This window comes from Carcharodon carcharias, chromosome 15, assembly GCF_017639515.1.
Source record: "Carcharodon carcharias isolate sCarCar2 chromosome 15, sCarCar2.pri, whole genome shotgun sequence".
Lineage (NCBI taxonomy): Eukaryota > Metazoa > Chordata > Chondrichthyes > Lamniformes > Lamnidae > Carcharodon > Carcharodon carcharias.
Window position 1 is genome coordinate 129,851,240 of NC_054481.1, and position 72,089 is coordinate 129,923,328.

The 72,089-nt window shown below is 42.7% G+C and overlaps 1 protein-coding gene across 3 annotated transcripts; it reads left to right on the top strand.

The window, feature by feature from the left end:
• The first annotated feature begins 19,628 nt into the window (after positions 1–19,628).
• LOC121287745 lies at positions 19,629–51,900 on the top strand. Of its 3 annotated transcripts, none has more exons than XM_041205636.1 (10): positions 19,629–19,872; positions 23,875–23,971; positions 28,070–28,247; positions 30,400–30,545; positions 34,661–34,840; positions 35,886–36,005; positions 39,876–39,962; positions 41,663–41,810; positions 46,115–46,162; positions 49,001–51,900. In XM_041205636.1, exons 2-9 carry the CDS (start codon positions 23,882–23,884, stop codon positions 46,141–46,143), a joined length of 978 nt encoding a protein of 325 aa, XP_041061570.1. In that variant the 5' UTR covers positions 19,629–19,872; positions 23,875–23,881; the 3' UTR covers positions 46,144–46,162; positions 49,001–51,900. The 3 variants fall into 3 exon arrangements, with proteins under 3 accessions (XP_041061570.1, XP_041061572.1, XP_041061571.1); XM_041205638.1 differs by having other exon boundaries at positions 50,881–51,900; XM_041205637.1 differs by lacking the exon at positions 19,629–19,872 and adding an exon at positions 19,887–20,025.
• The last annotated feature ends 20,189 nt before the right edge of the window (positions 51,901–72,089 follow it).

Below are 72,089 nucleotides of genomic sequence, written 5' to 3' on the forward strand. Positions count from 1 at the left end.
ATTTTAAGTTAAATTCCAATAATATTATGAGAATTATTATGTCTTCCTGACACCTGGAGTCTCATCCGCTCCACATGTTGCCCTTGAGGTGGCTGTGGTGGGGAAGAGACGGTTGTTTACCTCCTTCCAGAATGTGCCTTTGCAAAGAAGGTCTGGAGAAAGATGCAGTGGTTTTTGTCAAGGTTCATCCTGAGCAGCTCCATGATGCAGGACTCTGTGCTCTATGGACTGTTCCCAGGCATGCACACCAAAACAAACATCAACTGCAGCTGGAGGACCATTAACTCAGTGAAAGACACTCTTTGGTCTGCTTGAAACTTGCTGGTCTGCCAGTACAAAGAGTTGTCCTCAACCAAGTGTTGCAGACTGGCACATTCCAAGGTCCAGGGCTACGTGCTGAGGGACATACTACAGCTTGGGGCAGCTGCTAGGTCACTTTTATTGTGGTATAGAAAATAAGAGGTTGCAATGCTAGTGAATTTAGTCATCACTGAAGGTTGGTGTGAATGCTGAAGGCAAGCAAATTATTCTGTAGGGCAGGAGCTAAATTGCTCTTGCTGAGAGCCAGTATGGTTTGACAGAACAAATGGCCTCCTTCTATGCTATAATCATTTTATGATTTGGAGACATGCCATCTGTATATTTTTCATTTTTGATACCTGTTAATGAGATTGTCTAGTATTTTGGAACCTATTGCAAATCTAGATCTAGATCTAGATCTAATTTTATTTCTGCACAAAGGAACATATCACCATTCTGACCTTATTGTCTTATTCAAGGCTGAAGTTAAGCGTTTAAGGGGGCAGTGATTTGGCAATCGAGAGCCAGCTATTTACTATTTGACTTTCCTTTATAAAGCCACCTCAGCCTTCTCTTTTCAAAGCTAAATAGTTTAACTTTCTCCCATTTTTCCTCATACTTGAGTCTTCTGTTCCTAGATAAGCTTCATTACTGTTCTAGTAAATGTTTCTAGAGCTTGAGTTCTCTCATGCCTCTGTAGTCAGAACCTGTCATTGGACTCAAGAAGTAATCTGACCGGAGACATTTTTAAACTAAAATGGGTGATTGCTATTTTTAATGATTGGCACTTGGCAGGCGTGCTTGTTATTTTCTGTAAATCCATTTAAGGAACTAAAGAAAACCTCTATGATTTACAGAAGAGAGACTTGCAAGTAGGGTTTCCCTCCTCACTAAAGTGCTTCAGTGACATCAGCCACAGGCAATATCTTGAAGTGGTTCTTTTGGAATCAACAGGGGGTAAGGTGCAACTTCTGCTCTTCCTGGAAGAGGATCTAAAGCCTCCCAAGCCCAGGAAAATGTGCTACAGCATGGAAATGTAGGCACACCAAGGTCAGAGGACTTTGAAGCAGCACTTAGGCTGATCTGAAGTTGAAATGGAAGTGCTCTGGAACACACGGTAAACTCCACACGTTTGACATTATTGGAGTGGAAGATGAAGTTGAAGTATTTTAATCATTCACAGGATGTGGGCATCACTGACAACGCCAACATCTGTTGCCCAATCCTCATTGCCCTTGAGAAGTTGGTGGTGAGCCGTCTCCTTGAACCGCTGCAGCTCTTCTGATGTAGGTACACCCACAGTGCTGTTAGGGAGGGAGTTCCAGGATTTTGACCCAGTACTGCAACCACAGCTAAGCAAGCCAAATCCCAGAGGGAAACTTGTCTTACTGATCATAACCTTTTTGTGTATTTTGAAAATGAGGGTAAGAACTACTGATCCCAGAAACATAGAATTCCAGTAACAATTTTAGATTTTAAAATTGAAAGATTTATTAACAATAAGTAAAAAAAAATTAAGCACATAAGATTAAAGTTACACAGTTAAAACAATTTTACAAAACCCCTCCCTCCAAAAAAATACACTTGATCAAAGCTCATGCGTAAACTACATGGCAACAGCTCCCTTATATACTTTTAACCATAAAAATCCAGTAATATTACCTCAAGGCAAAACTGCTGTCACTTTCGTAAAGTATACCACATGACTTCTCACTCTCTTCCACTCTGTTTTGGGAATCCAAGAAAGTTTAGAAACAACCTACTTTCTGACACAAAGACTTTTCTGGTCCCACTGGATGGCTGTTTCAGATTTCACCTCTTTCCTTAGCACAGAGCTGGTCTCAGAACATCTCTCCCGCATAGCCACTACAACTCAACTAAACATCTTTCCTTAAACAAAAACAGAATTACCTGGAAAAACTCAGCAGGTCTGGCAGCAGTTCTGTGGAAGGGTCATGAGGTCTCAAAATGTCAACTTTGTTCTTCTCCGCAGATGCTGCCAGACCTGCTGAGTTTTTCCAGGTAATTCTGTTTCTGTTTTGGATTTCCAGCATCCGCAGTTTTTTGTTTTCATCTTTCCTTAAATATCTTTTTTCCCTTTCATCTTAGATTCTATTGTCCTAAGCATCTCTTTGAACTCAACTTTTCCAAAATATAAAAATCTTTCACGTTTTTCTATTGCTTCCACTTTCAGGCCAAATAAAATTTAATAATCTTCCCTTGTTTACTTATGAAACTTTTGTAAGTTGTAAAAGTCCCTTGTCACTTCTAATTGTCCCTTTGAAATTTAACAGCTGAAAAGTCACCTAGCACTTAATGCAAGTTTTAAAACCCAACATATTTACTTGTATAGCCACTTCAGCAGAGCCTCCCATCACAAATGCATGCATCTAGCACCTTCACCCTTTTATTTCCCAACTCTCACAGACAAACTGTCTCTATGAACATTCTCCCCCCCACCATTTAATTAATCATGGACACACACACACACACACACACACACACACACATGCAGTCTTCTTTACAGAATACCATCAAATTTCCAAAATATTAAAATAATAACATCCATCTTCACACCAGCGACAGTGAAGGATTAATGATATATTTCCAAGTCAGGATGGTGTGTGACTTGAAAGGGAACCTGCAGGTGGTGGTGTTCCCATGTATCTGCTGCCTTTGTCTTTCCAAGTTTTAGAGGTCACGGGTTTGGGAGGTGCTGTCGAAGGAGCCTTGGGTGAGTTGCTGCAGTGCATTTTGTGTGGTGCTCACTGCAGCCACTGAGGACCAATGATGGAGGGAGTAAGTAAGTGTTTATAGTTGTTGGTGGAGTGCTGATCAAAAGAACTACATTGACCTGGATGGTGTTGAGCTTCATGAGTGTTGCTGGAGGTGCACTCATCCAGCTAAGAAGAAATTCCGTCAAACTCCTGAAATGTGCTTTATAGGTAGTGGATAGGCTTTGAGGAGTCAGGAGGTTAGTTAGTCACCATCAAATTCCCACCTCCTGACCAGCTCTTGTAGCCACAGTATTTATGTACGTCTGGTCCAGTTAAGTTTCTGGTCAATGGTAATCCCTGGGACATTGATGGTAGGGGATTCAGCGATGGTAATACCATTGAATATCAAAGAGATAGTTAGATTCTCATTTGTTGAAGATGGTCATTGCCTACCAGTCATCAGCCAAAGCCTAAATGATGTCCAGGTCTTGCTGCATATGGACAGGGACTGTTTTGTTATTTAAGCAGTTGCGAATGGTACTGAACCCTGTGCAATCATTAGCGAACATCCCCTTTCTGACCTTATAATGGAGGGAACATCATTGATGAAGCAGCTGAAGATGATTGGACCTAGGACACTAACCTGAGGAACTCCTGCAGCGATGTCCTGCAGTTGACATAATTGGCCATCAACAACCAGAATCATCTTCATTTGTGCTAGGTATGACACCAACCAGTGGAGAGTTTTCCTCTAATTCCCATTGATTTTAATTTTGCTAAAACTCCTTAACGCCAGACTTAGTCAAATACTGCCTTGATGCCAAGGGTAGTCACTCTCACCTCCCCTTGTGGGTTCAGACCTTTTGTCCATGTTTGGACCAAAGCTGTAATGAGATCTGGAGTCAAGTGGCAGACAAATATAAAATTCTGCATTAAGCAAGGAGCATTGTGCAATATATATTCCATGAATGATGTTAAAATAAATAAGATACAAGGCGAAAGAGAATGGCCTTCCTGATCTTGTGGTCCTGTAACAAGGATATGACTGGGAGTTATTGGGGAGATGGTGGCAGTAGCTGAACTCTAAAAGTTATTTCCTTGAATTTGCTGTTTGAACCAATAAAGAACTTTTAGACAATACTCATGTGTAGTGTATCATTACTATGGAGCATTTAAAAATACCAGTGACTGTTACTGGAGTTTTTTGGGCTGACTTTCACTGCAAAGCAAGGCACTTCAAAGTCATTAAAGGACATTCAACAATGAATGGAAAACATGAAGAAATAATGAATATGTTCCATGGTGGTTTACAGCGTTTATTTACTGAGTCATGGGCACGGATTTTGCCATCCCACCAGCGGTGGGTTTCGTGGCGGGTGGAAGAATCCAGCAGCAGGCAAAAAGTCCTAATGGGCCAAAGGGCATCCACGCATTAACTATGAGCAACTGATTAGTCATTAATATGTCACATCAGAGATTGGAGCACAGAGCTAGGTTGGGTCACTCATTTCACTTAAACTTTAGCATTCCACACAGAGCTCAAGATATTACATTTCTGCAAGGCCGTCTTGGTCACCTCAATGTGTGCGTTAGTGTCTCAGGGACAAGGCAGCATAAACCACCATGAAAGTAGGACAGGAAAAACCTTACAGTCTCCAAACGTGTCATCTCCTGATCTTCGCTTTCTTGCCCCTTAAATCATTAATGTCTTCAATGTTTCCTTTCAGAGAGAAGGCAAAAGCAGATATTGATCCAGGGCTCAATGCTGCCTTTGTCAGGGTGCTAATGTAATGGAAGAGATGAAGGAAGAAGAGTTGAATTTGAACACAGCTCCAGCAGAGGGACATGGTCAAGCGGAGCCACAGCAAGGTTAGGAGGAGAGACCCAGACAATGGGGGCAACTCACCAGACTTAGGGTTTTTCATCCAAGAGTCTTGTATTTACAAATAAGTGACAGGCAATGTCGTGCACATCTGCGCTTGCCCTGAGATCTGGTACATCACATATGGCACATTCTTCATGAAGATCTGATGCCACATGGAGTTGGAGTGTATTCCTTGCCAGTGGCTTTGAAGGTGACCGCTACGCTCGATATTTTAGCCTTTGGTACTTTCCAAGGATCACCAGGCAACCTGTGTGGCATCTCTCAGTCTGGAACACATCGATTCATAAAGGAGGTCACAGATGCTCTTTACAGAAAGGCCCATCATTGTGTCAGGTTTGCTCTGGACGAAGATAGCCAGGCTGCGAGATTCATTGGCTTCACTGCCATTTCAGGCTTCCCAAGAGTGCAGGGCACAATAGATTGCACCCATGTGGCTATTCAGGCTCTATGGCACCAGGCCCTAATGTTTATAAACCGCAAGGACTATCATTCCATCAATGTACAACTGGTGCGTGATCACTGGAAGCACATACTGCACGTTTGTGGACAGTACCATTGGAGTTGCCATGACTCCCACATCCTGAGTCACCCTCAGATGCCTGAGATTTTCGAGGGGCCAGCAGGGATGCTGCTTGGGGACAAGGGGGACCCACTGAAACACTGGCTGATGACACCAGTGCGTTGCCCTCAGAGTCATTCCAAGGAGAGGTACAACACTGCTCACAGCTCCACACGTTCCCTTACAGAGCAGGCCATAGGACTTCTGAAGATGCGTTTCAGATGCTTGAACCGCTCAGGTGGCTCCCTCTAATACACTCCTGACAGAAAGAGGTGACCCCCCGCCAGAGGATGACCTGGAGGGGGATGAGAGCTCATCAGAGGATGAAGATCCGGAGGCCCAAGAGCCTCAGGAGGCTGCTGAGGGTCAGTATGAACACCATCCCGCCAAGGAGGAAGGAAGCTGTGGGAGATGTGCCCGTGATACGTGAATCATTGACAGGTTCCAGACAGGGTAAAATCAAGTGAGGGGATATGGCCACAGCTTTCCTAGCACCCGATGCCATTTTCTTTCACCTCAGAGGATATCCACCCACTTGCAGTGAGAACAAGTCCTTCATTCACACTTACCTCATGAATCGCCAGGTCATGACCTTTGTTTTGGCCCGTGAGGCCCTTGAGTGAGCTCACTTTTGGAACAAGGGCGATGCAAGGGAAGACTTGAAGCCTTCGCCACCATCTAATGTTGCAAACACTGAGATGTGGACATGCCTGGGGATCTCCTGCTCCCATGCATGTCATTTCTTCTGCCACTACCACTGAGGAGATACAAATGCCGCTAGATTATCAATGCGGATGAGCTGCCCTCACTCAATGGTGTTCTTTGAGGAAGAAGGGTTAGAAACGCTAACATCACACACTTCAAATAAAGATTTAAATACATCTCCCTGACATCGCACAAGTGTGCAAATACTTGTTCAGCTGAGGCTGACATCACAGGAATGTGAATCTCACAGTGGCACACTATCACTGAGTGGGAAGAAGGCAAAACCTTGAAATAAGAGGATTCCAAAGTGCAAAATCACAATGCCTTCAGTTGACAGGAATATTCACATAACCATCAAATGTATTAACAAAAGTGCAATTTATTTACATGTCTACCACACCCATGACCCAAAAGTGACATCAATTTTTCTTAACTTTCCTAACTCTAGCGCTATCCCTGGGCGTAGCCCCGACATCCGCAGCAGAGGTAGAGGCAGTCTGCTGACTGCTATGTCCTGATGTCTGTGATTTACCTTGGCAGACGTCCTCTGGTGGCCTGTGGTCCGGCGGGTCCTAGCCTGTTAAGGGTCATCTGTTCAGGGGCAGGAGCACCCTCGGCAGCCTGAGAAGCTGGAGTGAATGGGGTCACAGACAGAGGGGGCTGTGAGCGGCTGCACACCCTTGGAGTGTCCTGATGCTCATCCTCCCTGTGTGCCCACGGGTCCCACCCTGACTCCTGCAGGAGATGGCACACCTGGAGGTGGGTCAAGGTGCCTCCTCCCCATGTTGCCTGCATCCTGATGGTGCCCACCAGGATGTGTGGCCATGGAATGCAGGGCCGAACACAAATCTAGCAAGACCTGTTGGACCAAGGTCTCCATGGTGGTTGCCAGCCTTCCCATGGTGACCTCAAGGCGCTCACATGTCCGAGCCATGACATCAGACAGAACGCAGACGGACTCCTCCATTGTTCGCTCTAGTCTGCTGAGTGACTGCCGAATCCCTGCCTGATGTTCCGTCTGTCATTGCATCTTCAGGATAGATTTGGCGGCCTCTTTCAGAAGCTCATCATCTGACTCGGATTGAACGGGTAGCTGGTCTCCAGCAGCCCTCCAAATGCGGAGACCTGGGCTGTCCCTGCCTCCGACTGCTGCAGGGACGCGTCAGTGAGGTGTTCTCCAGAAAGTGAGACTGAGCCTAATCTACATCTGTGCCCCACCGACACGTGTGTGTCTCTGAGCTAGTGGAGGGTGTGTGAGAGTGCCGTGACAGTTCTTCCAGAGCTTCCTCCTCGGATGTAGTCTGTGGGCTCGCTCTGGTGCTGGACTGACCTGGGGGTCTTGGTCTGCTGGTGCCTAGTACACAGAATATAGAGTTTCAGCTAATGAGCATGAGCTAGATAAGGCTGCATGTGACTCACTGTGATTGTCAGGATTGATGAGGTGATGGAGCTGTGATCTGCACAGGGTTGGTGGGAGAGGCCGATCCCCCCTTCCCCACAGGAGGGATCCCTGGTCCCCCCGCCTGCCAGCTCGGCTGCAGCCTCCTCACATTCAGTGAGGGCGGTGATGTCGGCCGCCCCTCCCCCGGTCTGCGCTCTCTCATGCACGTTGTGTGCTAGCTTGTCCTGTATGAAGAAGAAAGAAAGGCATGTGGTGAGATGGGATGGAGTAGAGGTTGGATGAGATGCATTCTCCCTGTGTGTGGTGAACCCTCCCCAGAAGGGTCAGAGGACGGAGTGTGAGCAACTTGACAGATGGGATGGTGGTGATGTGAAAGTCTTGGTGAGAGAATGATGTTGATATGTTCATCCTGCTAATGGTTGCGTGAGATCCCTGTAGAATGCAGCCATTTGAGTGCATGATACCATGATGAGAGTTTGATATTGGAGGGTGTTGAAGGATGACTTACCTTGGCGGAGCGGATGAGATCATTCATCCTCATCCTGCACTGGGTGGTACTTTGGGTGCAGACGCCAGCCATGCTGACCTGCTCCGTGATGGGTCTCCCAGACCAGAGGGGGGAGGCTGCTCATTTCATGAAGTCATCCCTGGGATAGAGCATGTGCCTTTGCTCCTGCACGCCTCTGATCAAGGCCTGGAGGGCCTGGTGCGTGAAGCGGGGTGCTGCCTTCCTGTTCAGGCTCTCAGCCTACCTCTTCTGACTGCCAGACACTTCTGGTTGGCTGGAGAGAGTGAGGTTGTGTGTTGGGCTGGCTTTTCAAAATGGCGCTTGGACATTCGAACCCGCCAACTGGCGGCGGCTGCACAAATCAACTCCCAACCCACCTGGAGATTCGGACCGTTCAATGCCTTTGCATAGGTAATGAGGCTCCAAGCTCAGAATTGGACATGAGTTCCCGCCATTCCGGACAGCAGAGCAGGCACTGCCGAAAGCGCCCACCACTGCACTTAGTCTCATTTGTGCACCATTAAGAATAATACTTATTAAGGAAGATCACATGATCTTTAGTAACCAATAGGAGAGTAGCCCAGGCTACCTCAGCAGTCAGTGTAGAGATAGAGTTGGAGTTAAAAGCACACGTGTAGTTGCTGCTGAGTAAATTCTAAATAAACTTAAAGGTTCCACCCAAGAAGTGTCTGCAGGTCAACTTTATCATTAATAACACAACTCAGCCACCCTACAACAAACTGGCAATGAAGATAAAACAGAATTGAACAGATGAAATCAGGTTAAAAAGAAATCGGCACTATACCTCACCCAGTGATTGTAAGTAGTAAGCTCCGTTAGAATTGAAGGAGTTATCCTCTCTCAAAATGTCACAATTTGGGACAATTGATCCTTTTGAACCTGCCACAGATGATTGTTCCCAATACATAGAATGCCTCATGTTCTTTTTTCAAGCAAGCAAGATTACAGGGGAAGAGAAGAGGTGAGCAATCCTCTTGAGTACTTGTGGGAGCAAAATCTGTAGATTGATTTGAAGTTTGACAGCACCCAGTGCCCCAAATTTGAACAATTTCGATGAATTGGTGGACCTCGTGAAGGATCATTTTCAACCAAAGCCCTCAGTCACGGTGTAGACGTTCAGGTTTAATTCACAAAATAGGGCCCCAGGTGAGACAGTTGCATGCTATGGGGCAAATTTGAAGCAGCTAATGGAACATTGTGAGTTTGGTACGACTCTGGACGACATGCTCAGAGATTGTTTAGTATGTGCTGTGAAAGAGGACACTATTCAGAAAAGATTATTGTCCGAAGTGAATCTAGATTTCAAGAAGGTGCTAGAGATAGCGCTGGCCATGGAAAGCGCAATAAGAGATCCAAAAGCATTGCAGGGTGTGCATAATTGTGCTGTTCTCCACATTGGCGTGAAATCTCAGCCGAAAGAGGCACAGAAAAGCGAGACTCCGCTGAGAAGCGGGAAATAACCCCCGCTAGCCGAAGAATGAAGAAACATAACTTAGCAGTGAAATAGAAGAATAATTTTAATAGAGGTGGAAACAATCAGTCTTTTAGTGATTGGCAGTTTAAAAAAATCAAATGCTACTATTGTCAGAGAAATGGACATACGATGAGGCAGGGCAAGGAAAGGTTCAAACAGGCTTGTAAACAAGAGAAGAAGCCCAATTAAATCTACAACGTCGAAGAGCCTGAAACAACAAATTCAGACATTTACTCATTGTTTAAACTGAAAGTTGGAAAGACAGAACCAATGTTTGTCACAGTGAAAGTAAATGGCAAACCTATTAGAATGGAAGTGGACACAGGAGCTTCCACTACAGTAACTGGGGAACATACCTTCAGATATTTGAATAATGATGAACATCAATTAAGTTTAGAAGAAACAGATGTCAAACTAAAAACATATATAGGGTGAAGACATTCATGTAAAAGGCATAAGCAGAGTAACTGTCCATTATGGAAGCCAGTTGGCAAAGCTACCAATGTTAGCATTGAGAGACAGAGGACCAAGCCTTCGAGGGTGAAATTGACTAAAGGAAATCACCCTTGATTGGCCACTGAGATTCTCAAAGGAAGCTGGAAGCGTTGCTGTTTTGAAAAAGGAGTGTGTAAGGACTCAACAACCTGAAGAAATACAGGCTGTCTTAAGCCAAACCCTGGAAGAACAGCAGAAGGAACTTGAAGAGTCCCTGCTTGATGACAGAGTTTGAGATGAGGTGAGCAACCTTCAAAGAGAAAAAGGGAAACCTGTTGAAAGACCTTCACACAGTTCAAGATTCCTTCAGGTCAAAGTTTGTACCTCCGGAAAAGTACGAAGAGAAACAGAAAGAATTCAGCACCTCTCTGAACAAACTGAAGAATGAGTTGGCAGAGAAGACACAACAATGTTCCATTTTCCAGGAGGCAGCAAACAAATACAAAAACAAAATGAAGAGCTGAAGAATCAGCTAAATGAAGTTAAAGAGTCTTTGGAGGCAAAAGTCACAGAATTTTCCAAGAAGCAGACAGATAATGGAATTTTGGGAGACGCAGACACTGAGCTCAGACAAGTTGAACTTGCATCTGAGAGAAGTCTGGCTAACAGTGAAGTCAAAAAGAAGGCCAAGATTAAAGTTTGCGCTAGAAAAAAGAAAAGACGTGTTCCAAGTGAGGAAGGTAATCAATTTGGGTCACCAGGTAGATTCACAGGGCCTCCACCCAGTTGAGGAGGAAATGAGAGCCATAAAGAGGCACCTGCGCCAAATAACGCCTCAGAGCTCAACTCATTCCCAGGAATGATAACTATTATGGGTGGTTCTTACCAAATTTGTCTACAGTGCTACCCCCCTGCATTCTCTACTCAAAAAGAACCAACGTTGGTCTTGGGAGGCGCCCCAGAAAGAAGCTTTCATAAAGGTGAAACAATTGTTGCATTTATCCAATCTATTGGTGCATTATGACCAGATGAAAGAATTGGTGCTGACATGTGATGCATCTCCCTACGGAAAGGGAGCAGTGCTCTCTCATCAGATGGACAACAGCACAGAATGGCCAATAGGTTACGTATCAAGAACACTCACCATAGCGGAAGTGGATATTCACAGATAGAAAAAGAAGGCCAGTCCATCATCGTTGGTGTCAAGAAATTTCACCAGTACGTTCACGGCCGCCATTTTACAATCATTCTAGACCACAAACCATTGCTAGGATTGTTTAATGAGGACAAGGCTATACTGCCCATAGCCTTGGCAAGAATACAACGATGGGCTTTAATTCTGGCAGCATACGAATACACTTTTGTACAAAGGCCTTGAAATCAAATTGCAAACAACAATGCCCTTAGTTGTTTGCCTTTACAAGAAAATGATGAGCACATTCCATTCCTACAGGAACTTGTTTTACTGTTAAATTTCTTAGATTCTTTGCTGGTATGTGCTGGAGAGATCAAAGATTGGACAAGTCGGGACCCAGTCCTACCTCCAGTTCGAGAATAAGTGCTACATGGTTGGTCACAAGAGCCGGTAACTGCCAAAATAAAACTGTACTTCAACAGAAGACATGAAATAACCAGCCAAGATGGCATCTTATTGTGGGGAGCACGAGTGATAGTTCCTCCAAAGGGAAGGAAGCCACTTTTAGTTGAACTACACAGTGCCCATCCAGGAATTTCCTGAATGAAGACCATAGCACACAGCTATCTATGCTGGCCTGGGATGGATGACGAAATAGAGAGTTTAGTAAAGCTCTGTGTGCAATGTCAGCAACAGCTCCGTTACACCCATGGGAGTCGCCAGGTAGACCCTGGGTGCGGTTACACATTGACTAAGTTGGACCTTTCCTGGGAACAATGTTTCTGCTCGTTGTCGACACTCATTCAAAATGGTTGGACATACATGAAGTGAAGTCACCAACGTTGGCCACTACAACTGAGAAACTGACTACTTGAAGTAGCCGTTTCCAATAACAGCATGGCATTTGGCATTTACAGAATCACAGAATCACAGTGCAGAAGAAGTCCTTTGGCCCATCGAGTCTGCACCGACACGTGAGAAACACCTGACCTACCTACCTAATCCCATTTACCAGCATTTGGCCCATAGCCTTGAATGTTATGATGTGCCAAGTGCTCATCAAGGTACTTTTTAAAGGATGTGAGGCAACCCACCTCCACCACCCTCCCAGGCAGCGCATTCCAGACTGTCACCACCCTCTGGGTAAAAAAGGTTTTCCTCACATCCCCCCTAAACCTCCTGCCCCTCACCTTGAACTTATGCCCCCTCGTGACTGACCCTTCAACTAAGGGGAACAGCTGCTCCCTATCCACCCTGTCCATGCCCCTCACAATCTTGTACACCTCGATCAGGTTGCCCTCAGTCTTCTCTGGTCCAAGGGAAACAACCCAAGCCTATCCAACCTCTCTTCATAACTTAAATGTTTCATCCCAGGCAACATCCTGGTGAATCTCCTCTGCACCCCCTCCAGTGCAATCACATCCTTCCTATAATGTAGCGACCAGAACTACACACAGTTCTCCAGCAGTGGCCTCACCAAGCTTCTATACAACTCCAACATGACCTCCCTACTTTTGTAATCTATGCCTTGATTGATGAAGGCAAATGTCCCATACACTTTTTTCACCATCCCACTAATATGCCCCTCCGCCTTCAGAGATCTATGGACACACTTGCCAAGATCCCTTTGTTCCTCAGAACTTCCTAGTGTCATGCCATTCATTGAATACTTCCTTGTTAAATTACTCCTTCCAAAGTGTATCACCTCACACTTTTCAGGGTTAAATTCCATCTGCCACTTATCTGCCCATCTGACCATCCCGTCTATATCTTCCTGTAGCCCAAGACACTCAACCTCACTGTTAATCAACCAGCCAATCTTTCTGTCATCCGCAAACTTACTAATCCTACCCCCCACATAGTCATCTATGTTGTTTATATAAATGATGAATAATAGGGGACCCAGCACAGATCCCTGTGGTACGCCACTGGACACTGGCTTTCAGTCACTAAAGCATCCTTCTGTCACCACCCTCTGCCTCCTACAGCTAAGGCAATTTTGCATCTACCTTATCAAATTACCCAGTATCCCATGTGCCATTGCCTTCTTTATAAGTCTCCTATGTGAGACCTTGTCAAAGGCTTTGCTGAAATCCATATATACTACATCAACTGCACTATCCTCATCCACACACCTGGTCACCTCCTCAAAACATTCAGTCAAATTTGTTAGGCATGACCTCCCTCTGACAAAGCCATGCTGACTATCCCTGATCAAACCTTGCCTTTCCAAGTGGAGATAGATACTCTCCTTCAGAAATTTCTCCAGTAGTTTCCCTATCATTGATGTGAGATTCACGGGCCTGTAGTTCCCTGGCTTATCTCTACAACCCTTCTTAAATACTGGAACCACATTAGCTGTTCTCCAGTCCTCTGAAACCTCCCCCCTGGCCAGAGAGGAATTAAAAATTTGGGTCAGAGCCCCTGCGATCTCCTCCCTTGCCTCCCTCAGCAGTCTGGGACACAAATCATCTGGACCTGGAGATTTGTCCACTTTTAAGCCTGCCAACACCTCCAATACCTTGTCATTCCCTATATCAATTTGCTTAAGAAACTCGCAGTCTCTCTCCCCGAGTTCGATACCTTCATCCTCATTCTCTTGGGTGAAGACAGACGTGAAGTATTCATTCAACACTCTAGTGATGTCCTCTGGCTCCACCCATAGATTGCCCCCTTGGTCCCTTATGGGCCCTACTCTTTCCCTGGTTATCCTCTTCCCATTATATACTTATAGAATACCTTGGGATTTTCCCTACTTTTACCAGCCAGAGCTTTCTCATATCCCTCTTTGCACTCCTAATTGCTTTCTTAAGCTCCACCCTACACTGTCTGCACTCCACCAATGCCTCTGCTGATTTGCTTCCCTTGTACCTGCTAAAAGCTTCTCTTTTCCTTCTCATGGTAACCTGAATATCTCTGGTCATCCATGGTTCTCTGGGCTTGTTACTCCTTCCTATCACCCTAGAGGGAACATGTTGAGCCTGAACCCTCCCCAATTGCTTTTTGAATACCCCCCACTGTTCCTCTGTAGATTTCCCCACAGGTAACTGTTCCCAGTCTACCTTGGCCAGATCCTGTCTTATTTACTTAAATCCGCTCTCCCCCAATCCAAAACATTTTTTTCAACGTTGATTTCTTTGTCCATAACAAACTTAAACTGTACCATGTTGTGGTCGCTATCACTAAAATGCTCCCCCACCACCACCTCAGCCACCTGTCCAGCTTCATTCCCCAGAATTAGGTCCAGCAATGCACCATCCCTTGTTGGACCCTCTACAAATTGACCTAAAAAATTCTCCTGTACACATTTCAAGAAATCCATTCCATCCAAGCCCTTAACACGAGTGCTGAGTTTCAACGGTTTATCAGCATCAATGGTATCACTCATGTGAAAAATGCACCATATCATCCTTCCTCAAACGGACTGACCAAAAGGGCAGTTCAAATGTTCAAGGCGGGCATGAAAAAGCAAACTGGTGATTCCTTGGCCACCAAGCTAGCCCGTTTTCTTTTTCATTATAGAACTACCCCCCCTACACAACAAGCGGGTGTTACACCTGCAGAGTTATTGTTGAAACACTGTCTCAGGATGAGATTGACCTTAATAATGCTGAATTTAGAGGGGAAGGTGGAAAGGAGTCAGGGAAGCCAGAAAACTAGGCACGACTGCATAGTTGTGAGAGGAAATATACCATAGGAAAGTTGGTATACGTGAAGAACTTCGGGGAAGGACCAAAGAAGTTATCGGGTGAACTAAATGCAGTGACTGGACCTTTATCGTTTCATGGGGGTGGGGTGGGGGGTGGGGTGGGGGGGCGGTTGTGGGGTCGGGGGGGGGTGGGGGGGGGGCGGTGGGTGGAAGGCCAGATCATTCGGAAACATGTGGATCATTTAAGGAAGAGAGAAACAAATCACCAAGCTTTTGCTCCACCAGTGACCATGACTGTGTCTGCGTTTCCTGTTGAGGATACTCAACCCAGGACTGACATGTCTGATGTTCCTATAAGAGTTGAGGATACAGAACTGCAAGTGCTTAATGGAGCACCTGATGTTCAGGCAACTCCAGAAAAGCAGGTTCCTGACAAAGAATCTGAAGTTGTGGAGCTGCGACATTCCACACGTACCAGGAAACCACCTGAAAGACTGACCTTGTAAATTCCTTACCCAGTGTAAGTATTAGTTGTCTTGAAAAATGTGTACTTGTAAATATAATATGTGTAGCCGAGTTAAAGGGGGAGAAATGTAGTAATTATCATTTTATTTAGTCTGTAATGTAATAATACTTGTTAAGGAAGCTCACATGATTTGTAGTAACCAATAGGAGAATAGTGCGGGCTACTTCAGCAGTCATTGTAGAGATGGAGTTGGAGTTGAAAGCACATATATAGTTGCTGCTGAGTGCATTGTAAATAATCTTAAAGTTTCCACCCAAGAAGTGTCTGCAGATCAACTCTATCATTAATAGCACAACTCAGCCACCCTTCAACACAATCCAAGTATTATGGTTACATTTTCCAAACTTGCTGGAAATACACTGTACACGTATATCTCAATAACCAGAATTTAAGGAACTGAAAAAATTGACTTGCCAAATCTCAGCCACACACACGCCCTCCTTTCACTCTATTTCTTCCTTTGTATTGCCAGTAAAATAAGAGTTCCTGATTTTGGCCATACCATTTCAAGAGGAAACAACAAACTGAAGTGAATTGTTGTCATATCTGGTTTAAGAGTGGTCTTGGCAACAGCAGAAGCCATCCTATAAACCTAATACCTAAAAAAACAGCTGAAGCTCTATTTATAGAAGGGATATTCCTCTCAAAGCAAATTACCTTTCCTTCCAGAGACCATCACAAATGGAAATTAAAATATTTCATAAAGATGAATTACCCAGTGAATTGAAATGAAAAAAAAGTTTGTAGTGATTGATAAACTCCAGAATTACACTCGAATGAAGTAAGAGTTGATGGCTAGATGCCATCTCTGAATCCCCACTATTAATATTCTTAGGATTCCAAGAAACTTAATTGAGTCAGCCACATATAGACTTGTGACTACAAGAGCAGTTCAGAGACTGGGAATTCTGCAGAGAGGAAATTGCCCCCTGATTAAAAATTTACACAAGCTTACTCCAAATGTTCAGGTGCTTTCTGAACAAATTCCATGAATAAATTAGAGCATTAAATTCAACATGTTTATTATGCTTCTTATTTCTCATGGACTGCAGCGGTTCAAGAAGGCAGCTCACCACCACCTTCTCAAGGGCAATTAGGGATGGGCAATAAATGCTGGCCTAGACAACAAAGACCATATCCCATGAACGAATAAAAAAATTGTTAGTGTAGAAAGCCACTCATAATCACAGCTTTCAGTGGTGAGAATTACAAAGTAGGCATATTTCACTTCTAAAGATTATTCAGAGTACGGACCACTCATCACAGTATCGTTAATTAACCAAAACACAGAACTAAATGTGAACCAATGTGTAAGGGGCTGAAGCTACAATCTCTTCCATTCTAAATCATCCTCAATGGTACTTGGCTTAGCATATTTTGTCTCTGACATAACATGGATAGGCTCACTCTTATCCCTTACAATTTCTGAATGCTTCCCAAGATTCTTCACCCAATAATTATTCTTTTATCGCAGCTGCTGCTTTTCCCTGTGTTGCAAATATCTAGTTCATGGTTCATGTTAATATTTTAGAGGTAATGTTTAGTTCTGGGCAGACTGAAAAACCTGTGGGATCAGGCTTGGTCGCATCTGGAATTTAATGTGCAGTGTGGTGTGTTTGACCGCAGTTTGCATGTTAATTCATATTTACCTAATATTAATTCTGAATATTAGAGTATAAGATCGATATTGTAGATTGTTTTACTTTTCTGACTTTGTATAATAAAATTTATTTTAGTTGTTTGGTAGTACAGAACTTGGGTATAGCTTAAAAAAGAAACATGTCTAAACTTTTCATCTTGCACTCATCAGGGCACTCGCAAGAATACCAATATAAGGGGAAAGTTTACACTGTATGTGAAGAGAGTGCTGATTGGTTGGCAAATGGCGTTTCCATGGAAAATGCACTAGTGAAGGTGGCTGACAGTTAACTGCCAAGCATTGTTTGAAATTTAAACCACGCAGCTTGACCCTGATTGCCCTGAGGAATGAGTTAGCGAATGGCTGTCAATTGTTTTATTTAGCTGAAGCAGGCACAGTGTTCTTTCTGTATTAATATGTAGCTTCCAGTTCACTCAAATACGCCACACTGCAAGCCTGCCTGACAACCTTAAATTGGTTGTCAGTGTAATTCTTGGCACATTGAGCATTATTTAGCAAAACAAAAACAGAATTACCTGGAAAAACTCAGCAGGTCTGGCAGCATTGGCGGAGAAGAAAAGAGTTGACGTTTCGAGTCCTCATGACCCTTCGACAGCTTATCGCAGAGAGGAACAGAACTTCTTCAAGGAGGTAGGCATTTCTTGAAGAGCAGTGGCAGTCAATTAAACACAGAGATAAAAACAAAAAAACTGCAGATGCTGGAAATCCAAAACAAAAACAGAATTACCTGGAAAAATTCAGCAGGGTCATGAGGACTCGAAACGTCAACTCTTTTCTTCTCCGCCGATGCTGCCAGACCTGCTGAGTTTTTCCAGGTGATTCTGTTTTTGTTTTGGATTTCCAGCATCCGCAGTTTTTTTGTTTTTATCTCTGTGTTTAATTGACTGCCACTGCTCTTCAAGAAATGCCTACCTCCTTGAAGAAGTTCTGTTCCTCTCTGTGACAAGCTGTCGAAGGGTCATGAGGACTCGAAACGTCAACTCTTTTCTTCTCCGCCGATGCTGCCAGACCTGCTGAGTTTTTCCAGGTAATTCTGTTTTTGTTTTGGATTTCCGGCATCCGCAGTTTTTTTGTTTTTATCTCATTATTTAGCAAATGTTGTCCAATTGCAGAATCACTCATGTTGCTACTGCATAGTAGCAGCGTGAAACAGCTAGCTTCAGCTGTTGCTCAAATTGCATCTGCAGTGGGTAGAATGTAAGGATGATGTCTAAGTAGGTTTACCCTCATGTTGGTTCTGTCACCATTTGCCACAGGTCCAGTCTTGCAGGTATCTCCTTCAGGATTCGGCCAGCCAGGTCACTGGTGGTGCTACCAAGCTGCACCTGGTGAAAGGCATTGAATTCCCCCCATCCAGGGTACATTCTGTGCTGTTGCTACTCTCAGTGCATCTTCCAAGTGGTGTTCAAGATGGAGTAGTACTGATTTGTCAGCTGAGAGGGGATGGTAGGTTATAATCAGCAGGAGATTGCCTTGCCTCTGTTCAATCTGATGCCATAAGACATAATGGAGTCAATGTTGAGCATTTCCCAGGGCCATTTCCTCCTGATTGTGTACCACTGTGCTGCCATTGATGGTGGGTCTGTCTTGCTGGTGGGACACAACATACCCTGGGATGGTGATGGAAGAGTCCAGGATGTTGACTGTAAATGATGATTCTATTTATGTCTTTTGCTTAACTAGTCTGTGGGGAAAGCTCTCCCAAATCTGGCACAAGTCAAAAAGGTTAGTATGTAGGTACAGCAAATAATTAGGAAAGCAACTGGAATGCTATCATTTATTGTGAGGGGGATTGAATGCAAGAGTAGGGAAGTGATGCTGCGGCATTGGTGAGACCACATCTGGAGTACCATGTACAGTATTGGTTTCCTTATTTAAGGAAGGATGTAAATGTATTGGAAGCAGTTCAGAGAAGGTTTACCAGACTAATACCAGGAATGGGCCTGTTGTCTTATGAGGAAAGGCTGGGCAGGCTAGGCTTGTATCCACTTTAGAGTTTAGAAGAGAAAGGGGTGATTTGATTGAAACATATAAGATCCTGAGGGGTCTTGAGAGGGTGGGTGTGGAAAGGATGTTTCCTCTTGTGGGAGAATTTAGAACTAGGGGTCACTGTTTAAAAATAAGGAGCCGCCCATTTAAGACAGAGATGAGGAGAATTATTTTCTCTTGGAGAATTGTGAGTCTTTGGAACTTTCTTTCTCAAAATGTGATGGAGGCAGAATCTTTGAATATTTTTAATGTAGAGCTAGATAGATTCTTGATAAGCATGGGGGTGAAAAATTGTCAGAGGTAGGCAGGAATGTGGACTTGAGGTTACAATCAGATCAGCCAAGATCTTATTGAATTATGTTCATATGTGATAATAACTGACAGTAAAACGATTTAGATTAATGTAATGATATAAAATGTTGCTGATATAACAGGGTAAACCGTTACTTATCGTTTATCCAAGTGTATCTGAAACCTTTTCATTGTTAATTTGCTTCCTGTGTTTGTATGGAGTGTTCCACTGTGCAAGGTGGAGGAACTGATCATGTTTGGCCAGAATTCATGTACAAATGTCCACATTCCTGAAGATGTCGCTCTTTGTCCTGCTGTGTGTTCCCATCTCTTCCTGCTCCAAGTTGACATGTTGCCCACAGTGTGCCAACCGTTACTCCCCAGGAGGAAGCCGGAGCTGCCAACAGCAACGCAACCAAGTGACCACAAAGCTAAGGAAGTGATTACCCAAGTACAGAAACCCATGGGCTGTTGTGATAAAATGTTTCAATTGCTCTTGTCTCCCTATTTTGCTGGAAGTGACGCAGCCCAGCTGTATCTTGTCCGGAAGTATTGAATACAAGAGGAGCTGTTTGAAAGTGCAATTATCAGCATTTAGATACAGCCCGATTCGGAGGTAGGAGGTAGAGGCAGCGCGGACGTCCTGGCTGGTCTGAGTGGAAGGGTTGGTCGCGGGAGGCATCGCGTCAAAAGCAGCTAAACTCCGACCTGGAACAGCTCGGGAGCGGTGTTCCCAAACACTGGGGAGAGATAGCAGCTGGCAGTGCCAGTAGGTTGCCAAATAGAGAAAAAAAAAATCTGGATATACAAGTTTCATTTTCCGCGATGGGGTTTTAAAACAAAATATGTCTTGGACAGAAAAAACAATCAAGGGCAGGAAGACAGGAATCTGAAATGATTAACGGGCTTTTCAGTAGGAATAGTTCAATCGTGAGAGTTAATTTGAACTCGGTGCGTTTGCCTAAACTGGTCGAAATCGAATTGGTTTACCAGTGGCGTTTAAAGTTAAAATTAGCCCCAGTTTGGGGTAGCAATAGGTCAGACTGAATTATGTGTATTGTCGTATAGTGGTATTGTCGCTGGACTTCTAAATCAGAGACCCAGCGGGTTCAGATCCCGGTACAGTACATGATGGAACCTGAATCCAATAATAATCTGGAATTAAAAGTCTAATGATGACCATGAAACCATTGTCCATTGTTGTAAAGACCCATCTGGTTCACCAATGTCCTTTAGAGACTGAGATCTGCTGCCTACATGTGACTCCAGACCCACAGCAATGTTGTTGATTATTACATGCCCTTTACACAAGGGAAACTAGGGATGGGTAATAGATTCTGGCCTGGTCAGTGATGCCCACATCCCATGAATGAATAAAAAAAATATACTTGTAGGATCTGCTATATGCTGGTTAGGTCGTTCTGTAAAAGAGCCTTTTTTCATCAGCATTATAAACCTGGTACAGTAGCATAGTGGTTATGTGACAGGACTAACGAGCAGGTAAATGTGAGTTCAAATCCCACTGTGGCAGTTTGTGGATTTGAACTTGGTTAATTAAAAATAAACTGGAATTAAAGGTTAGTATTAGCAATGGTGACCATAAAACTACCAGTTAAAACCCAGCTGGTTGACAGCTATCCTTATTTGGCCCAATGTTCCATTTAAACTGCGCAATGTGTGATTGTACAGAAATTGAGAATGTGCTATGTGGCTTTGCGTGAATCTTAAAGGGACCGTGCAAGTTGTTGAACTCAATGTTAAGTCCGGAAGGCTGTAAAGTGCCTAATCGGAAGATGAGGTGCTGTTCCTCCAGTTTGTGTTGGGCTTCACAAACATTGAAGCAGGCCAAGGACGGACATGAGAACAGGATGCCATTCCAAAACAAAAACAGAATTACCTGGAAAAACTCAGCAGGTCTGGCAGCATTGGCGGAGAAGAAAAGAGTTGACATTTCGAGTCCTCATGACCCTTCAACAGAACATTCCAAAACACCATCCTGTTGCAATGTTTATGAAGCCCAACACAAAGTGGAGGAACAGCACGTCATCTTCCGATTAGGCATTTTACAGCCTTCCCGACCTAACATTGAGTTCAAGAACTTCAGACCATGAACTCTCTCTGCTATCTTCACCCCCTTTTTAATCCTTTAAAAAATTAAAAAAATTTTTTTATTCATTTATTCATCGGTTTAACCCCTTTTTTACCCATTTTTAAAATCCCCATTTCTATCCTTTTTCTCCAACCAACATCCCCTCCCCCCACCCACCCAAAAGGGCCATCTGTCACTTGCTCTATGTTGTTCTTTCAGAGCGCTGAACCTTGTTCTGCTATTAACATCTTCTGCTTTCTTACTTTCATCCTACTGTCAGCACCTTCTTTAGTCCTCGCCACTACCATTATCACTCCCTTTGTCTCATGTCCATGACATCTTTGTCAACCTCTCCTCAACCCCCTCCCCCCACCCCCCACCTATCACAGTGTGCTTGCACACGAACGGGGGAGAGACCTCATTGTGAATGCGACACAGCCAGAGTGAGTGTGGGTATTGGCAATTTGGTGCACAGTGGGAATTTGGTGCATAGGGGAAGATGTGCTCTTTGCATTTTTTTCTTTGCTATCCAACTTCTTAAACCTTCAGAGAGTAGTCTTGTCCTGCTGCAGCAGTAGGGGCTACAAGGGAAAGTAATGACTGGTAAGAAGTGGGTAAAGTCAGATAAGTATTTACTACTTTTATCGCTTATAGTTTAAGGTCTGTTTGTGGTTAAAAGTTTGCATATTCTGTAGTAACATGGGTCAGGAAAGAAGGGCCCTAGAGTAATTGATTTAAAATGTTTAATTTAAAGGGATAAGTCATGGCGGAAGAGCTCAAAGCCGTGGTGTGCTCCTCGTGCTCCATGTGGGAAGCTGGGGACATTTCCAGTGCCCGGGACAAGCATGTGTGCAGGAAGTGTGTCCAGCTGCAGCTCCTGGAAGCTCGGGTTTCAGAGGTGGAACGGCGGCTGGGGACACTGTGGAGCATCTGTGAGTCTGAGAGCATTGTGGATAGCACGTTTAGAGAGGTGGTCACACCGCAACTGAAGGGACTTGAGGAAGGAAGGGAATGGGTGACCACCAGGCAGTCCAAGAGAAACATGCAGGTAGTTCAGGAATCCCCTGGGGTCCCACTCACAAATCGGTATTCCATTTTGGAGGCTGATGAGGGTGCTGGTTCCTCCAGGGAGTGCGGACAGAGCCAAGCTTGGAGGGAGATCATGTTGGAGTTGTATTGAACGTTGGTGAGACCACAGCTGGAGTACTGTGTGCAGTTCTGGTCGCCACATTATAGGAAGGATGTGATTGCACTGGAGGGGGTGCAGAGGAGATTCACCAGGATGTTGCCTGGGATGAAACATTTAAGTTATGAAGAGAGGTTGGATAGGCTTGGGTTGTTTTTATTGGAGCAGAGAAGGCTGATGGGCGACCTGATCGAGGTGTACAAGATTATGAGGGGCATGGACAGGGTGGATAGGGAGCAGCTGTTCCCCTTAGTTGAAGGCAGTCACAAGGGGACATAAGTTCAAGGTGAGGGGTAAGAGGTTTAGGGGGATGTGAGGAAACACTTTTTTACCCAGAGGGTGGTGACAGTCTACATTGCATTGCCTGGGAGGGTGGTGGAGGTGGGTTGCCTCACATTCTTTAAAAAGTACCTGGATGAGCACTTGGCACGTCATAACATTCAAGGCTATGGGCCAAGTGCTGGTAAATGGGATTAGGTAGGCAAGTCAGGTGTTTCTCACGTGTCAGTGCAGACTTGATAGGCCGAAGGGCCTCTTCTGCACTGATTCTGTGATTCTATGATTCTGTGATCACTGACCTTGTATTTTGCTTCACCTGCTCTACCCCACCTTAATATAAATTCCATCACATTTCTACTTCTCTTTAGCTCTGAAGAAGAGTCATACAGACTTGGAACGTTAACTCTGTTTCTCTCTCCACAGATATGTCAGACCCGCTGAGCTTTTCAAGCATTTTCTGTTTTTATTTCAGATTTCCAGCATTGACAGTATTTTGCTTTTATCAGAAGATGGAAGGAACATTGGTCTGGCCTACAGAGCTACAGCAATATGATTGACTCTTAATTGCCATCAGACACGCATGGTGTATTAAACATCAGGGGTATTTGAAATGCAGTAGGAGATACATGGTTAGGGAATTACATGAACAAGCTTTAATGGAACAAATAGTCTTTGCTCCTTCTTAGCTGCTGAGGGAGCTAAGGAGGAGACGAGGGAGTAAGAATAATGCAAAGTTGGCACTGAGCATTAGTTTCTTCTCCCTTTTTATAATGTCAGGGAGTTCTTACGTCATCATTGTGCATGTGGGATTGTACATTAGCGAGCACACGAGAATTGATGAACGTTGTTAGCATTTGGTTGTCCTGAAGTGGCTTTCATTTGTACTGACTTGCCTTTATCAGAAACTGTCCATAAGGGACATTTCATTCTGCCCTGAATATAATATGTGAATCGTAGAACATCATCATGCATCACAAATCTGTTGTGGAGCAAATCATTTTTGAATCAGTTGAATGTTTTACCATTTATTAACTGGTGGTTTTGTGTCACTTTTCTTTTTCAAGGGACAGCATGGAGTCCGATTATAATGAAGCCAATGAGTCTTCACCGCTAAACTTAATGCCACGGCACAGAGAGCTCATACCCACCCCATGTGGTCCAGTAAGTCTGACATGTTTGTACTGTTTGCAACTTTGTTTTTTTGAGACTGTGACATCAGCATATTCAGTTAACATAATGGGCTGAGTTTGTTTATAGGGCATATTCTCAGACAGTTAATGCTTTCCTTGGTGAGGCGCCAACACCTACTGGAGTCCTTGTTCTCTCATGATGTGTTACTTTTTCTTTTAACTGAGAGACTGGTATGGATTAAGGCGGGCTGAATTTCAGACATATCTCAGTATATACATTATACCCAGAGTAGGAATCTTAGTTTATATTCAACAGTAATATTTTTACCTTGATGGTCATTTTCAATTTAAGGAACTTCTTTAGGGCCTCCTTTCAGGTGCTTATCATACTGGGTTCTGAGTTCACCTGGCCAGTGTTGCCTTAGCTTTGCCTTCATTGTGCCATAGACGGTTATCCTGCTGCATGAAAAAAATGGAGCCTCCATTTAATATCACTCAGTGTCCTGGACAGTAAATGTGACTGTATGGTGAATCATTAGTACAATATTATGGGCATAATTTTGCCCTTGGTGGGCGTGTGGTACCCACCGGCTCGGCGGCGGGTGGATAGCCGACCCCCACCACCGAAACGGGGCCTGCCGCCATTTTGAGTGGGCGGGTCAATTAAGGCCCACCCAGCGGCCTGTCTGACGGGTAGTGCTATGCGCTCCCTGTGTGAGGGTTGGGGGGTGGGGGGTGAAATCCCCAGCTGTCAAAGTGCGCACTGCTTCATGAGACAAAGTGCTGTCTAAGGGAGATTAGTGACAGTGCAAAAAAACTTCAAAAATAGAAAAAGTGAAAAATTATTAACATGTCCCCCTCATGTGACAATGTCACACGAGATGGGACATGTTAATAAAAAGGACATAAAGTTTATTAAACATTTTATAAATGGACATGAAACCTCATCCCGCCAGTGGATGAGGTTTCATGTATTATCAGGAGTCCGCTGGGGCTTAAGGTTGGACGGGCAGGTCCTTAATTATCTTAATGAGCCTGTCAATGGCCTCAATTGGCCATTGACAGATTGGCGGGCGGACAGCCGATTTCGCTGTTCGCCCGCCTTCCTAAAAATTCAAAGGGACCAGGATGTTGCGGGGATTCCTCCCAATGTCATCCCGTGTCATTTTCCCCTCGGCAAGCGGGCCCCGCCCCCAAATCGCCGATGGGAAAATTCTGGCCTATACTTCTCTCACACATGTCATAGCTGAATGAATGAAGTGTTCACTATTTATGCTAGATCAGCGATTTAGAAATGTGAAAGGAGATTATTATTTCTATGATGTGATTGGCTGAATTTCTGACACTCCTGCCGTAGAATTTCACATATTGGCTACAAGTGAATTGCAAACAGTCCACCATGTTTAACAGTAGTTTTTTCTTCATGATAAAGCGTTTGGAAAATGTTTTGTCTGAAAATAAGCATCATATATGTCACAGTGAACATCACACATAAGGCACATGTTGATTTTTCATTACATTGCAAAGAATTACATTGAATTTCCAGCACAGAAAGAGGCCATTCAGCCCAACCGCTCTATGCCAGTGTTTATACTTCACATGAGCCTCTGTCCATCCTACTTCTTCTAATCCTATCAGCATATCCTTCTATTCCTTTCTCCCTCTTGCATTTATCTAGCTTCCCCTTAAATGTATCTATGCTATTTGTCTAAGAACTTCTTGTGGTAGTGAGGACCACATTCTAATCACTTTCAGGTTAAGAAAGTTTCTCCTGAATTCCTTTTTTGGTTTATTAGTGACTAGCTTATACTATTATTTATGGCTCCTAATTTTGGACTCCCCAAAGATGTTATACAAGTATATAAAAAAGAAGTGAGTAGCTAAACTAAATGTTGGCCTCTTAGAAGCAGAGACAGGAGAAATGATCATGGGGAATGAGGAAATAGCAGAGACATTGAACAAATACTTTGTGCCTGTCTTCACAGTAGAAGACACAAGTTACATACCAGAAATAGAGGGTAACCTAGGGGCTAAAAAATAGTGATGGAATTAAGGTAATTAATATCAGCAGAGAAAGAGTATTGGAGAAGTTTGAGGGACTAAAATCTGATCACGCCACAGGGCTTGATGGCCAACATCCTAGTGTTCAAAAAGAAATAGCTGCAGAAATAGTGGAAGTGCTGGATATGATTTTCCAAAATTCACTTTATTACAGAATGGTCTGAGCAAATTGGAAGTTAGGAAATGTAACACTGTTATTTAAGAAAGGAGGGAGAGAGAAAACAAAGCTTTAAACCAGTTAGCCTGACATCAGTCATCAGGAAAGTGCTCGAATCTATTATTAATGCTAAAGTCTTAACAATGCACTTTGAAATTAATAGTATGATCAGACTAAGTCAACATGGTTTTACAAAAGCAAGTTCATTTTTGACAATTTTACTAGCGTTTTTTAAAGATTAGCTAGAAGGGTAGTTAAAAATGGAACAGTAGATGTAGTATACTTTGATTTCCACAAGGCGTTCGATAAGGTGCCACATAAAAGGTTAATCCTCAAAATAAGGACTCATGGAATTGGGGGTAATACATTAGCGTGGATGGAAGATTGGTTAACAGGCAGGAAGCAAAGAGTAGGGATAAACGGGGCTTTTTCAAGTTGGCCGGCTGTGACCAGTGGAGTGCTGCAAGAACTAGTGCTAGGGCTTCAGTTATTTACAATCTACATTCATAACTTAGGTGAAGAGATAACATTGGTTGATGATGTGAAGCTAAGTGAGAATGCAGGCTGCGGGAGGACACAAAGAGGCTGAAAAGGGATATAGACAGGTTAAGTGAGTGGACAACAAAGATTACAGATGGAGTATAATGTGGAGAAGTGTGAGGTTATTCTCTTGGCCTTAGGAATGGAAAAAGAGAATCTTTTTAAAATGTTTGAAACTTGTAAATGTTGATGTTCAGAGGGACTCGGGTGTACTCATGCAAGGGACACAGAAAATTAGCATGCAGGTACAGCAAGGGTTAGGAAGGCTAATGGCATGTTGGCCTTTATTGCAAGGGGATTGGAGGACAAGAATACAAAAGCCTTTCTACAATTGTACAGAGCTTCTATGAGACCACACCTGAAATACTGTGCAGTTTTGGTCTCCATATTTAAGAAAGGGTACACTTGCATTGAATGCGGTCCAGCGAATGTTCACTAGGTTGTTCCCCAGGATGAGAGGGTTGTCTTATGGTGAGAGGCTGAGTAACTTGGCCTATATTCTTTGGAGTTTAGAAGAATGAAGGTGATCTCGTTGAAACACAGAAGATTCTGGAGGGGCTTGACAGGGTGAACACTGAGAGGTTGTTTCCCCTGGCCGTGAAATCTGGTACTTGGAAGTGCAGGCTCAGTTTAAGGAGTCGATCATTTAGGACTGAGATAGGTAGAAATTTCTTCACTCAAAGAGTTGTGAATCTTTGGGATTCTCTATCGCAGAAACTTGTGGATGCTCCATCGTTGAACACACTTAAAGCTGAGATGGACAGATTTTTAGTCTTCTTAGGGAATCCAGGGATGAGGGAAGCTGGTGGGAAAGTGGAGTTGAAGCCAAAGATCGGACATGATCATATTGACTGGCTGTGTTATAAGTGAGTGGAGTTATTTTTAAAAAATCCCACAGGGAAACTTTAAACAACTGTCACAACCTATAATTTTAAGTGTTAGCTAGGGGCTAGTTTTCACCCCACTTCTTAAATGCTCTATTCAAAATAATGCAGATGCACTCTATCTCTCTTACGTATCAAAACTAGTACACATCAAAGCATCCAGATTAGCTGGCTTTAATCCACTTAAGACACACACGCAGCCTAAACCTCTATTTTAAAAGAAAATATTTTCCAATAATATTATATACATTAATAGCTTCATGACAAGTAGAGCAGGTTCGAAAGGCTTTATGGTCTAATCCTGCTTGTATTTCTTACTCTTCTTATGTGGAACCATCTTTACATGTCCCGTATCAAACTTCTTCATAACTGTAAAGACATTCATTAAGTTGTGTGTTTCCAAGCAAAATAGATACTGCTGGTTAAGAATAAACTTCAAGTTTATGTGATATAGAGAAAAAAGTATCTTTTCACACTCTCCTCACAGATGAAACAATGTTCAGAATTATCCTTCTTAGAGAAGTCATTCGTCACTGCAACAATCCTCTCTCTCTTTGCTGTGTCAGCAGTTACAATTAAAAGTATTATAAGTCAGGTTAAAACTGACAGTACAGGTCAAACTCAGGAAGACTTCACCATCTCAATGATACAGCTCATTGGAATAGGTAAGATCTATTCAATTAATTAACTGTGAATGTGTGAAGATGCATTACCAACTTAAAACAGTAGATGAGAAACTACTGTGAGTAATATTAATAGATACATTTTAATGCGTATGTATGAAATTCCTCTATCTGCTTTTTTAAAGCAGGTCTTATTTAATGGGTTAAAATTTAAATTTTACATGGGTTTAAATGACAGTTTCACTAGCAGTGATTTCTAGGTTTGTGCATTTTGTTTAACTGTCTAATCATACATGATGATTTTTATTTGTGATTTTGAATCACATTCCACAATTTGATTTAACATCAAAGTAAAATACTGCAGATGCTGAGAAGCTGAAATTGAAACAGAAAATGCTGCAAATACTCAGCAGGTCTGGCAGCATCTGTGGAGAGAGAAACAGAGTTAACGTTTTGAGTCCGTATGACTCTTCTTCATAGCTAATGAGAAGTAGAAAACAATTTACTTGCACAATACAGTTTGTTGTTTTGTGAAAACTAAAACTCACTGGCCTTACGTATGAAAAGTAATTACAGTGGTAGTGTAGTGACCTATGAACTCCTTATGTTCGAAGCTGCAGCAGTAGCCATTGCTGCATCAGCTGTATTATTAAAAAAAACTTAAAAGTGTAGTCTTGGCAAGTGTAGTGGATTTCTAAAATGTTGAAGAGGGTTTGAACTTTGACAGTGTAAAATTCAGTTCCCTGGTAAAGGTCAGGGACAAGCGTGGGAGATTTTGATTTTTGACACTTTGCTCATGCTTTCTGTAACAATTTGAAGGGTGTGATTCAGAATCTGGAGCCAAAACTAAAATAGTTGTTACAAGTTGCAATTGACTCTTGACTTATGCACCATTCTGAGTAATACTAATTGACTATAACACAAAAATTCTACACATATGCAGGTGCCATAGCTTCTGATGGAACATGACTCCTTCCTCAGAGATAAATCAACAAAATAGTATGTGTTCTACCAAAGAGCCTCCTTGAAAACTATTGGTCGCTTCCAATTGAAACAGAACTTGAGTGTCAATCAAGACAGGAATCACAACTCACGAGCTTATTGGCTAAGAGCCAAATTAGCATCACAAGACTGTCCTAAATTACTCAAAGATATTAGATTAATGTTCAGAATAGTTTCCTTGTAGTCAATTTTCAGAATAATTTTGTTTTAGTTAAATCTTCCAAATATCAAATCTTATCAACAATCAGGAATGTGAAAACATTTTCTAGCCGACCTACTGTGGTTTCTTGGCGTCGTTCTTGCATTCCTCAGGGTGGAAAGTCTTTATGATGGCATTCGTGAATCTTTTAATGTCAATATGGATGAGAATGAGAGATAAGTGCACAAAGAAATAGAAAGTTCTTTTCATTCCATGCTCATTTGGAACCCCCCACCCCCCTCCTGTACCAGCTTACCTGAGGAAAGATAGGAGCTGGGAACTTTACAAAATCTAGGGCTAAAAATTCATCAGCGTCCTTAATTGGGTTTGGGTGTGGCAGTTTGTGACCTGCCTGCAGTGGTTCCATTGGAGGTTGGCACCACGCGAACTTGGTGCTGTCTCCTCATTAACACGAGTGAAGCATGCAGTCGAGTGTGTCCTGTGTTGCAGGCTGGCTGCACACACAATAGAGGGCCTGAGAGCATTGAGGCTACCTCCAACTCTTAAAGGCAGTCTGTCCTTCTTAAAGGGAAACTGCATTGGAGCACACAAGTCTGAAAACAGCTGAGGCAGAGGTATTCTTGTAGGAAGGCGGTGCTTATAAGTGCAATGTATGAACACAGAAAAACTCAGACCTCATTTTAAAAATGTCTCATTTGAAAGATGACACCCCTAACAGTGCAGGGTTGCATCAGTACTGCACTGGAGCATTGGCTTGGACTGTTGTGCTCAAATCTCTGGAGTGGGACTTGAGTTTTAAGAAAGAAGCATTTTGCTGAGCAAACAGTGGTACAGGCTGTGGTTGTGGGAGCACGTCTAACTCCTAGACAAGCCACGGCTGACACATGAGCAATAACACTTCACTGTTGTTAGTCAAGGAGAGCAGCTCTTGTCCTCTGCTGCATTTAGATATCAGCCAACCTATAATGCAAGCCCATTTCTTAATATACTGATTACTACTCAAACTCTGCCTCCCTGCTTCTATCTCCCCAGTATTCTGCTTTTACTATGTGTTGCGTGGAACTTTCCAGGAGAATCGGCAGGAGCTAATTGCATTTATTCTATCCATTTTACTCGTGGTGATCCGATCCGTGGTGAACTTTTCTTCAGCAACACCAAAGGAAAGAGAAGAACTGAAGGTGAGTGTCATGAACATGTTCTGTGCTGTGTGCCTATTGCTTCCGCTGAGTAATTAGAGTGGAATTGTGGACAAGATCAGATTAGGCAAATCTTATTTAATGGCTGGGAGCAGGCTTGAGGGACCCTGTGACTGACCTATTCTTGCTTCTATTTCTAACATTCTTTATATTATGTTCAAGACCGTGACTTCGAAGATCTACCTAATGTGTGTGCTGGATGCACTGATCAGTGCTGAGTTGAATTCTTCGGTATATTGTTATCATTGTTATCAGTTGTAGTCACTGTAAGTGATAGAGAGTGGAGTTGAGCAGCCTTTCTGGGCATTTCTCCTTGTACAAATACCAAATACCATTTCTCACTGACAGACTGACAGACATGACTGGTCTGGAGTGTTTAGCATTAGACTGGAAAATCTGAGGCAGAAGAATCTGCTCCTTTTCGACATAACGTTCTACAATATTTCAACACCAAGGTACAGTCCACTTGGAGTTACAAAAATTCTGACAATGTTCAAATCCAACAGAAGTCCTGAACCTCTCAGACCTGCCCCCACAACCCCATCCTGCATCACTGGTTTTTGAACAAAATGCTCTTTTCCTAAGAGAACTGTTAACTTTCATCATGTTTATTTGACCATTACTTTGGGTGCTGATGCCGGACTCCACTGGCGATTATTCGGGAGCCTGGATAATTTTAAGCTGCTCTGTGACTCTCTGCAAGGAACCTTTCAGATAGAAAATCCCTTCCCGTCCAATTTATTGAATTTTAAATAATTTTAAAAAACGTATTAACTTGTTTCGGGCTAATAACTCCTGTGGCATTTATAGAAGTGTGGCAAAACATGAGGACGATACCAATCGACTGCAACAGGACATAGATGGGCTAGCAGAATGGACAAACAAGTGGCAGACAGAAGTTAATACAAAGAAGTGTGAGGTGATGCCTTTTGGCAGAAGCTGATTGACAATAGCAGCAAGACTAGGTTGGAGAAGCTGGCGTTATTCTCCTTGGAGCAAAAGAATTTGAGGGGAGATTCGATGGAGGAGTGAGTACAAGATAATGACAGGTTTTGATAAGGTAAACAAGGAAAAGCTGTTCCCATTAGCTTATGGTAAAAGGACTAGGGGACACAGACTTAAAGTTTTGGGCAAGAAATGCAGATGGGATGTGAGGACGAGCTTTCGTTACGCAGCAATTGGTAATGACCTGGAGCTCACTGCCACTAGAAGGGTGGTGGAAACAGAGACAGTGAATAATTTCAAAAGGAAGTTGGATGGACACTTGAGGGAAATGAATTTGTAGGGCCACAGGGATATAGAGGGGAAATGGGACTGACTGGGTTGCTCCACAGAGAGCCACATGGACTGGATGGACCGAATGGCCTCCTACCGTGCAACAATAACTCTATGAATCTTAGAATTGGAGCAGGAGGCGGAATTTGGAGCAGAATAAATCCTGCTGTGTCTTTGCCCAATTTTGACACCAAATCAAAATTTTGACTGGAATAAAGGGGTTGGGAAGGGTGTGGGTTGGGGCAACACAAGGACTTCTTGTACTCAGCCTTCTCCTGTGACGATGACACTAGGATACGCATGATAGTGGACATCCACCAGTTGTGTCTCAGTTGTCCTGTCACTGTGCGTGAAACAGTATAGAGTGTGTGCAGACACTAAGAACTGGGGAAAATAGTTCCCACTGCTCCCCCACCCTCACCACAGTGGCTCTGGTCTCTGCAGCAATGTGCCTCATTGACATTCCTCCACCACCCCCCCAGCTAGGATGGCACTTCAGTTATGCCAAAACAGGTGCTCGATATGCATAAACATCTTGAGCCCAGGATTAAGCACAGGGCCAGTGTTGGAATGGGCCAGTGGATAGAAGTTCCACATTCTGGCAATGCCAGCTAGTTCTTCACCATTGCTTCTGGACAATAGAAAACTGAAACTGTCTCCACTTCCCTGTCTCCATTCTTTTTCTCTTCCTCTCTCTGTCTCTGTCTTCCATTCTTCCACACCTCTCTCTTTGTCTTCTTAGGTAACTTTGACTCTTTTGTCTTGTTGGTATCCCCTTGTGTTTTTCCAGTTTCTTTTCCTGACCCTTACCCTCCCCTGTTTCTATAAAGTGAGTCAGTTGGTGACAGTCTTGTCTCTGGGCTGTAGGAATTTGAATTCAAACCCACTCCAGCACTAGAATCAAGGCTGACAATTCAGTGCCTCATTGTCCAGATGAGCCAATTAAACTGAGGATGTGGCAGCCTGTTCTGGTGGTTCAGGTGAATGCGTAAAATCCTACTGCATTATTCAGAAAAACTTGGAGAGTAGAACAGCAGGGACATGGCAAACATTCCTCCCTCACTTACTAAGACCAAAAAATAGCTACTAAATTCTAAGCTTAATTCTCATCCTATGGAGCAAACCGGCTAGTAAACAAGCTCAACTTGCTGCCGGCTGGTATGAAATGATGAACACAGAACTCTTAGGCTGCTGGATGCAGAATTGACACTGACCACAGAATGACTTCTGAATCGCAGAGGAAGTAAAAATATAAACACATGATTAGAGACTTCTGGTCACTGATCTTTCCTTCAAAGAGGACTACAGCCTTGTGCTAAAGGTGAGGACATGTATCTTTGATTTAGACAAATTGAGTTGTGTAAATGAGCAGATTTCCAACAGATTTTTGGAGAATTTGAAAGATACAGAGTGGAAATGCTGGTCTCTCTACAGCATTTGGCTCTATGTGGATAAAATCTGTTCAATGCACCCCATCATCTAGTCTTTCATACCTACTCAAAGTGTCAGTGTGGACCAAGATTAACTTAAAGTTACAAAACACTTCATAATAACAACTTGCATTTATATAGCAACTTTGCATGGTAAAATGTCCCAAGGTGCTTCACAGGAACATCATCAAACATAATTTGACACTGAACCATGTACTGAGATTTACGGCGGATGACTAAAAGCTCGGTCAAAGAGGTAGGTTTTAAGGTGCATTTTAAAGGAGCAGGGAGCGATGGAGAGGTTTAGGGAGGGAATTCCAGTGTCTAAGACCTCAGCAGCTGAAGGTGGAGTGATTAAAATCAGGGATGCTCAAGGCCAGAATTGGCAGAGTGCAAATATCTTGGAGGGTTGTGAGGCTGGAGAAAATTACACATAGGGAGGGGCAGGCCATAGAGGGATTTGAAAACAAGGATGAGAAATTTTAAAATCAAGACATTGCTTAACTGAATGAGCTTAATTTTATGGAGGTTGGAAGGTGGAAAGTTGACCAGGAGTGCATTGGAATAGTCAAGTCTAGAAGTAGCAAAGGCAATGAATGAGGCTTTCAGCAGCAGTTGAGCTGAGACAGGGAGAGGCAGGCAATGTTAGGGAAGTGGAAATGGACGGTCTTAGTGATTGTGTACATATGTAGTCAGATGTTCATCCTAGGATCAAATATGACACCAAGATTGCCTTCAGGAACAACAATTAGTCTAGATGTGGCTATTTCCAACACTTCTCCAAAATAGGTGTTGGCTGAGTAGGTAGATTAAATTTCTGCACTGCTCCAAAAGCACCTGGAAAGGTTAAATAGTGTCCTTCACTCTCCAAATATCAGATCCAGAGATGCTGCCAGATTATGAGTTGAGCTTCAACAGTGTTATCAACTCTGGTTGAACATGTTCCTGGTTTCATCACATGACCCATGCATCTCCAACTGCCCCACCTCCACACTCCTGCCATTGGTCACCTGACATCAGGGCCTTGCCTTCCTACAACAATTGGAAAGCAGGCAAATTCTTTGTTACCTGATTGGATGCTTCTTGCCTTTTATTCCATCTCCAATACTTTGAAAGTTTTCATTTGCTAGTTATAAAAGAAAATGAAGAGCAGTTTCCTTACATGCTCCTATTGTGTTTTTCTCTCTCCTGAGTTTCTCGCATAAATGTCCAGGACAATCCTAGAGGCAGGTAACCCCATAAAGCAGCAGACCTCCTGAGAGTCAGTAATAGTAAATGCAGCTGGACTGGGATAACTTACTGAAGTATAGCAGTGACTCCAATAGTTCAGATGTCCTGAGAATTAACACTGATTGAAAACTAACTTCACTCATTTTGTACATTTTCTTTCAGATACGATTTGGGTTCATTTTGGGGTTTGGGGTTTTTCTTATGATAATAAGTATCGTTTACCTGGCTATGAGTCCCAGCATGATGGCTTTCAGAGTGAGTGGAGCCATGGAAAGTGATCAGTCCCAATACGTCACGATGAATCTCTGTTTCTCTATGGTGACGTTTGATCTTCAGGCTCAGGTAACTGAACAAGCTAACACTGCTTATCTGAGTTGGCACAGATAACTTTTCTGGAGCAAGATGATTTCATTTTTAAAATATTTTATAAACCCACTTTGAGCGTTTTGGGATTAACAATGAAGGTAACAATGATCAAACTATCCTCTGCCAAGTCTGTATATGTGATTCTCACTTACTCACTGTCCACTCTGTGGAAGGAATTTTATGGCCCCATCATGGCAGGGGTGGGGCTGTCAAATGAGGTGACTGTTCAAAAGTCCATTGACTTTGGCAGGACCGTAAAATCCCACCGACATAAAATTCCATCCGGTGTCTGTCTCTACCTCTCCATCAACCCTCCTGATGCCTCCACTGCCTACTTCTTGTCAGACTGCTTGTCCCACAATCAGTGTTGGATCAGATGCAATTTCTTCCAATTAAACATTGGGAAGATTGAAGCCACCGTCTCTAGCCCCATCACCACCCTAGCCACCAATTCTATTCTCGTCTCCACTGTTGAACGGGACTGGTCACAGCCTTGGCATCCTGTTTGACCCAAGCTGAGCTTCAAACCCCATTGGCTCTCCAGTGGAAAGACCTCATACCTCCACCTATGCAACAATACCTGCCTCAACCCCACCTTCGCCAATCTACTGTGGCAACCTCTACCATGCTTTTGTCACCTATAGACCTTTCTTCCTTGGGACTGCACCCTGACATAATGGTAGAATAATAGATACAGCACAGAAGGAGGCCATTCAGCCCACCCTGCCCATTCCAGCTCTTTGTGACAGCAACTCAGCTAGACCCATTCTCTTGTCTTTCCCCAGTGCCCTGCACATTTTTTTCCCTTCAGCCAGGCCTCATTCAGTGTTACTCACCAAAAGTATCCTGATGAGGAGCACCCATGAAGATGATTTGGGGCTCTCAATGACACCATTGTTCCATCATGTTGCCCGTTCCCTGAAAGTAAAATAAGTTTTGCAGAAACATCATCATTTGTATATTCCTTTACTGAGAAGTAAAGCAGCAGAATCTTACTAATAAATGTTGATTCTTTCCACAGCTCTGTCTATGTGTACTTGTCTTGACTTCAGGAGTGCACCACGTTTCGCATATGCATGCTAGGATCCTGGGAGTGGGCATTATCTGGGCAATTTTAAAAGCTGCCATTGGCCTCATAGCTGTAAGTAGTTCAGATTTGATTTTGCCAGCACCAGGTTTAAGAATTAGCAATTGTATAATTTCTGTTTAGCCAGCACAACCTCTTCCTCCATGGATACATGTTGCTTACCTAAGTTCGGAAAATGCAGGTGCAGGTTGGAAGATTCAGAGCTTCAGGATCATCCACATGTGTGCACATTAACTGCTGAAGTTTAGTAGCTAAAACTTGGTGTCAGAACTGTCAGTGGGACATTTCCCCTCATTTGTTCAGCTCAAAACCATTCTCATCCTGCAGAAACCCAGCTCCAATCACCTCAACAGGTTTTCAATCTATCTCACCCAAATAAACCCAGCCTCAGTCAACAGGTTCCTATTAAAATACTCCATAGAAAGTCACCCCAGTCCCAGCTGGTTAAATGGATTTTCAATCTTTTTTCTTCCCAGTAAGAGTTGTACAGACTTGGCTTGGTCCTCTCCGAGAGCCAACCCAGAACCTGCAAATAGAAATAGAAAGTTCCATTTGTGAAATAAGAGATATTTTTTGGTGGTTGATCTTCAAAGCTGTTGTTGGAACAGAAGCAAGGCTTTTCATTCTGAAACTGATCATGTTACATCTAAACTGGGAATACTCAATGATGACAAATGGAGGCATACTGCTGGTTGGAGTCATACCTAGCATAAAGGAAGATGGTTGTGGTTGTTAGAGGTCAATCATCTCAGTCCCGGGCTGTTGCTGCAGGAGTTCCTCAGGGTAGTGTCCTCAGCCCAACCATCTTCAGCTACATCATCAATGAGCTTCCCTCCCTCATAAGGTCAGAAGTGGGAATATTTGCTGATGGTTGCACAATGTTCAGCACCATTTGTGACTCCTCAGATACTGAAGCAGTCCATAACCAATGATAAAAACAAAAAAACTGCGGATGCTGGAAATCCAAAGCAAAAACAGAATTACCTGGAAAAACTCAGCAGGTCTGGCAGCATCGGCGGAGAAGAAAAGAGTTGACGTTTCGAGAACTAGTTCTGTCGAAGGGTCATGAGGACTCGAAACGTCAACTCTTTTCTTCTCCGCCGATGCTGCCAGACCTGCTGAGTTTTTCCAGTCCATAACCATATGGAACAAGATCTGGACAACATTCAGCCTTGGGCTGGTAAGTGGCAAGTAACATTCACGCCACACAAGTGCCAGGCAATGACCATCTCCAACAAGGGAGAATCCAACCATCTCCCCTTGACACTGAATGGCATTACCATCACTGAATCCCCCTGTATCAACATCCTGGGGGTTACTACTGACCAGAAACTGAACTGGACCAGCCATATAAATACTGTGGCTACAACAGCAGGTCAGAGGCTGGGAATTCTGTGGCGAGTAACAGCAATGTGGGTGTATGTACACCACATGGACTGCAGCGGTTCAAGAAGGGAGATCACCACCACCTTCTCAAGGGCAATTAGGGATGGGCAATAAATGCTGGGCCAGCCAGCGATGCCCGTACCTTGCGAAAGAACAAAAAAAAAGCTCCAAAGATGGAAAACTATTTCAGTCCCAGTGCTGGTTTCACTTGCCCACTGCTTTTGTGGTCGAGTTTTGCAGTTCATTCCCGGTCCAGAAAAAGCAACTGATTCAATTTATTTTTTTCCACTATTTTTAGGTTATTTCCATTTATTTCCATTATATCCAACGTGAATAGTTGGGTCAAATTAGATCATTGTCAAAGCACAAGAAATGAAATTAATAAAGCAGGTTTTTATAAAATGGCAGATTATAAATGTGCCAACCTCCTGAAGAAAAGTTCAGCTTGAAATGTCCTCTCTATTCGCTCTAATACCATCTGTTTCCAGCATTTCCTATTTCACTTCCGATTTCCAGCATATGCAGTTGCTTGTTTTTTATTGAAATGGAAGAAGCTGTAGTTTATTGGGAATTTGAAATGAGAGTGCTATGGACTTCAGAGAGGTGAATAACTAGGGAGCATAGATTTAAAGTAATTGGCAGAAGGATTAAAGGGGAATTGAGCAGCTTTTTCACCCAGCAGGTGGAGGAAATCTGGAACTCACTGCCTGAAAGGGGGGTAGAGGCAGAAACCCTCATTGCATTGAAAAAATAGTTGGATTTGCACTTGAGCTGCCATAACCTTTGGGTTACTGACCAAGACCCGGAAGGTAGGGTTAGGCTGGATAGCTCTTTTTCGGCTGCAAGGGGGAAGATGGGCTGATTGGCCTCCTTCTGCGTCACAAATTTTCTTTGCTTCTGTTAGAATTCAAGTATTTAATAGGGAAATGAATTGTGTACAACTGCAGGGGAAACAGGAAAACAAAGTCATCACTTAACAGGAAATATGAACTTGAAAGAGAGAAGGTGTGTTGTGGTGCTTCAGGAATTCATTAACACAGTAGTTCCCAAATTGAGTGTCATGGCCCCCGATGGGATCACAGGGATAGCGTTTGAGGTAGCAAGCTCCCCCAGTGAGGAAGCAAGTGTGACTGTGGAGAGGAGACTATCCAACCTAGAGGCTCTGGCGGGACAGTTCTGGGCCTGCTGGGCTGATGCCGTCAGACAGCAAGGGGAGGACAAGAGCCCAAAGTGCCCTTTAACCTTAGGAAACACATTATCAGTGAATGCCAAGCAGGCCTGGGATGTTTTTGCACTGATTTGGTACAGGCAGGTGCAGACGAGTGTAGCTCAGTGACTGGCCCATGTGTGTCAGAAGTGTGAAAAACCCAGGAAGTCATGCAGCTGAGCCAGGAGGGTGAGTGGCAGCTACGAACTTTGGTAGCTGCTCCTGCCTGCTCGTTAAACAGGCTTCCAACCCCTGGCTGGCAACCCTGCTTCGCAGGCACTGATAACCAGACCAAAAGTGAGAAAGGGGAGAAGGGCTGATTACTGTGGGTGTGGGGAGAGGCTAGAGGCTAATAACAGTGTGTGGGGAGAGAGGGAGTGGGGCTGATTACAGTGTGTTTTGGGCTGGGCGGTGGAGAGATGGGCTTCACTTAATCTTCTGTCCCAGGGGAACATGAAGAGTTTGGCTGATGGTGCATGTTATGTTCTAGGGCTGTTCAGATGCTCTCCGCTTTCTCCATAAAACTCGGCCCCAGGTTAGCAGGAGCACAGCTCCACATTCAGTTAAATTGCCTACCTTGTGAATTAAATCCATTTTATTTTAAAGCTGCTTAGGGCGGGATTTTCTGGCCCCCTCCTGCCGCTGGGGTTGTCCAATCCCACTGGAAGTCAATGGGCCTATGGCCGGTCCTGCCACACATCCCCCACCCTCCCGCAGCCGGTCCCGCCACAGCAGGGCCTGAAAATCCCAGCCTTTGTGTGTAGCAGAATCCACAATGAAACTGCAGCCTCTGGAGCTATGAATATTATTTTGTGTCATTTGAAATTCTCAGTAGAAAATTAAAAGTTTATTTGACTAATGTCACATTTAAATCAATGATGTCAGGGTGGCCTTTAGGGAACCTCAGTGTGATGTTGCTATAGATCAGTAATGTTGAATGTAAATGTGAACGTCAACAGTATCTGCTGCTTCCTAGTCAAGGTTCATGAGCTGGAGCAGCTCAGATGAAGTAATGGACTAGTGAGTACATTAAATAATAACATTTTTACATTGTACTTCAAAAACACAGATTTTCATATATGATAAACTATGTTTTGATTTATAATACATGGATTTTATTATATACTGAATGTTACTCTGCTGCTTATTGCTGTTTTGTTTTTATTGGCATCTTTCGAGAATTAAAATGGGGTCATATTGGAGAATAGTTGGGGAAGTATTGCATTAACAAGTTGCATCGTAATCAGGCTTTCAGTCAGTCTGACAGGATCACAATCCCCTCTTAATAATAGTTGCTCTTGGGACTAATGGGAATATATTAATTCTTACAGATCCTAAAGGGAAAGAAGGTTCTAGTGTGGATATTCATGGTTCAGAATCTTCCGGAACTGGCCTATCTGGGATATTTGCTCCATCTGGTGAGTAGTTGAATAGAAGCTTTTTGGGATTTATATTTGCATAGGATTTGTTTCAGGCTGGAGGCAATTGGGAGGGTGCCCCTGAATTTCAAGAGGACTGTTCCAGTGTGGTGGGTCCGAGACAGGGAGTAGGCACACTTCTCATTTCAGAGCTTATACAAAGCAGGATAGTTTGTTGAAAGCAACTCAGGAGTGTCACGGACAAAATAGAAGAGTTGATTTGCATTAATGTTTGGATACACTTGCTGTCTGACAGTGTCGATTGGGTTGATAGGATTTGGGTTGCAGGGAGTGTGAAATTAGGCACCTTATCACCTTTGGAAACTTTCCTTTTAATTTTTTTATTTGGCCTGGACACCTGTGTTATTTGAACCCACTCATTTTGAAATTTTGGCCTCATTTTTGAAATTTTAACTGTGTTCATCACTGGCCCACCTGATGCTTGGCTGGAAATATTTCTGTGTTTCTTCAGCCAATCAGACTTGGTGTTAAAGGTATGTCAACTTTCTGCAGCAAAGTGGTTATAAAGTAAACCCAGTTAGTTTCCCTACAAGTGCTCAGTACATTTGTGACACTATGTTGTACCCCTGGTGCTAGTGTTGATTTGTCATGTCTTTCTAATTTGGTGCTCCTTCTAGGTGTTCCCTCAGTGGAAGGAGTCAGTGAGGATGTCTGCCTGTTACTCGAGTCTCTTGGGATTGACATGTTATGCTTCCTTATGCTGGGTCATGGGATGGTCCTTAAACTATCAGCATCCCCAATGGCTGTAGCATTGACTGTTTAGTTCTGTCTGCTTTCTGCCATATCCTCTGTGACTTGGGGAAAGAGGAGCTAGATTTGTTTTGTGGAATGGACTCCTGTCAACTGTTATGATTGGAGTGAGCCTTTGGTTTAGGTGCAGCCACAGTCAGGAGGTGCTGGGTTCAAGCCCTGCCTCATACTATCTGAGTGAATGGAGACTGATGCTCTGGTTCTGAATTCAGAGTTAAAATCCGGTGAGATACTCACATCTGGCAGTGTGAGTGGCTCCTCCCACATTGTACAGGTTTTAGGAACCCCTTAAATCCTCTTACTGTGGATTAACCGCTCCATTAACAGGGATGGTTATGATCATGAATAGAGCAGAGGAGGTTATGGGGAGAATTATTAGGGGCATTCAAAATCTTGAAGAGTTTTAATAGAGTAAAGCAGAAGAAACAGTATCCCGTGACAGGAATAACCAGAGGAAACAGATTTAAGGTGATTAGCAAAAGAACCAGAGGTGAGAGGGGGAAAATTGCTTCTACACTGTGAGTTATTATAATCTGGAATGCACTGCCTGAACAGGTGAAGGAAGCAGATTCATAGTAACTTTGAAACGAGAATTGGACAAATACTTGAAGGGAAGAAATTTACAGGGCTATGGGGAATGAGCAAGGGAGTGGGACCAATTGGATAGTTCTTTCAAAGAGCCAGCACAGACACAGTGGGCCGAATGTCCTCCATCTGTGATGTAAACATTTGTGATTCTGGGAAAGGAGTGTACAGGTGGCAGTCTGTCAGACTGTTAATTAACCTGTAAATCCTGGAAATAATTTAGAAAATGTGGACTTACTGAGATAAATGGCAATCCCTCTTCCACACTTTAAAATCTCCCTGGGAAGTTCTGGCTGACATATCTGTTTTGTTTACCTCTCTTTCTCTATTCCATTATTCTGAAGGTTATCACTGAATGGGGATTAAATGGAACTTACGTTCTAGAAGCTGGCGCAGTTACTGGTGCTTTTATTTCTGTTGCCATCAAAGTTGGCTTGGTTTGGTCAATGATCCAAGTTTCCCGCTGTTTTGGTCAACGTCTACATAAAAGAAGTAAGTTGGCATCTTTCAAGCCTTCAAATATTAATGGAGGCATTTGACACACTTTCCAAACCCTCTATCACCTAGAAGGAAAGGGGCAATAGGTGCATGGTAATGCTACCACCTGAAAGTTCCCCTCCAGGTCACACATCATCGTGATTTGAAACTATATCATTGAATCTTCTCTGTCAATGGATAAAAATCCCTAAAAGTACTGTGTGTGTACCTACACCGTATGGACTGCAGTGGTTCAAGAATGTTCGAACTGGCTTTCATTGCAAAGGGGATGGAGTATAAAAGTAGAAAAGTCTTGCTACAGCTGTACAGGAGATTGGCGAGACCACACCTAGGGTACTGTTTACAGTTTTAGTCTCCTTTTTGTTACTTATTCCTTCATGGGATGTGGGCATCACTGGCAAAGGCAACATTTGTTGCCCATCCCTAATTGCCCTTGAACTGACTTGCTAGGTCATATCAGAAGGCACTTCAGAGTCAACCACGTAACTATGGGTCTGGAGTCACGTGTAGGGCAGACTGGGTAAGGAGGACAGATTGCCTGAGTTAGGCAGACTTTTGATCTCAAGAGTTATGAGAGGTGGGCAGGAAGGTGGAGATAAGGCCAAAGTTGAACCAGCCACGATCTTATTCAACGGCAGAGCAGGTCCGACTTGGCTGAATGGCCTACGTCTGCTCCTATTTCTTATGATCTTAGGTGGTTCACCAGCATCTTCTCAAGGACAATTAGGGACAAGCCTTGCCAGCAATGCTCACATCCCAAGAACAAATAACAAAACAGAAATGGCTGAACTGTACTGGTGTTGAGGCAGAGAACACAGCTACATTAGTGGGTGCAGCTCAAGAGGTGCCAAAAGGAAGTCTTTAAACCCAATATTTTCCAGCTACTTTATGCTAAACTATTGGAACACTGTAGCTGTATTAAAATTGCTCTGAAAGTGAAATGTTCATGAGAGGAGCAGCTGCTCTGAAGGATGACATGAGTGAATTAGTCACATGAGACCAACTTGGGCTTATCGTATGTCAGGTACACAATCCAAATGATTCTGGCACTGCCTATATTTATATAAATGTATACATTTCAAAAAATGTGCTCTCTATATGGTTCATTATGTGTTTGAAAGAGATAACTGTCAAACTTACCTCTGGCCTCTTGGTTTTGCAATTCAGTTGGACATTTAAGTGGCTCGAGATATCCAACCCCTTGTGGAAGCATTGACCCTGAGCTCAAGTGTCTAAGATTGGCAATTAGCTTCAGGAAATCATGAGTGAGATTGCATTTTCCAGTGATGTTGTGGCAGTGCAACATCATTGTGCTTTGTGTTGTGTGGTTTTGGAGAATTCTGGTTGATGATTAGATTCTCCACAAGCGAGAGCCACTCTACAATTCCATCTTCGACTCATGTTCAACCTCGAGTTCCTCCTGGAGGTTAAGTGTTGCCAGGATCAATTTGCAGGTGAAAAGGCTGTTGACAGATCTTCCCTGGCCTGTTGGAGGTTCATCTCAGGATGAAGGAGCAGCTTTGAGAGGCCAAACTCCTCCCGCTGGCCCAGTATTGGAGGCAATCCCTGAAAAACGATGGGTTCAAAAGTTCAAAAATAAAATAATAATATAAATATAATTTAAAAAGTTCAGCTGTTTTTAGAGTAAAGCAATGATGTTGTGACAATGTTGAAAAAGCTGCAGCTTTTACTTTGACCTGTGTGGGGCACTGTGGCTTTTCAAATGAATCATTTGTTTTACAAAATATACTGAAGGCCATAGACCACCAAGAAAAGATAAACAGAATAAAAATCTATATCAAGTAACCTAATAACATGGTCTCATAGAAACTCATTACTATAATTGTTCTGAGTTTTTTAAGGATTCTTTAGTAAATACACAACCTTGTTGATAATCTTCTTTGAGCATGTCAGCCGGTGATGTCATTACAACTCGAAAATTATTGAACCAGAACTTTTTATTTTGGGAATCGAAGTTTCTCAACTATTTTAATCAATTAGTTAACATGTTCAGGTGAAATTTCTTAAAATGATGATCAGAAATTTCATCCAAACGTAATTTAAGAGTGCTGGTCAATTTATCTGAATTATGTTTTTTATTCTTTCACGGTTTCATGGGATGTTGGCATTGCTGGCAAGGTGGGCATTTATTGTCCAACCCTAGCTGCCTTGGAGAATGTGGTGGTGGTGAACCACCTTCTTGAGTAAGCTTGCTAGACCATTCCAGTTAAGAGCCAAGCACTTTGCTGTGGGTCTGGAGTCACATGTAGGCCAAACCAGGTAAGGACAGCAGATTTCCTTCCCTAAAGGACATTAGTGGACCAGGCGCATTTTTAACAATAATTCAGTAGTTTCATGATCACCATCATTGATACTGGCTTTTTATTCCAGATTTATTTCATTAATTGAATTTAAATACCTCAGCTGTCATGTTGGGATTTGAACTCATGTCTCTAGATCACTAGTCCTATAATATAATCATTTTGTTACTGTACTGCCTGTGTATGGACTTCTAGCATATAACAGCAAATCAATGAGGAAATAAAAAAACAAAAACAAAAATACCTGGAAAAACTCAGCAGGTCTGACAGTTTCGAGTCCGTATGACTCTTCAACAGAACTAAGGGAAAATAGAAAAGAGGTAAAATGTAAGCTGGTTTAAGGATGGGTGGGACAGGTAGAGCTGGATAGAGGGCCAGTGATAGGTGGAGATAGCCAAAAGATGTCATTGACAAAAGGACAAAGAGGTGTTGAAGGTGGTGATATTATCTAAGGAATGTGCTAATAGGTGACATTAAGGGTAGAAAGCAGGATGAGCAAGGTACAGATAGTCCTAGTGGGGGTGGGGCAGGGGGAAGGGATCGAAATAGGCTAAAAGATAGAGATAAAACAATGGATGGAAATACATTTAAAAATAATGGAAATAGGTGGGAAAAGAAAAATCTACATAAATTATTGGAAAAAAGGGGGGATCGGAAAGGGGGTGGGGATGGAGGAGAGAGTTCATGATCTAAAATTGTTGAACTCAATATTCAGTCCGGAAGGCTGGAAAGTGCCTAACTGGAAGATGAGGTGCTGTTCCTCCAGTTTGTGTTGAGCTTCGCTGGAACATTGCAGCAGACCAAGGACAGACATGTGGGCATGAGAGCAGTGTGGAGTGTTGAAATGGCAAGCGACAGGGAGGTCTGGGTAATGCTTGTGCACAGACCAAAGGTGTTCTGCAAAGTGGTCACCCAGTCTGCGTTTGGTCTCTCCAATGTAGAGGAAACCACATTGGGAGCAGCGAATGCAGTAGACTAAATTGAGGGAAGTGAAGTGAAATGCTGCTTCACTTGAAAGGAGTGTTTGGGCCCTTGGGCGGTGAGGAGTGGGGAAGTAAAGGGACAGGTGTTGCACCTTCTGCGGTTGCATGGGAAGGTGCCGTGGGAGGGGGTTGAGGTGTAGGGGGTGATGGAGGAGTGGACCAGGGTGTCCCGGAGGGAACAATCCCTGCGGAATGCCGCCAGGGGGGATGAAGGGAAGATGTGTTTGGTGGTGGCATCATGCTGGAGTTGGCGGAAATGGCAGAGGATGGTCCTTTGAATGTGGAAGCTGGTGGGGTGATAAGTGAGGACAAGGGGGACCCTATCATGTTTCTGGGAAGGAGAGGAGGTGTGAGGGTGGATGCGTGGGAAATAAACTTGCTCAATACTGTTTGAAGCCTCAGGTAAACGCAATACTTGAGGCCAAAGGTGATATTGAGAGGGGACATGGCCCTTGAGAAGATTCTCTGTGCCGCCTGGAGCTCCCTAGAACTGCATACCACGCAGAAAGTCAGTGAGTTTGAGGTTTGCGTTGGCCCCGAGAACAAGTTAACTCCAAAGATGGATTGTGTTTTTTGTCTTTTCAAGCAGGCACTGCCTCTGAACTGGGTATTATTCAGACACACTGTGTTCTTGAATTACGCTGGCTCGAATCCTCTACCACGTTGGGCAAGACAGATTTCTGTGCAGTGGAAAAGACACTGTATAGCCTGCAAATATTTCTTAGTTTGTGGTAAAACTCTGATAAAAGTTTGTCATGACGGAACCAGCCAGTGTTTCATCAGCTGCTAAAAAGCTCATCTCTGCGGCCGGTATTAAACAATTGAAAGCTGTCAATGTCAGCCTGAGATTGTTTTTATGACCTGAAAAACCCTGCAGCTCATTGCAGGGGAATTGTTTTATGGCTGGGTTAATTCACTGTCCTTTTAATTACTGTTCGTGCAGAACAATTCTAATTACATCTTTGGCTTTTTTCCCATTTTTCTCCTTTCTTAGTGTTTAATTCCATGGAGCCATCCCCCTAGGCTTTGGATATTTCCAAGGGTAAGCATGATACTTCTTTCCTGATCATTTTTTCCCACGTCCCTCTAAACCTCTTCCGGCTCCACCAAGTGCCTGTGGGCGATGAACTAACCAGTTCTTTCCATTCAGGCTTCTGCGGGAAAACAACCAGCAGCCCATCCAAGTGATGATACACCCGCCCCAAGTCCAACTCCTACAGGGGAATAATGTCAGGCAGCCTTCTGGCTGTAAAGCTCAGTTAGGTGTTTTACAGCTACAGGCCTCCAGGTCACACTGAGCAACATGTCATTAGTGGAGCAACCTCACAAGTAAGGGTCCTTCCAGCTGAACGCAGACTGCCAGATAAGTTTCATCCAACCTCAGATCCTAATTGCAAACACCAATCAGTATTTCCGACCTGAAAAATACTCTTCTGTAGTTTATGGAAAAATCATTTGACATTTCAGTGAATAATTGTAAGGATTCACAACTGGTCAAGAATTTATATCTAGACCTGCTAGTCCATCAATTACATTGTCTGAATATTTAAAATAAATGAATTAAATAGCTGGGTGATTGTCACTATTAAAATAACAAAGGAACTCCATACAAATGTATTCCAGGCTCTTAAACTAATTGCACTTGGGACCTTTGCAAAGTTAATGTTCAGTAAAGATATGATATAATTCTTATTGAACATAGTGTTCACAACTGGCAGATACAAGGATAAATTCACTGATTTCAACTCTTTCAGCAGGGAGTTAGGCACCGGGGAGCATGGATCAGTGTATCAGTGCTGTAGTGTTATAATGTTAACTCTACTGAGCACAGATTGGGAGGGGGACATCAGCGAAATGACCTTATAATATTGTACTTTTGTAAATTTACATGCTTTGCATGCTGAACTTGAAAATACCAAATTACTATACTAATAAATTAAATGTACAGCAATATTGACGGGACTTTAGTAAAAAGGCAAAACACCGCGGATGCTGGAAATCTGAAACAAAAACAAAAAGTGCTGGAAAAACTCAGCAGGTCTGACAGCATCTGTGGAGAGAAAGACAGTTAATGTTTCGAGTCCGTATGACTCTTCTTCAGACTTTAACTAGACTAGTCATGGAGTCATTCAGTACAGGAGGCCATTCCATCCATTAAGTCTGTGCCAGCTCTTTGTAGAGCAATCTAGTCAGTCCCATTTGCCCGCTCTATCCCCATTGTCCTGCAAGTTTATTTCCCTCAAATGCTAATCCAATTTCTTTTAAAAATCATTGATCTCCATTTCCACCACCCTTGTAGACAGCGAGTTCAGGGTCATTCCCACTTGTAAAAAAGTTCTCTCTCACATTCCTCCTGTACCTCTTGCCCAAAACCTTAAATCTGTGTCCCCTGGTCCTTGTGCCATCAGTTAGTGGGAACTTTTTTTTTTGTTTACCTGATCAAAACCTGTCATAATCTTTTACACCTCTGTCAAATCTCCCCTCAATCTCCTTTGCTCCACGGAGAACAATCCCAGCTTCCCCAGCTCAACCTTGTAGCAGAATGGGCAGACAAGTGGCAAGTGGAATTTAATACAGGGAAGTGTGAGGTGATGCACTTTGACAGGATGGATAGGGAGAGATAATGCAGACTTAATGGTACAGTTGTAAAGAGTGTACAGGGACAGAGGGACCTGGGGGGTTCATGTGCAAAGATCTTTGAAAGTGGCAGGATATATTGACAGAATAATTAGCAAAGCAAATGCCATCTCAGGAATCATAAATAGAGGTACTGAGTACAAAAACAGAGAGGTTATACTGAAACTTTATAAAGCTCTGGTTAGGCATTATCTGTTACTTGATCAAAAATTTCAATTAAATTAGTCAAACACTATATGCCTTTTACAAACCCATGCTGGCTCTCCTTTATTGACTCAAATCTCTCCAAGTGCCTGTTAATGTTAGTTCTCCACCCCCGCTTCCTTCAGCTACCAGGGATACAAGGCATCTGGACACGGTGACTTATCTACTCGAAGTACAGCCAGCCTTTCCATTGCATCCTGCCTATTATTTTCTCCCCATCCATTACATCTACAATCATCCATTACATCTACAATCTCCACTTCTACCAATATTTTGTCGGCATCCTTTTCCTCAGTAAACACCATTACAAAACACTCATCAAAGTTTTCCACTCCACCTCCACCTCCTACTACCCGCTTACTATATATTTACCGGTGGGAGATTTTTGAGTTCCCTTTTATGTTAATTGCCATTCTATTCTCATGTTTTCATTTGGCCAAACTTAGTTTCCTCTTCACTTCCCACCTCAACTTATTATATTTGACCTGGTTTTCGCTTGGAGAATTCACCCTATGTGCACAAGCATCTTCTCGAATGGTTGCTTGTGCATTTAATTACTGTAACTGACAGGCTTTCCCTTACAACATTTGTACTCATACACCAGAGGTGGAAATTAAACTGAGATCACTGTCCACCTCCTGGACTGAGCAGTTATTGTTGGTTTACTTCTTTGAGAAGGTACTTTCGCTGCGCTGGGTTCTTTTTAAGGCAGAATGGGTTCTCGGAATAGCCTGGTCTCAATCCCTCACTACAATGCCACCACCACATTGGACGAGACAGATATCAGTCCAGCGGAAAACATTGTTTGCAGCTTCCAAGCATTTTTAGTTCATGTCCACCCCCATCTAAAAGTGACAATATCCAGTTATAGGTAGCGAGCAGCATCTTTGAGCAGGGTTGTTTGCTGGATCAGGATTTTACGGTCCGTCAGGTGAATAGGTGAGTGTGACAAAGGGATCAATCATAAAGTAAAGCAGAGGCAACTCTGAGAATTCATTAAAAGGGCCAAACACTGAAAAATAATTTTTGTCCCTTTCAGGTTCATGGTGTCCTTATCAAAGTCCTAATTTACCTGCTGCCATGAGACCCCTTCCATATTTTGAGTGACATCATCGATTCATATCTTCCAAGATTGAGAGTAAATGAACAGTGATGATAACACAGTCAGTTTGCTGCAATGTGTTTAGCTTTAATGAACACATCTATTTTAATATAACCACATTTATACAAAGCAATAGTCTTTTAAGCTGACAATTTAAAAACTGTAAAGATATAGTTTGTTGGGATAACTCGCTCACTATTGAATATATACATTTTGATATCATATTTATAGATATATTCAGAGCTTCGATGCTGATCATATTGCACATCTTTGAACAGAAGTATCAGAGTTGTCAAATTCAAATTCTGTGATCGCATTTGGAGTTATAATTAGTTCATTCTAGTTAGAACTGGACATGACTTAATTTGTAGATTATTGAATTAGTCAATATGTTGGAATTAATTATTTTTCGTTGATAACTGATGCTTCACAATGACGTTAACACTTCAGCCCATGGAATACAGGCGTAAGGATTGGAAATGTGCACTAAAATATTGTCATTAGAACATTTAACACATTTGTATGAAATGACTGTCAGCATTAAGTATGTGAACAGTGATGTTAAAATATAGGACAAAGTAATGTTTATTTGATAATATTACAAAGTACCATTTACAGACTTGTCTATTGAATGTAAAACTAATTACTGTTGAATGCTTGTAGTTTCATCTGGCACCATTGTTGACTGCCTGTATCCATTTAGCTGGAAGTGTTTGAAAGTGTAATCAGACTGTAGGAGGCTGAGATTGGACTGAATTTTCCAGGCACCCTGAAGGTGGGAATGGGGGTGGGAGGGCCCCAAAAATACTTGCGCCAGGTGGCGTGTCAGTTGCAGGACACCATTCCTGCTGTTGGACATTTTGGAGGAGGTAGGTTCAGGGCCCTATTAAGAACTGTCTGAGGCTGATTCCAGACTCTTTAAGCCCTGGTGTTGTATATGACTCCAAAATGAGCTTCCAACCATATATCTGCCTATTTCCACCAACATCATCCACCCCTGACCCTGTCTCAGCTCACTGGCTGCTGTAACACTCATTCATGCCTTTGCAACCCAGCTTGACTATTCCAATGCACTCCTGGCTGGCTTCCTAATCACTGTAAACTTGAGGTCATCCAAAACTCTGCTGTCTTGTGCCAACTTGAACAAAGTCTCGTTCACCCAACCCCTGTACTTGCTTGGATCTTGGTCAAGCCTCAGTTTTAAAATTCAACCTGTTTTTGAATTACTCCATGTGCCTCACCTTTATCTCTGTAATCTCCTCCAGCCCTACAACCCTCTAAGACATCTGTGCTCAATTAATTCCGGCCTCTTGAACATCCTCGATTTTTGTCACTCCAACGTTGGCGCCCTGTATTCTAGAAATCCCTCATTAAACCTCTCAGTCTCTACCTCTCTTTCCTCCTTTAAAACATTCCTCAAAGTTTATCTTTTTGACCAAACCTTTGGCCATCTGACCTTATGTTGCCTTATGTGGCTCAGTGTCCAATTTTGCTCCTGTCAAGCACCTTGGACCATTTTATTATGTTAAAAGTGCTATATAAGTATAAGCTCTTGCAGGATTTAAGTCTATTTTATATAAGAATTGTGCTGTGCGATTTGCCATAGAGGAGAGAAGATATGAATGTTTTTGATAAGTGTTATCTTTACCCTGTGGTTTTGGTTAACTGTAAACCAGCAAAAGAATAGTTCACCTTTTCCTGATTTCAAATGTCCCTGTTTGAATCTTGGTCACATGACATGCTGTTCAACTGTGTCAAATTTCCCTTGTATAAAACTTTTATTGTTGCGATTTTCCTTTCATCGCAACTCATTTCAGGTTCTCTGTTTACTCGTGGTTGAGGGTTTTGTCCTATGCAATGCTGCTGTGCTCCAACATTGATCTATGGCCAGTCGATAGGAACGAGAGGCTGGCATGGAGCAGCCTGAGTAGAAGTGAATCCTCTGTGGGCCCCACTTCACCATGAGCTAAATGCGAAACCATTTCATTGGAGACTGCCATTGATGAACTGTGCACTTCCCTGGATGACAAGGGACTTTTCTGACTACATTGCAGCACATCAAACACTATTTCTCAGCTTACTGCTCCCAATCTATGCCCACTGCAGGGCCAATCGCAAGGACTTTGGGTTGATATCTGAAATGACTGGAACCACTCTGCTAACGAGTGTTTGGTGGTGCTCCATTCTGTTCATCACTTTCAGGCTGTAGAACTGGGTCAAATAAACCCAACTTTAAATACTACCCCGCTAAATTCCAGGACAGGGTGATGGAGTGGGGCTTGCTGCATTGGATTTCGGCCCCATCCTAAATCCTAGGGATGGGGTCATTTTAATAATCAGGTAAGTCGGCCTGTGCCTCAGAGACATCCTCATAAGGCTGATGCCACTCCAGTGTTGCAGGGGTGGTGGTGGGTGTGGATGGGAAGACAGAGGCCCTTTAAGGACTAGAGGTTTTCCTCACAGGGGAACAAAGTGCCTCATTCAGTGGATAATCAGCCAGTCCCTGGGGTCAATTAAATTTGCTGTTTACCATGTCCAGTGATTTGGCTAAGCTATGGAACCCATACCTGCTGTCAGCATTTATGGCTTTTCCTAGATCTAGCTTGCACATGCTGGCCAGAATTCCTGGGATAGCATAGGAGTGCTCTTAAAGCTGAGGAAGACTCACCTTTGCAGGTCAGAAATTCCCATTTGCACTAGTAAAGTTGTTAAGGAGCGTTTTAAGCTCTTTTTATTTTCCGACTGTATTTGAAGAGATATCATTTTGATACTAGGAAGCTACTTCATTCCTTTTTGTCTATAATTAGTGGAAATTTTGATCAAGAATCTGATTTTTCTAATGTCTGTGGCTGTTCATTATTTACAAGTAGAAATCAATGAGCTTGAGTTTTTGTGATTCAGGTGAATTGACCAAGTGTTTATATAAGAAGAAAGAAGGCAGATGTTTCCTTTTAACTGTACAGACTTGTTTAGCCTCTTACATTACATCAGCACGGTGTTAATCTTTACTTTGTTAAATACATCAAAAGCTATATAAAACACCAGAGGTTACAAAAGTTGAACAGTTGCATTAACCTCGCTCAAAACAGGCTATTAATTTAAGATTGCATCTTATGCTGTGGTGTCAAATTACTAATGGAAAGAAAATGACAGTAAAGGGTAAACTTACAATCACATTGTTCTGCTTTGAGGGCTTAATGTGTGTTTAGTGTCCTTAGTTTGTTAATTTAATGCATGCGTTAACCTATTTTGGTACAGGTTAACGTACTAAACAGTGTGATCCTGGTTTGTGCCCTTTATTTTCTGCAAGTGTTCACCTGAAGCTATTTTTGCATCAATGTGCAAAAGACAACCAGCCACCTTGAGATGGCTTTAAACATTTTCCAGGGATAAGTTACAGATTCGTTTTGGAACTGGTGTCTGATCCGTTCTCTGAGCTCGGGAATCATAGAACGTTTACAGCCAGCTCCACTTGCCTGCCCTTTCCCCATAGCCCTGCATTTTTTTCCCTTTAGTTGCTCGTCCAATTCCTTTTTGAAAGTCACTGATGACTGAGTCTGCCTCCACCACACTCCCAGGCAGTGCATTCCAGATCCTAACCACTCGCTGCCTAAAAAAAATCTTCCTCAATGCCAGCATTGCTTCTTTTGCCAGTCACCTTAAATTAGTGTCCTCTGGTTCATGCCCCTTCCACCAACACAAATAGTTCCTCCCTATCAATTCTGTCCAGACTTGTCACAATTTTAAAAATTGATCAAATCCTCTCCCAATCTTCTCGAAGGAGAACAACCTCCAACTATCCACGTAACTGAAGTCTTTCAACCCTGAAAGATGGATGCTGTGAGTAGCTGATCTGAAAAGTTAAGAAAAAGCAAAATCAAAACCACTATGCTTTTGTTGGGAGGCGGGGGGGAGGTGGGGGTGGGGGGGGGGTGGGGGGGTGGTTAGTGGGGAGGCAGGGGGGAGGGATGAGGCAGGGACGGGAGGGTCAGCCCTTTAACCCTTTGCTGAGATGACGTGGAAACCTAATTTAAAACAAACATGGCAGGAAGCCCTGCGAAACAATCCCCCGACTGGCTGCATCACTAACTGTTGGGTCACAGAAGAGTAGATTTTATAAGGCTCTACTCCCGGTGTGGAACCTCGCTGTATGGGAGCATGAGTCAAAGATAAAGCCACACACACAGCACTATAACACTGTTTAGCTTTCTCTTGAGACTGGGAAGTGAGGCTCGACACCTGGAACCTCATCTGTAAAAGTGACCTCTGCAAATTTCTGAACCAGTTAAAGACGTTTCCATATCTTGTTCAGAGACGTGGGATTTTTAAAAAAAGTGATGGTTATGTTCTAGCAGCACAGTTTTATCTTAAACAGAGAACGGTTATTGTTTTTTGGTGTTGATTACAGTGTTAGTATGAGACCAGAACCTGAATTTGAGTGTAAAGTTCAACTAGGCATCTGCGGAGTCCATTTAATGGAGTCATTGAAATGCATTGCCTAACCTATTGTTAAGCACCTTGTAAAAGAATGCACTGAGCACTATGCGAAAGAAACAACTGTAAATCCGCACCAGAAATATTTTTAAAATGAAATCTTTTTTGAAACATGGTGGTGAATGAAGTATTGTCTAACGTGTTTAAATGTGATATCCTTGTTGCTACAGAAGCTTTTTTTTTATTTGGGGATCTTTTATTTGGGAACGATGTTGCTATGAAAAAGATCAGTGTGGATTTCAATATACATTTTGCATGAATATTTACAACAACAAGTTGCATTTATATAGCACCTGCAATGTTTGAAGGCACTTCACAGGAATGTAATCAGACAAGAACTTACACAAGGCAAGAAGGTATGTAGGATACGTGATTAAATGTTCAGTCACAGAGGCAGGTTTTAAGGAGCGGATTATAGGAGAAGAAACGAGTGGAGAGATTTAAGGAGGGAGGGCAGACCACCAACAGTGGGCTGAAAGAGGACGAGGATGCACAAGGCCAGAACTAGAGGAGTGCAGATACCTCAGAGAGTTGTAGGGCTGGAGGAGATTACAGAGGTAGAGAGGGGTGTGGCCATGGAGAAATTCAAAATCAAAGTTGAGAATTTTAAAATCAAGCTGTTATTGTGCTAGGAGATAGGTAAACAAGGGTCACAGACTCAGGATACAGGGTAGACCATTTAGGACTGAGATAAGGAGAAACATATGAACAAGGAGCAGGAGTAGGCCATTCAGCCCATCAAGTTCCAAATATTCACGGCCCTCTGAGTGAAAAATTTGTCTCGTCTCTGTTTTAAATGGGCGACCCCTTATGTTTAAACAGTGACCCCCCTAGTTCTAGATACTCCCACAAGAGGAAACATCCTCTCTACATCCACCCTGTCAAGACCCCTCAGGATCTTATATGTTTCAATCAAATTGTCTCTTACCTTTCTAAACTCCAGCAGATACAAGCCTAGTCAGTCCAACCTTTCTTCATAAGACAACCCATCCATTCCAGGTATTAGTCTGGTAAACCTTCTCCCTTCACCACTGATGTACAGTAGCAGCAGTGTGTACCATCCACAAGATGCACTACAGAAATTCACCAAGGCTCCTTCAACAGCACCTTCCAAACCTGTGACCACTACCATCTAGAAGGTCAAGGGCAGCAGATAGGTGGGCACACCACCACCTGGAAGTTCCCGTCCCAGTCACTCACCATCCTGACTTGGAAATATATCGCCGTTCCTTCACTGTCACTGGGTCAAAATCCTGGAACTCCCTTCCTAACAGCACTGTGGGTGTACCTACACCACATGGACTGCAGTGGTTCAAGAAGGCAGCTCACCACCACCTTCTCAGGGGCAACTATGGATGGGCAATAAATGCTGGCCCAGCCAGCGAAGCCCACATCCCATGAATGAATAAAGAAAAACTGTTTCCAACGTATTTACATCTGTCCTTAAATAAGGTGACCAATACTGTACACAGTACTCCAGATGTGGCCTCACTAGTGCCCTGTACAACTGAAGCATAATCTCCCTACTTTTGTATTCAATTCCCCTCACAATAAGTGATAATATTCTTAGCTTTCCTCATTACTTGCTGTACCTGCATGCCAGCCTTTTGTGATTGATGCACTAGGACACTTAGTGTTGGAGAAGGAAACAGTTAAAGGAGTTCAATTGCTAATTATTAGTTAACAACCTAAGTACCCATTTGGTGATGTTGTAAGTTTCCTTTGAGATTAGTTTTTCCTTTTGCAGTACCCCTTTAAGGGGCTGCTTCTTACTTTGTCCCTCGTTTTCTTTAATTTGTTTTATTTGGTTGCCCAAAGGAGTAAAAAGGAATAACAGGTGAGACTAGTGCTGTCTGTGGAGGGTTTTATTAACAGAAATAAAGCTCTGTCTTGGTTTTGATCTTAATTTCCAAATAACTATTGGTGTTAACAGTGGTAGCAGAGGATGGTTGCTGCTTGAAAGTAAAAGATTGGAAACTAAGCTTTCTTTGGACAAAAGACTGTATTTGGAGTTAACTTTAAGAGCAGAGTCGTTTGGAGTCACTCAAAAAAAAATGGCTGAATCAAAATGTCGAGTTTCGGGGTATGATTACCCACTGATGTTTTCTGAGAGTGAACCTTATGAGCGATGGGAGAATGAAGTAACTAGGTGGACAAGGGCCACATCCTTGCCAAAGTAAACACAAGGAATGGCCTTGGCACGTTCATTACCATACAAAAGCAAAATAAGATGCAAAGTATTTTCGGACTTGGAGCCTGTGCATTTGGACATGGATGAAGGTTTGGAAACATTATTAGATTTTATGGATAAGATCCATCAAAAAGCTGATGTATTAAGTGCTTATGAAGCATGGTCCGATTTTGACAAATTTAGAAAGTTGGTGGAAAGTCCCACTGATGATGACATAATGAAATTTCGTCAACGATATGCAAAATTGCAAAAGTTCCTTCTAGAAATTCCCCAATCAGTGCTGGCATTTAAGTTACTGGCTGGTGCCAGAGTATCGAATGTGGACAGGAGTTAAATTTGCAGAAAGACACACACAGCTAGAACAGATGTCAGAAGCTCTAAAATAAAATCCCTCGGAAAATATTCCTTTCCGGCAGCATTCATGGTGCAAATGAGCCATTCAGCGGAAAGACAGAAAAAGGAGGATACAATGTTAGTGGGATGGCGAGATCGTTTAGAAACAGGACACAGGCGTCAGTGCGAAAAGAGATTTGTAACTAGAAACAATGAGGACAGAAACACCTTTGACTGTTATGGCAGGAGAAAAGAATTGGGGAATTACAACGAAAGAATGAACCCCAGAAACGCACAGGGTGTGGTCAATCGGTGTTTTAGATGCGATTCAAAATACCATTATGCAATGAACTGTCCTAAATAATATAATAAGGTCTTTGAAATTAAACATGAGGCAGAAGACTCAGAAAAAGATGGAGATATTGACCAAAGTGAAGGCATTGTATTAGTTACAAGAAATTTCAGCCCGGTGATGAATGTCTTGGTTGCAGAGACCTCAACTGCGCCGTACTAGATAGCAGCTGCACGTCTACAGTCTGTGGAATAGACTGGTTAAAATGCTACCAGGACTCCTTAAATGTTATGGATTGGAATAAAATTAAAGAATTTGAGAGTTCCACCAGTTTTAGATTTGAAGATGATAATACTTTAAAATCTTTAAAAAGGCTAGTGATTCCCTGTAAGATAGCTGAAGTCAATCATTTCATCAGCACAGATGTAGTGTCCAGCGAAATACCATTACTGTTGAGCAGACCATCGATGAAGAAAGTGCAAATGAAGCTGGACATGGAGAACGACAAGGCCATTGTACTTGGAAAACCTGTGCATTTGCGATTTACGCAATCTGGACACTACTGTGTTCCTTTAATGAAACCTAACTTTTCTATAAAGGAGATTAAAGAAGTGCTATTAGTGCCAGGGGATAGGAATTTAGGAGATTAAAAGCTAATTGTGTTAAAATTGCATCAGCAACTTGCCCACCCTTCTTCACTAAGATTAAAAATATCGCTAAGGGATGCAGGAATAAGGGATGGAGAGTACACAACTTATAGAGGAGATAAGCGATAGATGTGATATATGTGAGAAATACAGAAGGACACCATCATGGTTGATGGTGAGTCTATCCTTAGTGAGGGATTTCAATTAAGTTGTGGCGATGGATTTAAAGGTGTGGGATAAAGAAAAGTACATTTTTATTTTACATTTCATAGATTTGGCAACAAGGTTTAACCAGCTGACAATCATATACGTAAAGAAAATAATTGTAGATCAGGTAATGGAGATGTGAATTGGGACCACAAGCGAAATTCCTCACTGATAATGGAGGGGAATTTGCTAATGACTAGTTTCAGAATATGTGCGAAAACAAAAATATAATAGATATGAATACCACAGCTGAAAGCTCCATTAGTAATGGAGTGTATGAAAGGAATCATGTGGCTATAGATGAGATGCTTCAGAAAATATTGGTGGATAGACCAAGATATAAATTAACATCAGCTCTAGCATGGGCTGTTCACGCCAAGAATTCACTGCAGATTGTTGGGGGCCATAGTCCATAGAAGCCCAAAAATTCCTTCAGTCCTGAGTGATCATCCCCCAGCTTGGGAGGGAACTATGATTAGCTCTATCTTTCCTGAGCATTTAAATGCACCATGCTCGGGTAGAAGGGATTCCTTAAAGCTGAAGTTTCAGAAAGAATTCAGCAAGCTCCAAGACAAAATATACGACCATTAGAAATATCTTCAATCAGGGAGACATGGTACACTCTAAGAGAAAAGGACTTACAAGTGGAAAGGCCCAGGAGAGATTATAAGTAAAGATGGTAAAACAGTCATTTTACAATAGACTATTTGGAAACACTCATCAAGGTTCGTTGGCACATGCTACAAATTTGCAGGTTCGGAAACTGTTGTCGGAAGGGATGAGGAACCATGTACTTCTCAGACCCATATGTTGCATGATTGTGAGGACCAGGTAGCTGAAGTTGACAGGGTATCTGATGATGGAGAGAGTAATTCAGACGACGAAAATGAAGCAATTTGTCCCAGAGGACAACTGCTGAAAGCTGGCACTAAAGTTACATACTTGCCAAGGGGCCAGTAAATGGCAAGATGTGGCGATTATAGGTAGAGCAGGGAAGGCCACTGGAAAATATTAAAAGCTGGTTAAATATATGAGATAAAGGACAGCAGGTTAGGCCTTTGGGTTGGGAACATGAAGTACAAATAAAGGAAGGCAAAAAAACGCAGTATCAGTTCAGACAGTGGGTCTGGGAGTGAACATGCCTCTAGGAAGAGATAGAGAACGGTTGAGAGAACATCTATAAATGGGAGAGGGAGATCAACAGCAACAGTCTGGACATGATAGAGGGCGTAGCTTAACAAGGTCAAGAAGTATGGCACAGACTGGTAATGCTACAAGGAGCAGAAGCCCATGTGATCGAGAAGTCAGTAGCTTCAAACAAATTAGACGATAAATTAATAAAGGATACCAAACAGCAAGAACTACATAGTTGGAAAGAATTTGAGGTATACATAGAGGTGCCAGATAGGGGACAACCAGCTCTGTCTCATAGATGGACATGCATGGAAAAGGTGCTTCCTGATGGGACTTATAAAGCTAAAACCAGGCTGGTGGCATGAAGGTTTGAAGAAGAATTGGGTGAGCGGGATATAAGAGTAGATTCACTTACAGCAGGGAAAGTTATGCTGAAGATCTTTTTGGGTCTATTGGCTACAAATGCCTGGGAATGCAAATCCATTGATATTAAAGCTGCCTTTTTGTAGGGATGTCAACTTCAAATGGAAGTTTTTCTCCGTCCACCAGAAGAGGTGCCAAACGCAGAAGGGACTCTCTGGAAGCTAAATAAATGTATATACGGTTTAAATGATACCTCCAGAGTTTGGTATTTCTCAATGAGTTCATTTTTATTAAAGTTGGGATATCTTCAGTTTGAAGCAGATCTGGCAATGTTTTATTAACACCATGGAGGGAAACTTGCAGGCATCTTTATGATGTATGTAGATGATTTTTTGTGGGGTGGTAGTACCGAATTTGAAATGGTTGTCATTAATGTACTCAGAACAGAGATTAAAATTGGAATTCAGGCTTCTGGTGAGTTTAAATACATTGGGTTGGGAATCAGGCAGAGTGGATCACACATCCTTTTACATCAGCAATCCTACTTAGAGAACGTCAATCCCATTGCAATTAGTTGTGGTAGGGCCTCCCAGGAAAATATAGCGGCTTCTGAAATGGAAAAAGAGGAACTCAGAAGTCTAATTGGGCAACTCAGTTGGCTAGGCAAACAATCAAAGCTGTATGTCAGTTTTGACATTTTGGAATTGAGGACTAAAATGAATGATCCCAAGGTTGAAGAAATCATTCGGGCAAAATTGACAAAATTAAAAATGGAGCAGTGTGTTTTGAAATTCCTGTCTTTGGGTGATCTTAAAAAAATGAAACTTATTGTGTTTAGTGATGCATCTTCTGCAAATCTGTGTGGTGGATTTTTGAGTGCAGGAGGATTTATAATTCTCATGGGGGAAAAATGCAAATGCTATCCTTTGACTTGGGGATATAAAAAAATACAAAGAGCTGTAAAAAGTAGGTTGGCAGTGAAGTCTCTTGTCCTTGTTGAGGCAGTAGGTATGGTATTCTTTATAGAATCATAGAATGTTTATGGCACAGAAAAAGGCCACTTGGCCCATCGTGTCTGCGCCAGCCAAAAAATGTGACACCCAGCCTAATCCCACTTTGCAGCATTTGGCCCATGACCCTGCAGGTTACGGCACTTGAGGTGCATATCCAGATACCTTTTAAATGAGTTGAGGGTTTCTGCCTCTACTACCCCTTTCAGGCAGTGAATTCCAGACTCCTACAACCCTCTGGACGAAAAAGAATTTCCTCGTCTCCCCTCTAATCTTTCTACCAATCACTTTAAATCTATGCCCCCTAGTCACTGACCTCTCTGCTAAAGTATTTATATCAAAGATACTGGCAGAAATTTTAATTGGAAAAGGCTTCAGGAATAGTACCTATCGAATGTCTTATAGAAAATAAATCACTTTGGGAAAATGTTCACTCTACGAAATGCTTGAATGAGAAGAGATTGCAAATTGACATTGCAAACTAAGAACAGATGCTCGAGAATAGGGAGATTGCCAAGATCAAATGGATTGATAGCAGCTACCAATTATCTAACTACTTCATCAAAAGAGGAGCGAGCTCCAAGAAGTTATTAGAGATCCTCAAAGAGGGATGGCTTTTTCTTTTTTGAAAAGAAAACTCCTTTTGTGTGGACATATCTATATATGTGTTTTTTTTAAAAGAGAATAAGGTGAATTTATTGAATGAAAAAAAATCGATGTTTGGTATGGTTATATAAACTTAAAGATTACTTTCTTTTTTAAGAGGGGAATCTGTTGGGGAAGGAACCAGTAAAAAGAGTTTAATTGTTAATTATTAGTTAACAACCTAAGTACCCTTTGGTTGTATAAAACGGATAACTTGTCCCTCGTTTTCTTTAGTTTAGTTTATTTGGTTGCTCAAAAGAGTAAAAGGAATAACAGGTGAGACTAGTGCTGTCTGTGGACAGTTTTATGAACAGCAATAAAACTCTGTCTGAAGAAGTCTGTCTTGTCTTCGGTCTTCATTTCCAAAAAACTATTAGTACTTAACACCCAGATCCTTCTGCACCTCAGAACTCTGCAATATCTCACCATTTAGATGATATGCTTCACTTTTATTCTCCCTGCCAAAATGAACAATTTCACATTTTTCCACAATATACTCCATTTGCCAGATCTTTACCCATTCACTTAACCTATCTATATCTTTTAGTAACCTCCTTATGTCCTCTTCACAACTTACTTTCCTACCTATCTTTGTGTCATCAGCAAATTTGGCAACCATCCCATCCATTCCTTCATCCATGTCATTTATATAAATTATAAACAATTGAGGTGCCAACACTGGCACCTGAGGTGGCACACCACTCATTACATCTTGCCAACATGAAAAAGACCCTTTTATGCCTAATCTCTGCTTCCTGTTAGCCAGCCAATCTTCTATCCATGCCAACATGTTACCTCTATTACCATAAGCTTTTATTTTCCACAATGACTTTTGATGTGGCACTTTATCAAATGCCTTCTGGATATCTAAGTACAGTACATCCACCAGTTCCCCTATATCCACAGAACATGTGACTCCTTCAAAGAACTCCAATAAGGTGGTTAAACATGATTTCCCTTTCACAAAACCATGTTGACTCTGCTTGATGACCTTGAGCTTATCCAAGTGCCCTGCTATAACTTTTTAAATAATAGCTTCTAACATTTTCTCTACGACAGATGTTAAGCTAACTGGCCTATAGGTTCCTGCTTTCTGTTTCCCTCCCTTTTTGAATAATGGAGTTAAATTTGCTATCTTCCAATCTAATGGGACCTTCCTCGACTCTAGGGAGTTTTGGAAAATTAAAACCAATGCAGCAGGTATCTCACCAGATACTACTTCTAAGACCCTAGGATGAAATCCATCAAGACCCAGGCTCTAGTCAGCCCGCAGCGCCAACAATTTACTCAGTACCACTTTGCTGTTGATTGTAATTTTCCTGAGTTCCTCCGTTCCTTCCATGTCCTGGTTTATAGTTGTTTCTGGGATGTTACTTGTATCCTATATAATAAAAACTGATGAAAATACCTGTTCAATTTATCTGCTATCTCCTCGTTTTCCATTATCAGTTCTCCAGACTGACTTTCTATAGGACTAACACTCACTTTGTTAACTTTCTTTTTAAATTATTTAAAAATTCTTACTATCTGTTTTTATATTCCTGACAGGTTTTCTCTCATACTTTATTTTTACCCTCCTTATTAGTCTTTGAGTTATTCTTTGCTGTTCCTTATATTCTGTCCAATCTTCTGACCTGCCATCTGCCTTTGCACAATTATATGCTTTTTGTTTAAGTTTGATACTGTCTTTAACCTTTCTAGTATGTAGATAGTCCAGCTAGCGAAGGGGCAATACTGGACTTGGTATTAGGGAATGAACCCGGCCAGGTGGTCGAAATTTCAGTAGGAGAGCGTTTCGGGAAAAGTGACCATAATTCAGTAAGTTTCAAGGTACTGGTGGATAAGGATAACAGGAGTCCTCGGGTTAAGGTGCTTAATTGGGGGAAGGCTAATTATAACAATATGAGACAGGAACTGAGGAATCTAGACTGGAGGCAGATGTTTGAGGGCAAATTAACAACTGACATGTGGGGGGCTTTCAAATGTCAGTTGATAAGAATTCAGGACTGGCATGTTCCTGCTAGGATGAAGGATAAGCATGGCAAGTTTCAGGAACCTTGGATAACGAAGGATATTGTGAGATTTGTCAAAAAGAAAAGGGAAGCATTCGTAAGGGCTAGAAGGCTGGGAACTGATAAAGCCCATGGAGAATATAAAGAAAGTAGGAAGAAACTTAAGCAAGGAGTCAGGAGGGCTAAAAGGGGTCATGAAAAGTCATTGGCAACCAGGTTTAAGGAAAATCCCAAAGCCTTTTATAAATATGTAAAAAGCAAGAGGGTACCCAGGGAAAGGGTAGGCCCACTCAGGGACAGAGGTGGGAATCTGTGTGTGGAGCCATAAGAAATGGGAGAGATACTAAATGAATACATCTCATCAGTATTCACCAAAGAGAAGGACATAGCGGTCGATTTGTCTAGGGAAGAGTGTGTAGATAGCCTGGGTCATGTTGAGATCAAAAAAGAGGTGTTAGGCGCCTTGAAGAATATTTAGGTGGATAAGTCCCCAGGGCCAGATGGGATCTACCCTAGAGTACTGAGGGAGGCAGGAGAGGAGATTGCTAGGGCCTTGACAGAAATCTTTGTATCTTCACTGGCTATAGGTGAGATCCAGAGGACTGTAGAATGGCCAATGTTGTTCCATTGTTTAAGAAGGGTAGCAGGGATAATCCAGGAAATTACAGGCCAGTGAGCCTTACGTCAGTGGTGGGGAAATTATTGGAGAAGATTCTTCGTGACAGGATTTACTACCATTTGGAAGCAAATGAGCGTATTAGTGAGAGGCAGTATGGTTTTGTGAAGGGGAGGTCGTGTCTCACTAACTTGATCGAGTTTTTCGAGGAAGTGACAAAGATGATCGATGATGGAAGGGCAGTGGATGTTATATACATGGATTTCTGTAAGGCCTTTGACAAGGTCCCTCATGGCAGATTGGTACAGAAGGTAAAGTCGCACAGGATCAGAGGTGAGCTGGCAGGATGGATACAGAATTGGCTTGGTCATAGAAGACAGGGGGTAGCAGTGGAAGGGTGCTTTTCTGAATGGAGAGCTGTGACTAGTGGAGTTCCGCAGGGATCAGTGCTGGGACCTTTGCTGTTTGTAGTATACGTAAATGATTTGGAGGAAAATGTAAATGGGCTAATTAGTAAGTTTGCAGATGACACTATGGCTGGAGGAGTTGCAGATAGTGAAGAGGATTGTCAAAGGATACAACGGGATATAGATCGGTTGAAGACTTGGGTGAAGAAATGGCAGATGGAGTTTAATCCGGACAAATGCGAGGTAATGCATTTTGGAAGGTCTAATACAGGTATGAATTATACAGTAAATGGCAGAACCCTTAAGTGCGTCGAGGGGCAGAGGGATCTGGGTGTACAGGTCCACAGGTCATTGAAAGTGGCAACACAGGTGGATAAGGTAGTCAGGAAGACATATGGCATGCTTGCCTTCATTGGCAGTGGTATTGATTATAAAAGCTGGGAAGTCATGCTGCAGCTGTATAGAACCTTGGTTAGGCCACACTTGGAATATTGCGTGCAATTCTGGTTGCCACATTACCAGAAGGATATGGGGGTGTTGGAGAGGGTGCAGAGGAGGTTTACCAGGATGCTACCTGGTCTGGAGGGTATTAGCTATGGGGAGAGTTTGGAGAAACTCGGATTGTTCTCGCTAGAGCGACGGAGATTGAGGGGCGACTTGATAGAAGTTTACAAAATTATGAATGGCATGGACAGAGTAGATAGTCAGAAGCTTTTTCCCAGGGTGGAAGAGTCAATTACTAGGGGTCATAGATTTAAAGTGAGAGGAGAAAACTATAGAGGAGATGTGCGGGGCAAGTTTTTTATGCAGAGGGTAGTGAGTGTCTGGAATTTGCTGCCAGAGGAGGTGGTGGAAGCAAGTACGATAGTGGCGCTTAAGAGGCAGCTTGACAAATATATGAATAGGTCCCCGGAAGTGCAAAATGTTTTAGTTTGACAAGCAATATGATCAGCGCAGGCTTGGAGGGCCGAAGGGCCTGTTCCTGTGCTGTACTTTTCTTTATTCTTTGTTCTAGTTAACCACAGATGGTGTGACTGTCCCTTGGGCTTTTTCTTACTTCTTGGAATGTATCTATTCTGCGTATTCTGAAATATCCCCTTAGATATTAGCCACTGCATCTTTATTGACCTATCCCTTAACCTAATTTGCCAATTCACTTTAGCTAGCTCAACTTCCATGCCCTCATAATTGTCCTTATTTAACTTTAAAAACTTAGTCTCAGACCCACTCCTCTCTCCCTCAAACTGAAATGTAGTTGCTGCTACTTAGGGGTGCCTTCGCTATGAGATCAATAATTAATCCCATCTTGTTGCACAATACCAGGTCCAGTATAGCCTGCTCTCTGATTGGCTCCAGGACATGCTGTTCTAAGACATTATCCTGAAAACATTCAATGTGCTCCTCATCTAGGCTATCTTTGCTCATCTGACTTTTCCAGTCTATATGTAAATTATAATCTCCCATGATTATCGCAGTGTCTTTTTGACAAACTCCAATTATTTATTGCTTTATGCTCAATCCTACCTTGTGGTTACTGTTAGGGAGCCTGTATAGAACTCCCGCAAGTGATTTCTTGCCTTTACCATTTCTCATCTCTACCCAAGCCATTTCACACCCTGGTTTCCTGAACTTGGGTCATCCCTCTTGTTTGCACTAAATCCACCCCTTCACCTTTTCTTCGCTTCCTGTGCTTCCTAAATATCCTGTACCCTTCAATATTCAGGTCCCAATCCATGTCCTCCTGCAGCCATGTCCCTGTAATGGCTATCAAATCATAATTATTTATTCCAATTTGTGCCCTCAATTCATCTGTTTTGTTTTGAATGCTACATGCATTCAGATACAGAGCTTTCAGTCTTATCTTTATACTCTTTTTATAACCTCTAGTTTCATCTGTTGATTTACTGTTAGATTTGTACACTCTATCCCTTCCTGTTACGGTCTGTTTTTCATTTCCCGGAATAATATATTTTTCTTTTGTCTTGTCTCTGCTCTTTGATTTACCACATCTTCCCAAATATGATGTCTTGCCCCCACTATTTAGTTTAAAGCCCTCTCTACTTCCCTAGTTATGCAGCTCGCAAGAACACCAGTCCCAGTGCGGTTCAGGTGTAGACTGTCCCAACAATACAGATCCACTTTCCCTCGTACTGGTGCCAGTGCCCCATCAACTGGAACAAAAACAGAAATACCTGGAAAAACTCAGCAGGTCTGGCAGCATCGGCGGAGAAGAGCAAAGTTGACGTTTCGAGTCCTCATGACCCTTCAACAGAACCACTTCTGCCACACCACCCTTTGAGCCACACATTCATCTCCCTAATCTGATTTGTCCGATGGCAATTTACACATGGCTCAGGTAATAATCTAGAGATTATAACCATGGATGTTCTGCTTCTTAATTTGGTGCCTAGGTCCTCATACTGATTATGCAGAGCCTCCAGTTTTGTTCTGTCTATGTCGTTAGTACCTACATGGACCATGATGACTGGGTCCGCCCCCTCCCACTGCAAGTTCCTCTCCAGCCCCGAGCAGATACCCCAACCCTACCACCGGGGAGGCAGCACAGCACCCGGCCTCATGCTCTTTGCTGCACAGAACTGTGTCAATCCCTCTGACTATACGATCCCCTACTATCAATACATTCATTTTTGCTCCCACCACTTGAATGGCTTTGTGTACCTCAATGCCATGGCCAGTTAGTTCATCCAACCTGCAGTCCCCATTCTCATCCAAACAAGCTGAAAAAACCTCAAACCTGTAGGACAATTGCAAGGGACGAGGCTCCTGCACTCCTGCCCTCCGAGTCCCCATACCTGCCTCACTCGCAGTCACACTCTCCTGTCCCTGATCACTGACCAAATCAGTGACTGCCTCCTGGTACAATGGATCCAAGTAACTTTCCCCATCCCTGAAGTGTCGTAGTGCCAGTAGTTCAGCTCATAACCTCTGAGCTGAAGCTGCTCAAACTTCAAACACTTACAGCGGACGTGTTTGCCCTGCATCAAACTGGCACCCAAGAACTCCCACATGCTGCAGCTGTGACACATCACCTGTCCTGACATCCTTAATGTGTTCTAATTAACTATTTAATTATTTTATTCAATTATATATTTTACTTTTGCTTTTATATATGTTATTAACCTCACCACCAGTTGCTAGACTATTTTGAACCTTAGGAATAGAATAAACCTTGGTCACTTGCCAGATCCTCACCAAATAACTAGCTGCTTCTTCTGTAGCATGGTAGGACCACTTGCTGAAGGCTGAGAAAGTTAGAAAGCAAAAGAGCACCTCTTTCCCTTCCTTCCTAACTCTCTTAATTACCCAACTCCCAGCACTCTATTCTAAATCACACTTCCTGCAGTAAACCTTGCCTAGAGCTCCTCTTTCCCCCATGCACCAAATTCCTACTTTAAACCAAATTCCCAAATATACACTTATGAATACTTAACTAATATCAGCTTTGAAGAAGAGTCAACCTGCTCGAAATGTCAACTCTCTTTCTCTCTTCACAGATGCTGGCAGACCTGCTGAGATTTTCCAGCATTTTCTGTTTGTGTTTCAATTATACTCGCTTGGTCTCTGTCTCACTCAGATAGCGAAGTCTCCCCTCACTGATTATGCACCTCCTACTGAGAGTGCATTAAAAAGGCCCTTTCTTATAAGATCTGTGACGAGTCGCTCTCTAGTCTAGCTTCCTGCTACAGTTATCAACATCTAATTTAGGGCCTATTCAGGCAAAGGTCTTCAGGTGATTGACAGTTAACTGCCACTAAGACAATAGCCAATTCAACTAGGCTATTGAACTAAAAGGCTGTTAATTCTGGGTGGTTAATTCTAGGTCAGAATCTGACTCTTACTCCAGAATTGAACTCGAAAAAGGTTTACCAATTAAATTCCGGCTTTGAATCAAATTCTCAAATATACTCACTCGGTCTCTGTCTCGCATAGGCTGAAATCTTCCCTCGCTGATCATGTGCCTCTTACTGCAAAATTTCTTCACTCAGGTGAACCTATGGAATTCTCTACCACAGAGGCTGTGGAGGCCAAGCCACTGAATATACTTAAGAAGGATGTAGATAGATTTCTGGACTCTAAAGGCGTCAAGGGATATGGGGAGAGAGCAAGGGAGTAGGGCGTTGAAATAGAGGATCAGCCATAATCATATTGAATGACGAAGTAGAATTGAAGGGTTGAATGACCCACTCCTGCTCCTGGTTTCAATGTTTTTTAAGGCTTGGTGCATATATTTATATGTATGATGGAACTGTTATTTGAATACTTAACTAATATCTTATAAAGGTATGATAACATCATAGGAGAGAATCGAAATCCTAACTCATGGTGCTAACTAGAATTTTACAGCACAGAAACAAACCATTCAGCCCAACTGGTAAATGCAATGTTTATACTCCACACAGATCTCCTCCCATCCTTACTCGATAAATATATCCATCTAATCTTTCTCCCTCATGTACTTCTTCAATAACTCACTTGTAGGTGGACAATCTTTGAACTATAAGTTGCCTACACAATAAAAACAATCTCCATAAAAACAATTTCCTCAGGAGTTCTTCATTTGACTTGCTGTAACTCTGGCAGAAACCTCACCTGTGAAGGCTTATAAAGATATCATTTTCAGAGATTCATTGCAGATAACAGGTAGAATCTATCAGATAGAATAGTTAAATCTCAGGGCTCAGGTATCATCAAACAGAACAAGAGCAAAGTCTGAGAAGGTTTTAAGTTGAAAGATCCATATTCAATTACTCGATTCCTTTGGTTATTTTTATATTCTTTAGGATTGTGACGAAAGGCATTTGGATTTCTTATTAAAGTTAATTTTTTGGGGATAATTTATTGTACCTACTTAGGTTGAGGGTTAAATGCAGTTGGAGATGAAGAAAGTGTGTGGTGCGGTGTAAATTTAGTTCATGCAATGCAAGATCCCACAAACAGAAGAGGTGAATGACTAATTAAACTGATCTTGATATTGGCAGTTGAGGAAGGAATGCTGACCAGGACACCATGGCTGGTTATCTATAATATCCGTCAAACCAAGCAGATAGTTTAATGTCAATTTTAATTTTAATGAATGTAATTTGTTTTAACACTGAGTAGCACTTCCAATAATGCACCAATAATCCTTTAAATTCCACTTTTTTCTGGAAAAGAGCTTAACCCAATAGTTTTCTGACCAGAAACAAGAGTAGTATTTTTTTAAATTCACTCATTCACAGATGTGGGCATTGTTAGCAAGGCCAGTATTTGCTGCCCATCTCTAATTATCCTTACATATTAACTGAGCCAAGCAGACACACAACTATTTGTAAAGAATTAAAAAGAATATATTTGCAAAAGTGCATACTGTTAAACTCATAATGTAGCTCTCATGGCTCCCATCTGTTTTACCTGTGTGATTTACACAGGTCATTTTCTTAAGAGATTTACTTAGCATAATCAGCCACATTCTCTTTCATGTCCTGCATGTTGTCCTGGATTAGTTCCACACACATACAGGCTAACCAATCACACGGATCTCCAGACACATCTGCAGGGTCTTTCCTGAGTTCTGACCATCAGTTCTTGATGTATAAAAGGTGTTCCTGTTCAACTCATTTCATGGATGAAGTGATTGGTAAAAGTCAGTAACAAGCACACAACCTCCCCGGTACAAAAGAACAATGAGGTTAGAGGTGAAATATTACAAAAGCATGACCTACATATTTTCAAGGAATCTGTACTGCTTATAAAGATATCAGTTTCAGAGATTCATTGCAGATAACAGGTGGAATCTATCAGATAGAATAGTTAAATTTCAGGGCTCAGATATCATCAAACAGAACAAGAGCAAAGATTGAGAAGGTTTTAAGTTGAAAGATCCATATTCAATTACTCGATTCTTTTGGTTATTTTTATATTCTTTAGAATTGTGATGAAAGGCATTTGGATTTCTTATTAAAGTTAATTTTTTTGGGGATAATTTATTGTACCTACTTAGGTTGTGGGTTAAATGCAGCTGGAGATGATTCAAGCAATCACATGGAACATGATGGCTCTCAAGTTGTTGTCACATCAAAGTGAGCTGACTGGATACGAAAGCATATGTAAGGTCAGGTGGGTATTCTCGAGCCCTGCATGATTTGGACTTGAGCTGGGGAATAGAAAAAACTTTGCATCAATGTTGGCAAGAACAGGAATATCTTGGTTGTAGTTCCTTTCACAGTCAACATGCTGTCCAAGGTCACACATTTATTGTGCCTGTAGCAGCAATCTGCCTAATCCACATGGTGCCAATCCACTGCCCTTTCTCCATAAAGAACGTCCAGTTGCAGAGCAACTTTCACATCCTCGGTACATTTTTAATTGCTTTGCAACAAATGAATTACTTTTGAGGTGTAGTCACTGATATAATGTAAGCAAAGGTGATTTATGCATAGGAAGATCCCACCAACAGCAATGAGGAAAATGATCCGTTGTTGCTGGTATTGGTTGAGGGGTAGGTAGTGTCCTGAACACCAGGGAATTAAATTTCCTGCCCTTCTTCAGAAACTATGATGGGATCTTTCAAGTTCGATTGATAAGGTCATGGTTTAATGTTGCATCTGAAAGATGGCATCCCGGACTGTGCAGCTATCCCTCAGATTTCAAGATGCAAGAGCTAGACCCTTTCACCCCATTTTTCATTATATATTTATCCCAAGTTTCTTTTCAAATCTGATATGGATTCTAACATTGTTTCTAGTTGGGAATCTTAGGCACCTTTGTTAAAAAAATCCTATTGTCTCTCATTTTTTGGCAAAGGTCTTGAATTTATTCCCTCCGATTACTGACCAGTGGAAATAATTTTGCCTGTTTCCTTTATCTTATAAAGATCCTTCATCAATTTCAACACCTTACCAATCCACTATTGTCACAGCAAATCCTTATGGGGTCCCGCCCTCTCAAGCCAATTGGAAAGTGAAAGAATCTTCAATATCCTCTGCCTTATCCTTCCTGATGGTCTACCTATTCAGCTATACCTGAGCCCTGTTGGAATCCAGGTGAAGGCAGTTCTATTAAATGGTTGGGTGCCACACAAGATGGATTTCTCAAGAGGGTGGCCCTCCAGCCCACAGATGCACCTTCCTCACCAGCACCTGTGGGCTCTCTCTGTGTAAAGGGAATGTTCCCTCCGAAATTGAAGAGATATTTCATAATTATAGACCTATTACATCCCAACTTATGAAAGCAAAGGCTCAGCACGATGCTGAACTCTTCTTCCGCTGTCTTCGTCTCCGTGCTCACTTCTTTGGGCAGGAGTCCTCTCCCCATTCAACAGATCCTTTTACCCACCTCCAATATTCTCCCTCCACCTGGACCCCTCCCTCTGGATTTCTACCTGCTCTTGATCTTTTTGTTGAGAACTGTTGCTGTGACATCAGTCGTCTCAATTTCTCTGCTCCTCTCACCCACTCTAACCTGTCTCTTTCTGAACTTGTCTCACTCCGTTCTCTCAGATCCAACCCTGACTTTGTCATCAAACCCGCTGACAAGGGTGGTGCTGTTGTCTGGCGCACTGACCTCTACCTCGCAGAGGCTGAGCGTCAACTCGCAGACACTTCCTCCTACCTCTCCCTGGACCATGACCCCACCACTGAACATCAAGCCATTGTTTCCAGGACTGTCACTGACCTCATCTCCTCTGGAGATCTTCCTTCCACAGCTTCCAACCTGATAGTCTCCCAACCTTGGAAGGCCTGCTTCTACCTCCTACCCAAAATCCACAAACAAGAATGTCACGGCAGACCGATCATGTCAGCCTGTTCCTGCCCCACGGAACTAATTTCTTGCTATCTTGACTCCATTCTCTCTCCCCTTGTCCAGTCTCTCCCCACCTACATATGCGATTCCTCTCTTGCCCTTCATCATATCAACAATTTCCAGTTCCCTGGCCCCAACCGCCTCCTCTTCACCATGGACGTCCAATCCCTCTAGACCTCCATCCCCCACCAGGATGGTCTGAGGGCCCTTAGCTTCTTCCTCGAACAGAGGCCCGAACAATCCCCATCCACCATTACTCTCCTCCGTCTGGCTGAACAGGTTCTCTCACTGAACAATTTCTCCTTAAACTAGTCTCACTTCATCCAAATAAAAGGTGCGGCTATGGGTACCCACATGGGCATCGGCTATGCCTCTTTATGGGGTATGTGGAACATTCCTTGTTCCAGTCCTACTCAGGCTCCCTCCCACAAGTCTTTCTCTGATACATCGATGACTGCTTTGGTGCCGCTTCATGCTCTCCTCTGGATCTGGAAAAATTTATTAACTTTACTTCCAATTTCCACCCCTCCATCATTTTCATGTGGTCCATCACTGACACTTCCCTTCCCTTCCTTGACCTCTCAGTCTCAATTTCTAGTGATAGACTGTCCACCAATACTTATTACAAGCCTTCCGACTCCCACAGCTACCTTGACTACAGCTCCTCACACCCCGCTTCCTGTAAGGACTCCATCCCATTCTCTCAGTTCTTTCGTCTCCGTCGCATCAATTCTGATGATGCTACTTTCAAAAACAGTTCCCCTGACGTGTCTTCCTTGTTCCTTAACTGAGGTTTTCCACCCACGGTCGTTGACAGGGCCCTCAAACGTGTCCCGCACATCCACCCTCACACCTTCCTCTCCCTCCCAGAA

What these genes read in the sequence shown, in the direction of transcription:
- LOC121287745 (XM_041205636.1), top strand. Translation starts at nt 23,882, where the DNA reads ATGGAGTCCGATTATAATGAAGCCAATGAGTCTTCACCGCTAAACTTA. An exon ending in TACCCACCCCATGTGGTCCA is followed by an intron (nt 23,972 to 28,069) that starts GTAAGTCTGACA and finishes CTCTCCTCACAG; the next exon opens with ATGAAACAATGTTCAGAATT. An exon ending in GATACAGCTCATTGGAATAG is followed by an intron (nt 28,248 to 30,399) that starts GTAAGATCTATT and finishes CTATCTCCCCAG; the next exon opens with TATTCTGCTTTTACTATGTG.